This window comes from Pristis pectinata, chromosome 13, assembly GCF_009764475.1.
Source record: "Pristis pectinata isolate sPriPec2 chromosome 13, sPriPec2.1.pri, whole genome shotgun sequence".
Classification (NCBI taxonomy): domain Eukaryota; kingdom Metazoa; phylum Chordata; class Chondrichthyes; order Rhinopristiformes; family Pristidae; genus Pristis; species Pristis pectinata.
Window position 1 is genome coordinate 22,542,827 of NC_067417.1, and position 63,692 is coordinate 22,606,518.

General features: G+C 38.4%; 3 protein-coding genes and 1 long non-coding RNA gene across 5 annotated transcripts in view; 3 read left to right on the plus strand and 1 right to left on the minus strand.

The window, feature by feature from the left end:
* The window catches only part of uraha (urate (5-hydroxyiso-) hydrolase a), a 12,535-nt gene extending 11,275 nt beyond the window's left edge, over positions 1 to 1,260 (plus strand). The window contains exons 3-4 of the mRNA XM_052028610.1: positions 242 to 377; positions 1,019 to 1,260. Coding sequence (XP_051884570.1) covers positions 242 to 377; positions 1,019 to 1,108 — 226 coding nt within the window. The 3' untranslated portion in view covers positions 1,109 to 1,260. The remainder of the gene's footprint in view (positions 1 to 241; positions 378 to 1,018) is intronic.
* A 3,128-nt stretch (positions 1,261 to 4,388) lies between these two features.
* gas8 (growth arrest-specific 8) lies at positions 4,389 to 26,431 on the minus strand. The gene is made up of 11 exons (XM_052028609.1): positions 26,396 to 26,431; positions 24,513 to 24,605; positions 23,881 to 24,078; positions 18,771 to 18,977; positions 15,179 to 15,233; positions 12,491 to 12,696; positions 11,230 to 11,397; positions 9,810 to 9,896; positions 8,420 to 8,629; positions 7,283 to 7,348; positions 4,389 to 5,349 (listed from the first exon to the last, which is right to left on the minus strand). Exons 1-11 carry the CDS (start codon positions 26,396 to 26,398, stop codon positions 5,200 to 5,202), a joined length of 1,443 nt encoding a protein of 480 aa, XP_051884569.1. The 5' UTR covers positions 26,399 to 26,431; the 3' UTR covers positions 4,389 to 5,199.
* Positions 26,432 to 31,701: 5,270 nt separating this feature from the next.
* Positions 31,702 to 35,460, plus strand: LOC127577413 (uncharacterized). Its single transcript, XR_007957373.1, has 3 exons — positions 31,702 to 31,847; positions 32,833 to 32,923; positions 35,374 to 35,460. It is a non-coding gene; the product is annotated as an uncharacterized LOC127577413 (long non-coding RNA).
* Positions 35,461 to 43,759: 8,299 nt separating this feature from the next.
* On the plus strand, positions 43,760 to 58,487 carry dbndd1 (dysbindin domain containing 1). Of its 2 annotated transcripts, XM_052028530.1 has the most exons (5): positions 43,760 to 43,792; positions 44,259 to 44,317; positions 51,349 to 51,486; positions 53,347 to 53,487; positions 56,911 to 58,487. In XM_052028530.1, the coding sequence occupies exons 2-5, from the start codon at positions 44,287 to 44,289 to the stop codon at positions 57,084 to 57,086; spliced, it is 486 nt and encodes a 161-aa protein (XP_051884490.1). In that variant the 5' UTR covers positions 43,760 to 43,792; positions 44,259 to 44,286; the 3' UTR covers positions 57,087 to 58,487. The 2 variants fall into 2 exon arrangements, with proteins under 2 accessions (XP_051884490.1, XP_051884491.1); XM_052028531.1 differs by lacking the exons at positions 43,760 to 43,792; positions 56,911 to 58,487 and adding an exon at positions 55,691 to 55,733 and having other exon boundaries at positions 44,031 to 44,317.
* The last annotated feature ends 5,205 nt before the right edge of the window (positions 58,488 to 63,692 follow it).

Below are 63,692 nucleotides of genomic sequence, written 5' to 3' on the forward strand. Positions count from 1 at the left end.
AGAGAAATCTTGTAGCAGGAAACATAATTAGAGAATCAGTTTCACATCGCTACTACTTCCTTTGTTCAAATACTGTTGACAAAAAATGTGAATGTTGCAGTGTATTTTTCACAATATAATCTAAAAAAAGTAGGGTAGGATGAATTATGTAATTACTGTGAGTGCGTTAATACTTAAAGTAAATGATTGGTTAAAAACACTTTTTTAAAATGTGAATTTCTTTGCATTTCTATGTCTGTAGGGTTACGAATTCAGATGGCAGATGCTCAGGTCTGTTAACATCACAGAATTTTATTCCTGGAGTATACAAGATGAAATTTGCAACAGATGAATATTGGCAATCATTAAACATGACCAGTTTCTACCCATACATAGAGGTAATAACTGCAAAATTTATTATGTTAAAAACTTTAATTTTCTATAGACATCAATAGAAATCACACAATTCAGGATGATAAGTGAAATTTATTATGCTCGTCTCTTCAAAAAATTAATGAACCAGCCACTGACATGATTTTAGTTTAACATGTAGCTGAACATCATCATAAATTGTAATGAAGATATATGTTTCCATTTGCAGTGTACCTATCTACCAGAGGTAAAATTTCTCATAATTTTACAACAGTTTTTGAAGGTAGATCTTATTTAGTAAAAAAAATGTGCTGGAAGTATTCAGCAGGTCAGACAGCATTCTGTGGAGACAGAAACAAAGTTAACATTTCAGCATTAACTCTGTTTTTCTCTCTCCACAGATGCTCTCTGACCTGCTAAGTATTTTCAGCACTTTCTATTTCATATTGCAAAAAATCTTTAATTTTACACCAGGATGCAGCTTAAGGTAGTTTAAATAATATGGGGCAATTTCAACATTGTGTGGCGATGTAAAGTATAAATTGCTAACCCATTTTACATTCCTTCCATTATTTTTCAGTTTCAACTATTGCATAAAGTTAAAATAGCCTAAAGACAATTTTGTCTGACTGAATTATACATCTAATTCTTTTATTATGTTTCTTAGATTGTCTTCAACATTTCAGATACAAGTCAGAAGTACCATATTGCTCTTCTTCTGAATCCATTCTCATATACTACTTACCGAGGATCTTAAGTGTCCTTGTCAATGCAATAATGGACTGTGCATTAATTTTCACATTATAATAAAATAAGATTCTCTATGTTAATATATGTGCATTTTTCACTGATGTCTGTACAATATCCGTAAATATTGGTGATAGATTCAAATAGATTAATGACATCTTGGCTTTTATTTACACAAAAGTGAAGAAGCTATGCATCAGCTATATTTTCTTAACTTTGGTTAAAATCTGTCTGAGGTACCGTGTTAAGTTTTGGGACCAAAAAGTTGAAAAAGACGTTTAGGCCTTGGGGATGTATCACAGATTCACCAGGTGCCCGAGTTTAAGAGGTATTTTTAAGGCAAGTTGTATAAACTTGGCTTGCATTCACTTCAGTATAAGAGTGACCTAATTAAGTTTTTTAGAACATAGAACAGTACAGCACAGGAACAGGCCCTTCGGCCCACAATGTTGTGCTGAACTAATTAAATTAGTAATCAAATGCCCAACTAATCCCTTCTGCCTACACAATGTCAATATCCCTCCATTTCCTACATATTCATGTGCCTATCTAAGAGCCTCTTGAACACCCCTATCATATTTGCCTCCACCGCCATCCCCAGCAGTGCATTCCAGGCACTCACCATCCTCTGTGTAAAAAAAAAACTTGCCCTGCACATCTCCTTTGAAGTTACCCCTTCTCACCTTAAATGCATGCCCTCTGGTATTAGACATTTCAACTCTGGGAAAAAGATGCTGGCTGTCTGCCTCACATAATCTTATAAACTTCTGTCAGATCTCCCTTCAGTCTCTGCCGCCCCAGAGAAAACAACTCAAGTTTGTTCAATCCTTTTAAATGTTAAAAGGATTTCATAGAGTGGATAGGGAGATGTTATCATACAAATCATCTTCAGTAACATTACTGATGGTGGTGATTACCCTGTAGTAAGGATTTCTTTTTAAAGATTCTCCTGCAAGACCTGAAACTGGAATTGGTAAAATGAACAGGGTCTATCAGCTGCGTGACTGGCTGGGGTAATCTCATGAGCATAACTTGGAAACCTGTTTGGATAACAGGAGGCTTTCCCTAATTTGGGCTGCAAATTTGAAGATGAGACAAGAGGCTACAATTCCAAGTGTGTCCATTGATAGTAAAGTTACTTTTGGGTGGGGTAGGGGAGAATTGTACCAAGCTCAGGTGCAAACATGATATGGATGAGCTGGTGGGGGGTGGAAATGGAAACATAAACATAAACAACGTCATTTTGAATTTAAAGAACATACCCAAGTTCAAATACGGCAAAAAAATGCGTGGGTGAACACACGCATCTTGCTACAGTACTACTAATGGTGGAAGGCCTAGACATTGAGCATTAGTGTTAATTTTTAAAAATACTAAAAGCAGGCATCGCCAAATATCTCAATTATATTAAACCATGGTAACAGGGAACAATTGTGACCAATAAAAAGTCTGAAGATTTGTAATAGTACATAGCATTTTGTACATTGTAAATTGCACATTGCACTTCCCAGAATAAATGGAGGAATAATTTTTTTGTGTACAAGATGAAAATAGAATTGAGAGGACAGAATTTAAATGTTCTGTGCAAAACCATCTAGTAAGTAGAACTTCCAACTCATCATTGGGTTGATGTAGCAAAATTAAGTGGAAAATGTTGAATAAATGCACAAATGATGAAAGCAGGAAGTTATGTGGAAGTAATCCTTCAATAGGCAGGGTGGACAGCAATGGTTTGAGGTTGACAATTTAAGCCACTGAGCTATGTTAATGCATTGGACATAATTTCACGAATTTCAGATATTAGTCTGTTGAAGGACTGGATTGGGTAGGGGTGAAGAGTATTTTCCATGGATGTCTCCACAATCATGTTTAGGCATTTGATGAAGCAATGCATTAGTCTCTATAATCACAAAGCAGATCAGATACTATTCGAGGTGGGTCATTCTTTTCACTGGAGATTGAAGCCTGGTGGCTTGGAAGGAGGATTCAGATGTTTTGATATGGCAAGTAATGTTGGTCTAGGTATCTGCTGAGGGAAAAACTGTTCCTTTGTCCTGTTTCTCAACGGTGTTTGAGGGAGTTTTATAATCCTGGAATCTTTGCCAGATGGAAGTACAATAACTTTAGCTTGATTTGGGGGGCAAAATTCAATTTGCTGCTGAGTAAAAAGTCAGGATTAGCCATGATTTTTTCCAGGGGCAGTCTAGTTCAGTTTCAGGAGGAGTAATGTGGCCCAAAACTGGGAACCAAACAAAATAGGGGTTGTTTTAAGTGTCCACATGTTTCTTACTGTTACGTTTGATTGTGGATTAAGGGTCTTTGTGTCGTAGTAGGCCGATCAGACAGGAGCACTGAACTCCACTGTAGAATATATGAGGGTCAGTATCAGCATACACAGGGTCCTGGCACCAACTCTCCATCCTATGCTAGCAAGCTTGGTCACCAAGGAAACTTGAAACCTGGTTTTCTATTTTAATATATCAAGAGGCTGCTTAATTCAGGGTTATGCCCAAGAATGACAACTCTCATTCAGTACTCTTTTAGTATTTCACACTCACCAGTGGATATCAACACACAAGTGTCAGCAATGATTCCAAAGGTCTGGGGTTCATGCTGGACAAGAAATAAATGCCTGGCATAAGTCATTTTAATAATGTGGGTAGATGATTGTACATTGTGGGCAAATATTAGCTTTGCAGCTAATGTTTGAGATTTTAAATGGAAATTCTTGAAAGATTTTGGAAAACTTCAATTTTAAAACACTAGAAGCAGTAGCAAGTAATAATGGCACAATATATCAAAAAGAATATAATTAAAATCCTTTCTAGTTTTGACAAACAATATACTGGTTGTGTAATTTGTGAATTGGTAACTGCATGATTTGCAGTTTTGAATGCCCCACTATGAAAAGGGTGTTATATTCTTGGATGTGTACTACATGGATTCACCAGGATATCAAAGGTGGGTAACTATAGTTGCAAGAAGGATCTGAACGTTCAGATATTGCTCTATTGGAGTCAATATATAAACATAGGCATGAAACATTCAGAAGTTTTCATAGCATAAATGGGAAAAGATTGTTTTCTCTGGTTAGTAAGGCAGAGTTATGTTTTTCAAATTGATTAATAAGAAAGTTATCAGATAGGTTGAGATGGTTAAATCTTTTAGTAGCAGATTGATTACATATTTGAAGCAGCAGAAGATACAAGTCTAGATGGCAAGGGAGGCCACAGGATTCGCTCTGAATTGCTCTAACAAAGATGGCCCTGATGGCATTCTTTTGTACTGGTTCATGTTGGTGATGTTATTTGTGAATTTAACAGGTTTGAATTCACAGGGTTTTATCCCTCCATTAGATTCTTTATAGGATTCTACAGCAACAGATGTAAAATATAATTATAAATATTTAGTCCTTCAAAGAAGAATTAAAGAATAAATATTAGCTGCAGTGAGTGAAGTTGTGGGAAATGCCACAACTTGAAATTACTGCACATCAAAAAACTATTTAGTGTTCAGTCATCAGCAAAATCTAGATAGTAACTAAATATTTCATGGGCTTTTTTCCCTTCTTCAATTAAAATAACCATTCTGGGTTACATGAATCTAGTAAGACCATACTATAATGAAGTAATGTGTTTTTTTTCTCTAAATATATATATGAAAGATTTATTCAAGTTTAGAAAGACACAACAATTTCTCAAAACAAAGTATTTTCACATTTTGTTCATTTTCATTTTCAAAAAGACTAGACAACCAGACAGCTATTTTGATAAAAATAGAATCTGACAAACAGTGTGAGATCAATGATCATCTATCTGCTTTGGGATCTGCTGGTTGAGAAAGGATTCTTGAGCACAGAACAAAGAGATCTTCAAGTTCTTCTTCAAATAATACCGTGGTACTTCTAGCATTCACCCAAACTACCAGAATGTGCTTTGGGTTTTATCATAATCCAAAGACGGTACTTCACTTCTGCAGAACACCCTTAGTAATGCATTCACAATATTAGCCTAGAACATGACCAGCAGGTCTTCAGATAAATTTCTATTGCATCATAATTATGAATATTGTAATCACAGGGAAGTGTAATTCATAGTCAGTTTATGTCCCTGAAGCAACCAGCCCAGCTGGACCCTGACCAATAGTTTGTCCACATAAGGCGGTTTCCAGTGGTTTGAATCCAAGCTCATCTACTGGAATTCCAAATGCAGTAAGTTTTGCCTCATATGTTCGCAGTAAGTCATTGTGAGCCTGTAGAACAAGCAGAGAGTCAATCTTTTATACAGAATTCCTTTGAAAATGCATGCTTTTGGCTTTTCCATTGTTACCATACAACTTTAAATAGGCACAGCTTTATGAAAAAAAACAGATTAACAGAATTGTATTTATACAGGTGCCTCAAAGCATGAGATTTTTTTAAAAAACCAATTTAAAGTGTAGCAATGATAGAGACAATTGGCAGCTATTTTGATTATAGTGGAAGTCAACTAATGGTATGAGATTACTAACCTTCAATTTGTTTTGATAGTGCTGATAGAGATAGCAAAGCTGGCTATTACATTGGATGTAGTATGGAATTGTTAACACTGAGCCAACAGAAAGCGCTATAGTTTTATCATCCAGAAATGGTACTACCAGCAGCATTTAAATTCAGTCTTTGAAATAAAGCCAGAATATGCCAGTATCTCACTGGGGTTAGTGCTACTAACTCAGCCAAATGTGATCAACCAAAATTATCAGACGATAAACACAAGAGACTGCAGATGCTAGAATGTGGAGCAAAAACAAATGGTTGGAGGAACTCGCCGGGTCTATGGAGGCAGAAGGATGGTCGACATTGTGGGTCAAGACCCTGCATCAGAACTGAGAGTGGAAGGGGGAGACAGCTCGCATAAAGAGGTGAGGAGGAGGGATGAAGGAGGAGGGATGAAGCAGGAGCTGGCTCGTCACTTCTAACCAGTTTCTTTCCCCTCCCCCACCTGGCTCCATTTGGCATCATCCCCCTCCTCATCTGATTCCATTTACCATCTGCCAGCTCCTGCCTCACCCATTGTCCTAACCTCTTTACAATGGCCTGTCTCCCCTCTACACTCTAGTCCTCATGCAGGGCCTTGACACAAAACATTGTCTAAGCTTCTGCCTCCACAGATGCTGCCTGATCCACTGAGTTCCTTAAGCAGTTTGTTTTTGCTCATAATTTGTCACACTGTTTAATCTCTTGAGAGAATTTCCAATGTGGTAAAAAAGATTGAAAAGGTATCATTGCCTATAACTTAGGCTTTTTCTATCAATATGTCAATGAGCGATTACTGAAGTACCAGTCATTATTATTCACCGGCTTTTACAACAGGGTGCTTGTAACAGGGACTCTCTTACAAAATACCCTAAGTAAATAGCTTTTTACTAAATAGGTAAATAATAAACCTCCATTAGAATTTTGTTGAATGCTTTTAAGATATACACTTTAATTTAATCTGGATGCTTGGTGCGGCAACTGCTCTGTCCGCGACTGCAAGAAACTACAGAGCGTTGTGGACACAGCTTAGCATGTCACAGAAACCAGCCTCCCCTCCATGGACTTGCTGCCTCAATAATCAAAGACCCCACCCACCCTGGACATTCTCTCTTCTTCCCCCACCCATCGGGCAGAAGATATGTGAAAGCACATACCACTGGGCGCAAGGACAGCTTCTATCCCGCTGTCATAAGACTATTGAACCATCCCCCAGTATGATAAAATGAACTCTTGACCTCACAATCTACCTCATTATGGCCTTTCATCTTATTATCTGCCTGCATTGCACTTTGTCCATAACTGTAACACTTTATTCTGCATTCTGTTATTGTTTTCCCTTGTAGTACCTCAATTCACTGTTGTAATGAAATGATCTGTATGGATGCCATGCAAAACAAAGTTTTTCACTGTATCTCAGTACATGTAACAACAATAATAAACCAAACCAAACCGATTTTTTTCATGAAGTGTCCAAAAGTCTGCCAGGCATCTGGCGATGTGTTCAAAGACAGTGTACTTGTTTAAAGGGACAGAGGAAGGAAAATATCTTACCCAAATACCAGATGTTGGTGAGTAAATTTTCTAGTTTTGAATAAATGAACAAAGATACTGGTATCCTGTGATTAATGCAATTTTTGAATATGGTATCACCTTTCATTTATAACTTACCTTACAAACCCGAGCCAGTTCATACTGTAAGTCCTTGATTACATTGTTCTTAGAATCCAGAACATCCTAAGAAAGAACCAAACAGGTAAGCGAGCTTGACATATTTTTCAGAATCTGAAATAGCTACTCGAAATATCAGCAAAGGTATTTCAATCCCAAAATAACCAGTATATACTTAAAGGTTATCCTCTACCTAGGATGTAATGGAACATAAAATATACTTGTTCGTAAGGAACATAAGAGTTAAACTAAAGGTAAATTAGTTATGATTTTTTAAAAAGTTTTCTTGTTTCAAACATCTTCCAATACACACAGTCCAATTAACCCCAACCAGAATGTTGTTTGCCTTATAATTCCTGTCTCAGACCACTTTCTCAAGAAGTATTTTCAAATTCACCTACCTATTCATGAACCTAAATTGAATACATTGTGCAAATGCAGTTGGAAAAACAGTATTTGATTTCTCAGTAATCTTTACTGACTTGTAAGATGTAGTTTGAGATATTCTAAGCAAACTGTGGGCACTAAATATCCACCTGATGGTGTCTTTCTCATTGTGGGAGGGTAGGAAACCAAGCTGGCCTTAACATGAAAAAAGATGCATAATGAACTAAGACAAAACTTTGTCATGAAATGTATCCATCTTTCTTTCAAGTTGAATTGAAACTGTTTATTTTGCTTTTACATCTTTAAATGCAGAAAGGGCTATTATCCCTTTGTCAAGTAATCTCTTCTGTCTTCCATCCCTTTTTGATCACACTTTTCTTCCTGCATTTCTTTGCATCTTAAAAATGTTTTATCCCTTATTTTATCCAGTTCTGATGAAAGGTCATCAACCTGCAACATTTACTCTACTTCTATCTCCAAAGATGCTGCCTGACTTGATGTGTGTTTCCAGCATTTTCCATTTGTATTTCAGATTTCCAGCATTTGCAATATTTTGCCCTAATATGATATTAATATGTTGACATCTCACAAAGATTTTTCTTTATCTTCAATTTATTCATGGAATCTTGCCAAAGGTTATAGTTTGTATTTTATAACTACTTGTTGGCAGCATTAAGGAATTTCCCAGTAAGACAGGCATTGTTCCCTTACCAGCAAACTATAAAAATAAAGGAGAAAGATTTGTAGTACCTCCAGTTTACGAGTGATCATAGTGAGTGCAGTCGGGTCAAGGTTGGAAGCAGCGAGGACCTCATTCAGCTGTGCCTCTTTCTTCTCCAAGCAGTCAGATAGCACACAAAGTTTCTGCTCCAGGATGGCATTCTTCAAACCCGTCTTCTGTTGAACTTCCTGAATAGCTTTTTCAAACTTGTTGTACAGCTGATCCCGCTCTTCTTGAACCTCAGTACAAAATAATACTTAAAGCATTGTAAACTTGTAAATTTAGACTGATATGAATCAACAATGTCAATTCTGCTAAAAGTTAGATGAATGGATATTGGAAGGCATTTGAAACCTGTTAACTTTTTTATGTAAAATAAATTTTTCCCTTGTTTGAATTGGTTTACTTCTTGTAAAACTATCTTATCTGGTGCTGTATCCAGTACTAGTTAACTATATATTTCATGAGCAATGCAGGTTTAGATATAGCTTAAATAGTCTTGCTCAAAAATTGGACATACAGTCATTTTTCCTAGAGAGTTACAATGTCAGTAATTAATTATCATGTGCATTTATTTCATATAACTGATTATCATATTTTTCGTATCCAGCTATCATTTCTGTGCAGCTATCACCTGTCCTAATTCCATTCTCTTCATCAAAATGATTATTTTTTATATCTGTTCATGTCTCTTTCTTGTTTAACTTGTTCACCAGTACACTTACTCGGAAAACATTTACATTTAATTTATTTCACTACTAAAACTGAAGATCAGAATTATTATTATTATTACTAATCATAATCTCTAATCTTGAACTTCAAATTTCACTTCTTTCTCTCATGACTCAGATTGGTAATGGGGCTCTGCTCAGGCATAACATTAAAACGAAACTCAGAACTAATCTGACTGAACTCAACCCAAGACTAAGGATTTATAATTTCTTTGATGCCCTAACCAAACCACACTCAAATAGTTGGATCCCATCAAGCTCAGGCTGGGTAATCAGGCTCTAAATAAAGTACTCAGGCTTAGTGCATTTATCTTATAAAGAACCAGTCTAGTTTGAAAGGTCTTGAGCCCTAGGACTATTTTAACTTTTTGATGCTAATATATATAATTAGGATATTTGAGGCTCAGGTTGGATTGCTAAACTGTAATTTGTTCTGTAGGGATATTAAGCAAAATTGAGTTAAAGTGATAAATACAGCTGAGGTAAAGAACAACTATGACCTAATTGGATCAGGAGGTTCGAGGAGCTGAATGACTTACTCCTGTTCCTATGCTCTGGTTTCAGTACACATCTTGTAATACAACCATTGCCACTGCAATTTCTCAAAATGACATCTGATTGTGCTTTTGTCACTTGTATTTTGGACTCCACCAGCTACATTTCAATAAGTAATTTTATGGTAACCAACCTTGCAAAAACGCTGCTCCAGTACTTCATGTTCCCACCTGAACTGCTTCATTTCTTTATCCATCATTTTAAGCTTTGCTCTAGCTCGCTGCGAAAAGAAAAGCAAATGATTCAACTATTAAATGCTGCATTCTTTACCAATGGCTTGTGCCTCCCACCCTTCCTTTGAAATCAAGGGATAGGCCAACCAGGGCTCAGATATTTTAGTACCTGGGCACTAACATCCCTCCATGTTTCATTGACGGGAGTGTATATAATTTTCAACCACAAGATGGAGCTGTGTTACTTCTGGAAGATCTTTAGCTGATATCTGGTACAACAACCATAACACAGAAATGGCAGGAAACTATTCAGCTTTCCAATCATTTTTTTTAATATACTTGAAACAATTATTGCACACATTTGTTTAAAAAATGGCACTAATAAAATTTTTATTATCTATAAATAAACTGGTAGATTTAAGTAACAAAAGAGCTATTTCTATAAAGCCCTGGTCAAATAGTCAAGTGCCACAACTGTAAAGTGCTGATAGCCTTGAACCTTTACAAGTCCAATCTAATCCACAAATAGTTTTCAGCACATCCACGTTCAAAAAGGAGCCCATGGTACAATAAGAAGATTAGTGAAGAAAAAGAGCTGCTGAGCCACCAAGTGATAAGTAATGATCTTCTACAACAGCCTATCTACCTTGTCATCATCAGGTCCTGCGCCACCAGGTTCATGAGGGTCACCACTTACCAGAAACTCAAGAGCAATCACATAAATGCCATGACATAGCACAGCTGAGGAAGCTTTTTCTTGAAGTGGCTCACCTCTTGACTCCTTAGTCTCTATCCACAAGATGGTGGAAAAAACACCAGGAGAGGACAAGCGATGAACCAAGGTCAGAGTTACTATGTCTGAATCCTGAAACTCCTTACAAAACAGCTTTGAGGGAATACATTTACCACATAGACTTCAGTCTTTCATTGCTGACCACCATATTTTTAGGTTAACCGCAATGGTCAATACATATCAGCCTTGCTAATAACCTCCACAACAATCTACAGAAAATAAAATGTGACATTGTGATCTTTTATACATATAGACTTGGAATACTTCCAAGAATTTCACAAATAACAACATGTTCAGTTATCATCTGTTAAAATCATAAATTGAATTGGGAAAGACACTGAAAATAGTCCAGTATTTCTTGATAATGTAATATTTATGTTCATAGATATTGTGATAATATTTTTTGCATTTAATAGAGCAGTATGAGAAATATTAAATTACAGTTCACTATAATACACATCAAGATATAAATTAAATGAAATTAATATTGGTTCAAAAATCAGTATCATGATCATAATTATGTCCTTAAATCAATGTCAGAAAGTGACAATCTAGTGTATAAATTGCCACGCTACCAAGATACTTACTGTAAGAAAGCCTTTATCCTGCTCATAGTTAGCCAAAAGTTTTGTAAGTCTTGCCACCTCTTCCCGTGCCTTCTCAAGTGGCTCTGTCAGATGCTTGTTCTGAATGCGAAGGTCTGCCATTTCATTCTCCATTCGTTCTTCTTTTGCTTTCATTTCTTCCACTTGTTCCTGAAGAATTAGAGCAAAATATGATGATCCTGGCTCCCCACTTCTCACAAAATCAACAGCAATTTTGTTGCAGTAAATCACACACAAGAAACATAACTTACAATAGTGTATCCAAATGAACTCATTAATACCTATTATAAAGTATATGAATATGAGAAAGTTACAAATAGTTTAGAAAATGATAAATCTGATCTATTGCATTCAGCTCCAACACCTTGCCATTCCTTTACTGTCTTTGGGTCAAAATTGTGGAACTCTTTGTCTCATAGCATTGTGAGAATATGTCCACCACAGGTACTGCTCTGGTTCATTTCCACTTTGTCATGGGAAATTAGGAATGGGCATTAAACGTTGACCTGCTAGCAACAGCAACATCATTTGACGGAATTAAAAAATCTTCATACATGTAGGATGCAAGCTGGCTCCGTCATAGTGAACATTTACAATAAAAAATAACATTTAGATTAAGGTAAATGCATCAAATAAATATGGTCAAGAGATGGTCTTTTTTTTAAATCTATATTTTATTGATGTTCAATGACAGATCAGTTTTGGAAAATCACCTGCAGATGACCTGCAAAATCACCTGCAGATCAACCCAGATCACCTGCAATACTGCTATGCAGTTTCAACACACCTTGCTTCCATTCTTCGGAAGGGTGCAACAGAATGAATTTACAGAGTACCCTTTGTACATGAATGCATAGATCAGAATCCTCTAATCGCCAATTAACATTCTCCAATCCCACCCTCAGAGAAGAAGCTCTGCATTTCTCAGAATTTATTGCTTTCCAATGCAAAATCGACAACAGTAAGCAGATTAATGACTTAGAAACCTAAAATTGTGTCAAAACTATCCAAACCCATTTCTCATGGATGCCTACAGCCACCACTAAGAAGGTTTCGCATCAAATTAAGCTTGAAGTCAGATCCAAGAATCAATATGAGAGTATACAAACCCATCCAGTTGTCAGTTCCTTGCAGAAATTCAGTTTTTATATCACTCAGCAAAGTGTGAAACAGTTCTGACTTTACTTGTAACCATGTACAATCATCTACAGCAAATCTGTTTAATGATGTGGAACCCCCTTACCTTTAATGAATTAATGAGTGCCAGGTTGTTAAGAGTGATGTCGTTGTAGTAATTTTTTATATCACTGAAAGCCTTTTCATGGTTTTTCATCAATGCGTTGATCTGACTATTCTTTCTCTCTTCAATTTCATGAATTTCTGTTTTTCTTTTCAATTCCATCTCTTCACGCAGTACGTCCATCTTCTTCTGATACTTGGCTTCGATATCTGGTATGAAATCATAGTTAAAAGATTTTCTCACAGAACAAAATCCTCATTTTTTTTCCACTTCGGAAACTATAATTAAATTACAAATGTCAGCTCTTACAGCTCAGAGTTCCTGAGGTGCAAGAGAGTGAAACTTGGGGAGACCTCTCTGAAAGTGTCAACAATTTGATAGGATTGGAGGTAATCAATTTCATTTAATTTCATTTAATTTCAATACCAGCAATACCTATCAGGGAGGCAAGTTACTAGATCGATTTTATATCTTTTCATTGGTCAGGTGACTCCACAATCACAGACCAACCTCACAATCACCCTATTTTTGGAATACAAGGCATGATCATATATCCAAGTTACTGACAGCGTGAAGGCCTGCCCCACCATATTTCTGACCGCAGGATGTGATCCCTTAAAATTTAAATTCTAAAAGTTCCAAAAAAAATCTCAAAAATGCTAAAATTACAACATTCAAATCATGGTTTACCTTTTATGTACTCTATTTAAAGAGTAGTAGGATCCAGCAAGGTATAGTAATAACACTTGATGTAGAAATCACATCTTATGTATAATAAAAAAGTCTGGGTTTCTTTAACTAGAAAACTTTTCACATTCATACCTAGATTCTGCAGTCACTGACAAAGCAATGGTTCCTGCCTCTATTGTCAAAGGAATCTGCCCACAAAGATCTAGGGATCTGTATCATTTTTCTGATACTGGTTACTGTCAGACATCAGTTCAAAGGGATTGCTAGAAACCAGAAACAGGAATAGCCGTTCACAATAAGGAATTTTCACAGATAGCAAACCGGGAAGAAAAGGGCAATAGTTGTTAGCATTGAAAACATTTTAGAGGGAGGGAGGGAGAGAGAGAGAGAGAGAAACTTAAATATCAAACTAACAAAATAAATTTATAAAAAACAAATTGTTATGTTAAAATCCATTGAGCTTGAAATATTTTTCCCAGCTACAATCCACAGACGTTAAATTAAATTATGTTGGCGCTGCAAGAGTAGCGACACTTGCGGGCTGCCCCCAGCACATTCTCAGAAATGCAAAAAGATGCATTTCACTGTGTTTTGATGTATGTGTCACTAATAAATAAACATCTACATTGGAGCAGCATTTATGATTTAGTATGCTATTTAAATTTACCTATACCTCATGCAACCAAGTGTAACATTTTTAGGGATTTTTGCAGTAAGGATATTTAGCAAGCATTTACCTCAATTACCAGACATCCCTTGACAACAGCGGAGAAAGTTGAAAAACAATATACCCTGTGGATTAACACTTATTTTTCTAAAAGAAATCCTGGACATCTCTCAATCTCACAAGTTACATTGAGTGCTAACATTTTTTGCTATCATTAGAACCACACAATCCAGACCAAAATTTTGGTTCATTTTGCTTTTTTATGTTAATTGTAATCACCACCCATATGGCTAAGCCAAAAGGGATACCCAACCATAACCAGCTGCTGAAACACGAGCATCATCATTAAAACATTCAGATTGATACCAAAAGGGGAAAGAGTGTGTACTATTTGACCAAAGCGACTTGAAGATTTTTTTTAGATAATTGTTGTGGTGAACTATGGATGTTATCTATATGGGCATCCACAAGATATTGTACAAGCAGTTATTAACAAAAATGTAAGTACAAGTAACTGCATATTAGAAACTGGCTAGAAAGCACAAGACAAGAGAATAGGAATAAAGATAAATAACTCTAATTGGCAATTTGTGTTCTCCAGGAATCTGTACAGGGGACTCAGTTGTTTAATCTTATCCTGTATGTTAATGACTTAGATGTGAAGTACAGAAATATCCAGAAGCTGATCAGTTAGGAGATGAGTAATACAGATGAAAACAGGAAGGTGGCACGAATAGATTAAGTGCATGGATCAAATATTGTCAAAAGGAATTCAACATTGGGAACATGAGGGCATTCATTCTGGACTGCTCTTCAGCTGGAGCACCAGCTGAAACTTCAGATAATGAATGCTACATGTTTTGTCCAAATAACTAAAATGGCAACTACAGTCTTTTGCTTGTCCTTAGATTCTAATTTTCATATTAAATGGTAACTAACCTGTCTTGGATGATGCTTCTGACACCGTAATAATAAGCTTTCAGGAAATCAGCAACAACCACACAATTGGCTGGACTGCACCCACAAGTCAGACTCCAAAATTTCTGAAATGCTATCATCCATTTTCACTGGAGAGAAGGTCTCACAAATGCACCTATGTATCTTATTCCATGGCACACATCATACAAATAATGTTTAAAAAATCAAACTTTGGCTGCTGCTCATTTTTTCCCTTGTCTTTTTGCCTAGACAGTTAGATTGAGCAATCATAATTCCTTCTCCTTCACTGACAACTTAGAACTCAATGCCTTCCGCATTTTACAATGATCGGAACGGCTTAATGTGATTAATATAGGTTTCATTTTAAGATCTCCCAATGGATAAACCAGACCAACCTTCTGTTTGTTTCTCAAAGTCATTCCACAATCTTGTAATTTCTTCATCATTTTTCTGTTGGTGAACAGGAAACAAATTTTCATCACAAACTTATTAGAGCAATAGTGAAGAATCAGCACTTACTGATGGACTTCTAGCATTTGTCTTTATTTCAGAATTCCAGAATTTTCAGCTTTCTCATTTTATCTATAATCTATAAAGCCACTGGACCACTTTCATTCACCATCATGCTCTCAATTAGCAGCAAAGCAAACATACACACTACTCCCCTCCCTGCACTGGCTTACCAATTGGTAAGGCCATGTGCAGAAGCATTTTTGAAAAGCATAGCCAAGGAACTCACCACTTCAACATATATGCAATTACTGTTGAAACAATGAGCAGCCAGGCTACTTTTTAAATGACACTCTGGGTCCCCAAACATATGGGCACTGAGGTAAACTTGTGGTGCCTCAAAGGCTGTTTTGAGGCAAGATGGAAGTTCAATTTCCAGAAGTGTCTGATGGTAGGTGATATACTACCTCAGGCTTATGAAATGTCAATGCTGTCAAAAATCCTGGAATATATGTGAATGACCTGTTCATGAAACAGTTCTAAATTAACTCAAACAAATCATACAATGAAACTTGCCTATCTTTCTCAGTGCTATTCCTCTCCATTGAAATGAAAAGAGTTACTGATCCTATATCAGGTCTAACCTGGCATAGATTCAGTGGATAAATTTCCCAGCATAACTGGTAAACAGATTGCAGTTATCTTACAATCATTTGTTTGTGTAAAAACACAACATTTTTAAGAAGTTAGTTATTGGGTCAAATCAAACTCACTGACAGTCCAACAATTCAATAGGTAACTGACAGCTGTGATCTGCTCGCAGGTCAGATTGTCTCGGACTTCCACGCACACTTGGGCAAATACACAAGTGTGGGATGAGCTAGAGGTAGGCACATCTGACCTCCTACTTTGCTGCTGGACACAGAGATATAACCAGCAGCCGAGCATGGATGTGCTGAGGACATCCCATACCTCATGACTTTCTGTATGAGCCTACCATGAGGAACCTTGTCAAAGGCCTTGCTAAAATCCATATATACCACATCCACCGCACTACCTTCATCAATTTGTCTTGTCACTTCCTCAAAAAACTCTATTAGGCTTGTGAGGCACGACCTGCCCTTCACAAAGCCATGTTGACTATCCCTAATTAAGACTATGCTTCACCAAATGCTCATAAATCCTGTCCCTAAGAATCCTCTCCAAGTTTGCCCTCCACTGATGCAAGACTCACTGGTCTATATTTCCAAGGATTATCCCTTTTACCTTTCTTGAACAATGGAACAATGTTTGCCATCCTCCGGTACCACTCTTATGGCCAGGGAGGACTCAAAGATCATTGTTAATGCTCTAACTATCTCTTCCCTTGCTTCCCACAGTAACATGGGGTATATCCTATCTGACCCCGGGGACATCTATTCTAATGCTTTTTAGTAGCTCCAATGCTGCTTCTTTCCTAACCTCGACATGCTCCAACACATTTGCCTGTTCTACACTAAGCTCCTCTTCATCTAAGTTCCTCTCCATAGTGAACACCTCCTTCACCTCCAGACACATTTCCCTCCTTATCCCTGAGTGGTTCTACCCTCACCCTTGTCATCCTCTTGTTCCTCACATACATGTAGGACGCCTTAGGGTTTTCCTTAACTCTACTTGCCAAGGCATTCTCATGTCCCCTTCTAGCTCTCCTAAGTCCCTCTTAAGCTCCTCCCGGGCTACCTTATAACTCTCAAGAGCCCTGTCTGATTTTTGCTTCCTAAACCTTAAATGTGCTTCCTTCTTCCTCTTGAATAAACCTTCCACCTCTCTTGTTAATCATGGTTCCTTCACCCACCATCCTTTCCTTGTCTCAGCAGGACAAACCTATCTAGAGCCCATGTAAGTGGTCCCTCAACATCCTCCACATTTCTGCGGAGCATTTACCAGAGAACATCTGTTCCCAATTTACATTCCCAAGTTCCTGCCTAATACCATCATAATTTGCCCTCCTCCAATTAAATACTTTCCCATAATGTCTGCTCCCATCCTTGTCCATGACTATGCTAAAGGTCAGGGATTGTGGTAACTATCCCTGAAATGCTCGCCCACCAAGAGGTCTGTAACCTGTCCAGGTTCATTGCCTAATACCAGATCCAGTGTGGCCTTTCCTCTAGTCGGCCTGTCACCATACTGTGTCAGGAATCCTTCCTGTAAACACCTAACAAATTCCGCCCCATCTAAACCTTTTGCACTAAGGAGGTGCCAATCAATATTATGGAAGTTGAAGTCACCCATGACAACAACCCTGTTATTTTTTCACCTTTCCAAAATCTGCCTACTTATCTACTCCTCAGTGTCTTGGTGGCTATTTGGGGGCTTATAGAATACTCACAATAGAGTGATTGCTCCCTTCCTGTTTCTGACTTCTACCCACACTGACTCAATGGATGAGCCCTCTATGACATTCTCCATTCCTACAGCCGTGATACTATCCCTGATTAGCAATTCCCCCCTCCCCCCCACTTCCGTCCCTATCCCTTCTGAAAGATCTAAACCGCAGAACCTCAAGCAGCCACTCCTGCCCTTGCGATAGCCAAGTCTCTGTAATGGCCACATCATAATTCCATGTACTGATCCATGCTCTAAGTTCATCAGCCTTATTCTTAACACTTCTCGCATTAAAGTAAACATATTTCAACCCATCTAACTGACTGCATTTATGCCCTATCCTCTGCCTATCCTTCCTCACATTCTCAGTACACATCGCATCTACTTCTACACCAACTGATCCATCTTCTAATCTAACACCTGCAAGGACATTGGTCCCTCTCAAGTACAGGTGTAACACGTCCCTTTTGTACAGGTCATGCCTACCCCAAGAAAGATCCCAATGATCCACAAATCTGAACCTCTTGCTCTAACAAAACCATGCCATCTTTAATTAACACCTGTGCTTCCAAGTGTAGATTAATCCTGTCCTTCCGAATTTTTTCCAATAACTTCTCCACCAGGGAAGTTAGTATTCTAATAATGCATTCAATGCTGTGTTAGTATTCTAATAATTTGAGTATTCTAATAATGCATTCAAGATTTTTATCAATACTTACTGAACCAAATATTGCTTAAACTTTAATTTGCTTTAGACAGCCTTAAATTTGGACTGGGTTTGCACTTCTCAAATTTTCTGCTCATCAAAGGGGCTTAGCCAAATCTAATTTCTCAATACTTACCCAATTTTATCGTCTCCAACTTAGGCATCTTGGAGAATATTTTTTCCTCAAAGTGACGAAGAAAAACAGTGACCCCAATTTATTCATTCTGGAACACCATTTTCAAACACCTTTCACCAATACCCCCCCACCCCACCCCACATTCATCAATTCAGACTAAAGATTTATCATCTGTCGACTATTTTGCATTTTATTTTTTTGGATGTTATGTGCTCCCAAATGCTGCTCTGAAATCTAGAAAGATAATCATTACATCACCTATAAATTTACAATTAAATTGGCAGTAAGTACATTAAGTGGACTTAACCATGACTCCACAAAAACATACCAGTTTCAAGGTTTTCACCATGTTTTCATTAGAGAGCTCCTGTTCTTTCAGTTCCAGCTTTAGGTTTCTCGTATCACGTATTAATTCACGTTCCTGGTCATGATGCTCCTTTTGCTCCAGTTTCAGGGCCACTGTATTTTCTGCCTTCAACTCAGCAAGATTATTCTGGTGCTCATATAACAAATGTTTGACTTTTTGTTTGTAGACCTATTAAAAGAACATAAACCATAGGAAGGGAGCCAAATTAATTTTGCAATTTAAAAAATAAAAATCCTATGTACAAGAAGTATTAAGAATTTATGAACTCCCTATATTTGTCAGTTAGTACTAGATATCTTTCCAGCAGTGTTGAATTTCCTGGAGCATAAGTAAAAAACAGTAGCAATAGTAACTGATCTTGGATTTGGAACATGTGAGATGGGAATATAATATAGAAATTTCAAATAAACTACTTGCTTTTAATAAATTGAGTTTCCCATAATTTGAAAATTCCCCAATGCAAATTATTGATATTATTATGAAAGTGTTCTTCAAAACAAAATGAACAAAGGCCTTTTGCAATTAGTGGTTGATTTACTTGTTCTCAAGAATGAGCATTGATTGTGGGATTCATAGAACAAGTACCTGGTGAATACTGATTTGCTAAACCTGCAAGATATTTGCAATGGTAAAGATTGGCAAATCAAACTATGTTATGGTGGACTCTATAATGGCTTAAACCTCTTTGCAGAGTGTGAATGTAATCCTTGAAATTGAAACGAATTAGCAACACTTTAAATATTCCCTTTTTGGGTGAAATTTGCCTTTGTCATGTTAAAATTATTTTCAAAATCTTCCTAGGATGTTTTAAAATTCAGTCAGGGTAATCTGGTAGTGAAAACAAAATGGATAAGGTATACCAATGATGCAAGACACTGCAATAAGCTATTAACAGCCCTTCTCACAATAATAATGAAATGGGAAAATGTATACACACATATATACATGAGAATGTGGAAGCAAGTAAAAGAATGTACTTGTGAGAGATTTTAATTTGCACAAAGACTCTGAGACAGAGAACATCTCAAGTAGTAGCATTTTTAGAATGTATTTAAAATATTTATTTATGAACTGGTAAGGAAGTAGACCATATGGGATTTAGTAATGATTAACAAACCAGAATTACTAAATCACCTTACAGTGAGAGAATAACTTGCAAGTAGTGCCCATATGATAGGAATTGACATTGCTAATCCCTCCTACCCACAGAATGCCCATATCCCTCCATTTTCCTCTCATTCACATGCCCATCCAAGCCCCTCTTAAAAGCCCCCAATAAATTTGCCTCCACCACCCTATCAGGCAATGCATTCCAGGCATCCACCACTCTCTGAGTAAAAAGCGTACCCCTCATGTCTGTTCTGAACCTCCCCCCCTCACCTTTCATGCAATTAGTTCTGTTCTGACTCATTGGTATTCCTACTGCAGTATTATTGATACATTGTTCAGACCATAAGATATAGGAGCAGAATTAGGCTGATCAATTGCATGGCACTGTAGTGGGTTCAAATCTGGACACTGTCTGTAAGGAGTTTGTACGTTCTCCCTGTGTCTGTGTGGGTTTCCTCCAGGTGCTCCGGTTTCCTCCCACATTCCAAAAAGATATACAGGTTAGGAAGTTGTGGGCATGCTATGTTGGCGCCAGAAGCGTGGCAACACTTGCGGGCTGCTCCCAGAACACTATGCAAAAAGATGTATTTCACTGTGTGTTTCGATATACATGTGACTAATAAAGATATCTTATCTTAGAAGGGAGATGGCAAATCATAGATATCAATTTAAGAAGACAAAACTTAAAAGAAATGAGAAATAAATTGGGTTGAATTATGTAATGGGAAAACCCAGAGAAAAACAATGCCGAGTATTAACTCATATACACTCATATAACCCCTATACACTCAGGACTGTGTGGCCAGATTCTGCTCTAACTCCATCTACAAGTTTGCAGATGATACCACCGTTGTAGGCCGTATCTCAAACAGCGATGAGTCGGAGTACAGGAAGGAGATAGAGAGCTTAGTGGAATGGTGTCATGACAACAACCTTTCCCTCAATGTCAACAAAACAAAAGAGCTGGTCACTGACTTCAGGAAAGGGGGCAGTGTACATGCACCTGTCTACATCAATGGTGCTGAGATCGAGAGGGTTGAGAGCTTCAAGTTCCTGGGAGTGAACATCACCAACAGCCTGTCCTGGTCAAATCACGTAGATGCCATGGCCAAGAAAGCTCACCAGCGCCTCTACTTCCTCAGGAGGCTAAAGAAATTTGGTTCGTCCCCTTTGACTCTCACCAACTTTTACCGATGCACCATAGAAAGCATCCTATCTGGATGCATCACAGCTTGGTACGGCAACTGCTCTGCCCAGGACCACAAGAAACTGCAGAGAGTTGTGGACACAGCCCAGTGCATCACGGACACCAGCCTCCCCTCCTTGGACTCGGTCTTTACCTCTTGTTGTCTTGGTGAAGCAGCCAGCATAATCAAAGACCCCACCCACCCGGAACATTCTCCCTTCTCTCCTCTTCCATCGGGTAGGAGATACAGGAGCCTGAGAGCACGTACCACCAGACTTAAGGACAGCTTCTACCCCACTGTGATAAGACTATTGAATGGTTCCCTTATACAATGAGATGGACTATGACCCCACGATCTACCTTGCTGTGACCTTGCACCTTATTGCACTGCACTTTCTCTGTAGCTGGGACACTTTACTCTATACTGTTATTGTTTTTACCTGTACTACATCAATGCACTTTGTACTAACTCAATGTAACTGCACTGTGTAATGAATTGACCTGTACAATCGGTTTGTAAGAGAAGCTTTTCACTGTACCTCGGTACAAGTGACAATAATAAACTAATACCAATACCAACAGAAGTATTTGATATAAAGCAAGCATATTACCCTCAGGCAAAGGGTCCACTCATTAACATGATCTGACATGCTCGGGCCTATGGTGGTGCCAGACTAAGTAGATTTTTTAATGCACCTTTTTTTAGTTGTTACACAGTATTATAATAAACTTCCCAGTGTCTCCAATATATTTAAAGGGAGCATGAAAAACAGGATCCTGGGCAGCTTAAAGAGAGTGTGGGAAATGGAGCCTTGGTGATTTGGAATGGAATGCAGGAGGCAGGGCCCCAATAAGTCAGAAGCGAGCACAGAAACTGCAGCCCCAATGAGTTGGAAGGGAGTACAGGGACTGGTGCACAGGTGAGTTGTAAAGGAGAACACGAACCATCACCTGGGGAGCCGGACGCTGAATGTCAGGATTTCCAAACCTAGACAGTGAATTATCGGAATTAAACAAGTTACGGTCATAGTAACCAAGGCTTATGTCTTATACAGATCCTGGGAAAAATGAAATCAACAAACTGGGAGCAATAAAAACAATGAACTGATACAAAGAAAGAAATAAAAGATTCATAAAGGAATTTGAAAAATAAATTCAAAGGCATATTAAATATTTTATAAATATTTTAAGAGGAAGAGTGATAGAAGGCAATTTGGGTTCATTAAAGACTCACATAGGCAAGGTAACATTGGATAATAAGAAAATGAACATTTATAATTGGACACAGTACTGAATGTAATTAAGAAAGTAGAAAAAAAGTCAAGACACTAGTCATAAAACAGTACCTAAAAATCTCAAAGAGAGGAACTTAATGAATTTAATATAACAAAGGGATAATGAATAAAATAACGGGAGTTAAGATGGAGAAATCTCCAGTACACTTTGGTTTCCACTCCAAAATGTTAAAAGAGATAGGTGAGGAAATTGCAGATGCATTAGTCAAAGTTTTTTAAAATCCTTGAGATTCAACAAGTGTGCCTTTGAACTAGAAAACTGCAAATGCTGGTGCATTTTTAAGTAGAGGATAAAACCAGGTAACTACAGTTCTATAAGTTTGACATTGAATGTGGGATGAACTATAATCTTTTATCCATGAAAAGATGTCGAAATACTTGTCCATGTATTAAAAGCCAACAGGGACTTGTGATGGATGGGCACTTCTGCTAATTTAGTTCATAACCTTGTGAAATAGATTGGTAACTAGTTGGGCGGTAGGACACAGGGAACAGTAATAAAATAAACTTTCAGTTGTTGATATATGGCAAGTGGTGTTCTCCAAGAATGTGTTTTGGTATCTCAGCTTTTCACCTTAAACATTCCTGATACTGAAGAAGGAAGCAAGTAATGAGGAATTCTGAACTTAAGGAAAGTAAAAATACTTACCTGTCTATGTGGGACAATCTCTAAAAATCAATGTCCAGGTGCAAAAGGTTATAAAAATAGAAAATGAAATATTATCTCCTGAGAGCTGGAATTTAAAAGTGAGGCATTGTACACTGCCTATTTGAACTTCTGCATCGCAGTACTGTACATCAAATTTCAAAAAGATATATTGTCCTTGGAAGGGGGACAAAGTAGAGTCCCCAATCTATATGTTAAATGATAAGACTTAGTGATAGGGCAAAAGCAGAGAAAGTATTGTTTCTGCTGGAGGAATCCAGGAATCTTAAAATTAGAGCCAATTGGAAGGCAACACTTAGACCAGAAGACCAGAAGATATAGGAGCAGAACTAGGCCATTCGGCCCATTGAGTCTGCTCTGCTGATTTTTTTTAAACTCCATTCTCTCACCTTCTCCCTGTAACTCTTAACCCCCCTTACCAATCAAGAACCTGCCTTAAATACACCCAATGACCTGGCCTCCACTACCCTCTGTGGCAGCGAATTCCACAGATTCACCAAACTCTGGCTGAAGAAATTGCTCCTTCTCTCAATTGCAAAGGGGTGTCCTTCTAAAACTGAGCTGTGCCCTTGGATTCTAGACCATCCTACTAATGGAAACATCCTTTCCACATCCACTCTATCCAGGCCTTTCAATATCCGGTAGGTTTCAATGAGAACTTGAACAATGAAAAATTGCTTACTCTTTCACATTATTAGTTGTGGAAAAAAATATTTGTTTCCCCAAAAGACGATGGAAACCTGCTGAATTTAAGTATTCAAAATATCCCTCCATGTTAATTTTCTAATGACTTTGTTGAACTACACCCATTACCTTAATTTCCACCTGATGCCGTTCCTCAGCATCCTCCATTTCTCGGTCTTTGTTCCTTAATTCTGACTTCCTCTCCTCTAGCTGCCGCTTTGTGATCTCCCAAAACGTATGGATTTTGTCACGTTCAAGCTGAAAGTAATTCCGTTCTTCTCGTTCCCTGTCAAGCTCTTCACGTAGCCGTACAATATGTTCTTCCAACTGTGAATAGTCAGAAAATAATTATTTTCACCAATTGAAACCCTCAAACTATTTATTATGAAAATAAATCATTGTGGCAACTCTGCCTATATTCCTAAACCCCGTTCTTGAAAGAGCTATTCAATTAGTGCCACTCTCATGCTCTTTTTCATGGCGCTGTAAATGATTCCTTTTCAATTATTTATCCAATTCCTTTTCAAAAGCTAAATTGAATCTGCTTCCACCACCTTTCAAGAAAGGGATAATAAATCAGTGTTTTTTTTCTCTCATCACTCCTCTGGCTCTTTTCTGAATTACCTTCCAACAAATTTTAAACCACCTTCCCTGGATGGACTCAAACTACCAAGGTTTATTTAACAACTAAATGTGTGGGCCAATTGTGCCCTGAATAAGGTTCACAGGAATCTTCATTTCACAGAACAGAAGAATGTTACCTGCTCCTTAGGCATATCCTCTGTGGAAACGCCATCGATCACAGTTGGTGTTTTTGCTTTCTTGCCAGCTTTTCCTTTTTTCTTTTTTGGTGCCTATTCAATGAAGAACTTTCATTAGTATTACATTTGTTTTGATATAAGTAACTAAGTATATTGAAACTTTCCAGTCAAACTGATATCATTTACTTTAATGTTGAGAATGTGTTTCCTCATTCAGGAAATCAGGAAGAGATACAATATCAAGACAACCATACACTATATCCCTGCCTCTTAGGATGACGTAACCCTTGCAACAATGGAGGAAATTATGCCCTGAGTGTGTGCACAATTCCCATGGGTTTACAAACCTGAAAAATCTTTGAAAACACATTGTGAAATTGTCAAATGAGGCTGTGTTTGATGCAGTAGACCAGGATAATGTGGAAGAGTTATTAAAATCACATAGCAAAGAGAGATTACAAATGCGGAGCAACAGAAGTTACGGGGGGAACCAGAAGTCAGCAATATAGCGATATTATCACCAACACAACTGATTACCAAAAGGCTTTCAGAGAGGTTCTTCTCTGCTGAAAAATGATGCCATATTCAAAGATGATGATCCAAGTATGGAGCGCAACAATAGATGTGGCTACATGATAGAAAATGCTGTGTTTTGCTGTAAGCTTTATCAGATGAAAAAGAGAGCAATCCAGATTTCCACTGACACCTTCTATAAGCATCATTCATCAGCCATCCAGGAACGACGCTCACCATCAACATCACAAACTCCATCCTCGGACTTTACTACTGTCACTATCATTGACATTATCTGAACACCAGTGACAACTCTGTTCCCCATCTCCTGCCCTGCCAACTCACCATGCAAAGCACCACAGCCACTGACTTACAAAGATATGAATTAGAAGTAGGGGTACACCTCTTGTATGCTTGCGCACCACAGCCACTGACTTACAACGATATGAAATAGAAGTAGGGGTACATCTCTTGTATGCTTGCAATAACCTTTCACCTCCTTGACGATCAAAAATCTGCCTCAAAGAAGATTCTGGTTTCACCAGCCTTTGAGAAAAACAGTTCCAAAGGCTCATGACCTTCTAAGAGAAAATAAAAATTCATCTCATCTCTGTCTTAAAGAGACAGTAATCTCCTTCTCTCCCATTCTAAATTCTTCCACAAGATCAAACATCCTCATGCCATCTGGGGTACATTATGTATTTTTAAATCTTAATTTAAGATTTAGTTGATAAACAAATGATATTTTATTTCTGATAATGCTGTATTTGGCAAGATTTTCACTAAAATCTTCGTGCTCTGGAATAAAACCAGAATTTTGCATTGAAACTAATGGGAAATGGCTTTTCGATTTATGAATTTTTGTTCAACAAAACATTTTCCAGAATTGGACGTCTGGAATACCTGTATTCACTTTGCCATTTCTTTTTATTTGGGCACCGATATGTACCAGCATTTTCCAAATGATTTAATCTTGGAGGTTGAACAGACAGAACGATGCGGTACTGAGTAAAATAGTAAACACAACATCCCCGTTTCACGTTGGGGCAGAGAGTATCAACTGGGGTAGCAGTTAGTGCAGGACCCTTGCTCTTAGTGCCTGGAGCAAAGAAAGCAGGGACAGTCTGCTGGAAGGTGGATACGTGCGGACATCAGGCGGGGACACATTAGGTCCAAAGGGCCTTTTGATGCCTCCTCTGTGGGACGGCCGTCACTTTTTTGAAGTGGAACGTGGGACCTCAGGGCGGCCAGCAGGCAAACCCAGGCAGGAATCAGTGCCTTCGGGGGCGGGGGTGGGAGGGAGTGTAAATCTGTTGCCTTCCCTCTCAGTAGACACAGGCTAGACCCCCTCGCCATCAGCGGGCACTCACCATGCTGCCGGCGCGGCTCAGTCCAGTCACCCCCAAGCCTTCTGTTTACCAACAGCACCATGGAGACCTCGCGAGAGCCGGCGCCTAAAACACCGCGAGATTTGGCCGGAGACACGGAGGGGGGGGGGGGGGGGGCGACCACCGCAGCCTTGATGGACATTTGGATGAAGCCTCCGTGAAAATGGTTTGACGTTCCTTCCCCGGGCGGGAAATCTGCATCAAAGTTACCTCGGGCAATCATCTCCTCCACTGCGTGAAAATACACCGTGAACCAAAGCACTGCGAGAATAATCCGGTTGCTGCAGCAACATGTAAACATAGCAGGCGCCGTTAGTTGGGCTGGAGAAGGGCTCGCACTCAAGTGGAGCCAGTTGGCACTTTCCAAAGGGCCTCACAGCCCGTAAAGTACTTTTCGAAGAGCACAGTTGTTTAATGCACGGAGAGTGGCAGCCAACTTGCACAAAGGTCCCACAAACAGCATTGGGATAAAAGCCAGATGTCAGTAATAGAGAAGTTTTGGGTAGGGAATCAGGTTTATTATCAGTGACATATGTCGTGAGATTTGTTGTTTTTCGGCAGCAGTACAGTGCAAAGACATATAAAGTCTATAAATCGCAAAAATAACTAAATAATAGTAAAGAAGGAATAACTAGGTAGTGTCAATAGGTTCATGGACAGTTCAGAAATTTGATGGCAGAAATCGGATGATGGATCTGAAATCTGAAGAAGCTGTTCCTAATGTGTTGAGCGTGAGGGTCCTGTCCCTGCTCCCTGATGGTAGTAATGAGAAGAGGGCATGTCCCGGATGGTGACGATCTCTAATGATGGATGCTGCCTTCTTGACAACCTTGGACAGACAACGTTGCCATCCTTGTAGATAAGATATTTATTTATTAGTCACACATACATCAAAACACAGTGAAATGCCTCTTTTTGCATTACTGAGAATGTGCTGGGGGCAGCCAGCAAGTGTTACCACTCTTCCGGCACCAACATAGCCACAGCTCCTAACCTGTACGCCTTTGGAATGTGGGAGGAAACCCATGCAGACATGGGGAGAATGTACAAACTCCTCACAGACTATGGCAGAATTCAAACCAGGTCGCTGGCACTGTGATAGTGTTACGCTAACTGTTACACTACCATGCCACACTGTCACGTTAGCATTATGCTGGATAAATAACAATTATTTGTGATTTACATTAACAGGTTAATGTTTGTGAATATAAATAACACTTGTAACTATCTCCACGGGAGCTGATTTCAATATATGGACTAGCATGGAGTGGAATATCAGCCTCTTTTCAGGTAGAGGAAGAGAAAAATAGGTAAAACGAAAATATTATCCTTTATGGAAAATGACATTGAATGCTCCAGGAGAAACTGTACAGTTATACCAGAGTCAGATTTTACACATTTTCAGTAACAATCAACAGTTCAGCTTCATTGTTCTCTTGATTGGTTCCACTGAATGGATAATATTTCAAAGATCATCCAGTTGCAGATTTAGCATTGTATATTCTGCAGCTATCAGACTGCATATAGTTGAGAGGAGTAAAAGCAAAATAGCAGTTCCTTCCATGCTGGAACAAAAGCAGTGGAACCTGGGAAATATGGTCCCCTGCAGCTCTGTGTCCCATGAATTAAATCATCTGCCCATCTCTAACACCACTGAGGAGAGAGTCAGTAGATTCACAACAATTCTTCCCACCATATAGACTTGGAAATATATGCCAATTTTTCATTGTCATTGGGTATAAATCTTGGACTTCCCTTACTCAACAGCAGAGAAGAGGGTTAGAAGGGTGGGGTTTAGGTGGGGGAAAGAGACTGGTTCCATCCAAGGGACTTCAAAGTCACCATAGCCAAGAGTTTTTACATGTCTTACAGTCTGCCATGGGGAAATATTAGCTCCACCCCTCAGTCTGTAGCTGACAGTTGTATTAATTAAGTGACTGGTGCTGTCTTTCCCGGGGGCTGAAGTACATCATGTTCCCCATTGACCTTGGCAGACAACAAGATTTAGCTTGAAGCTTTGCAGCTGTGACTGGCCTTCTCATATGCAGAGCATGACAGACTATCATGGGATGCAGTCATTAGAGCATTGGAGTACAAACCAGAAATAATTATTAATAGAAAATGATATCACACCATAAGGCTGCTGATTGATATCATGGAATTCTATGTAAGGTACATGGTATTTGGATTTTCCATTTAACTATGGTGCAAAGTATTGACAAACTCACCAAGACGCAGCAGCTCCAACAACCATTACTTTTTATTTCAATGGATTTATCAGATTGTCTCTAGAAGCTTCTACAGTTTTGTAGCCCAGAAAAAGTTATCCAACTAACACTTAAAGAGGTAAGAGCCTTAAAATGTCTATTACCCTTTCCTAATGAATATTACTGAAACAATATTTCCACAGGGAGCTAAATGTTTCACTGGGAAGTCAGAAGAAGAAGGCAGAAAAGCATGAGCTTTAGTTGCCCATTATGACATTAAGTAGCAGTATCAGCTACTGGTTTCCACATATGAAGCCTAAGCTTCCTTGCTCCTCCAAGTTTCTCATGTATTATAATTCATTCTTTTGGGATGAATGTCACGGAATGGCTTGGAGCTTGGCCTCCTAACATGTGCAAGTGCAAGTGTCATCCACCTAATGCAACTCAACTACTGAGGTTTGGGTAAGCTTGGTTCAGAGTGTAGATGCCATGGGTTGAAGTGTTTTCCATTAGTTTTGATTAGCTCCACTCCAGGTGGATGTTTATTGGAGGTGGTGCATGTGACAATAATAAACCCATAGCTACCAATACCAAAACCATTGCAGTGAGTAAGATTGAGAAATGTGTAGGGGCAATGATGTATCTTCCTCTGACAGCATTCTTCACTAAGGTTGGCTCTGTTGTGGATCTGTTGGTTAGGACATGGCTTACATGGTTACATGAAGCAAATTTAAAATGTGAAATCTGAGGGCAATCAAATTTGAGGAGTGCTCCATAGTCCATTTTGGTTGATGGAGTCACAGGTTGATGAGGTTGAAAAAGGCCATGTACAAGTGGTTCATGCTGCTCCCTGCATTTGTTTTGGAGTAGTCATACAGTGAAGGTCATACTCACTGTACCTCCAGATGGACCAAAGCTACATTACGCCAGGTGGCAGGGAAGCCCCTCCGTAGTTAACATAGTTGGATTTTTCTTCTTTCTTAAAGCTAGTCATTATGGTTTTCCTGAGATCCCCTGGTATATTCTCCTCTTCCCAGATGTGTGTAATGAAATTGTTGATTCATAATTGACCCATAACTGAGTTTAGAATTTTAGCAGGGATATTGTCAGCTTACAAGGTCTTGTTATATTTTAGTTGGGATATGGCCTTTTCAACTTGTTGTCAGGAGCGAAAGCAAGGCTGGGCTGAATAGACTGCTGTGGAATGGAGTAAAGGCCCCTCACATCAAGCACAGAGTCATGGTTAAGGAAGTCTTTGAAGCATTCCTTCCAGCAGGGATTTATTGTCTACCTGTCCTTAACATTCCCCTTTATTCTTGGCTCTCACATGGTGGAGCCTTGGGTGTTTGTGCCACAGATCACCTTGAATGTGCTGAAGACCCTGTGCATGTCATTGCTGTCAGTGAGTTGCTGAATTTTCTGTGCTCTTTCCATCCCCTTGTTCTTCAGGGTTTTTGACTGGGCCTCTTGAAGTCAAAGTGCTTGTAGAGCAGTTCCTTTTTCTTTGAGGAATGTTGGAGCTTCCAATCCTGGAATGCCTTACATTTGTATTTCATTAGCTCCTTTATCTCATGGCATTTTTTGTTAAAGCAGTCCTGCTTTTTAGTAGAGTAGACAAGAGTCTCTTCACAAGTGCCAATTATGGTGCACTCCATGACAGTCCATACGCCATGGACATTCCCTGGTTTCTGCAGGTTGATTGTGAGTTATGAAGAACTACCTTTAGGGGGTCTTTAAGAGCTTTGATATTGATCCTCCAGGGGTACTGTTTCTGTTAATGCTGATGGTTTGGGGCCAAGTTGATGGCGATAGTAGAGCAAATTATATGGTGGTCATTTCACCTGATAAAATAGAGGTGACGTGGACATCTTTGTCATCCCTTGCTGAGGAGGTAAGTTCCCTCTAGTGATTAGATAATGATACAAAATGAAATGGCTTTGCACAGAGAAATTGCATGTTTAATTCCTGAACTGTGAGTGGTGTTATTAGATGTCTGCATATAACAGTGTTGTCATGATAATTGATGACAGTGATGGATGAAGGAAAATTGACCAGCATGCTTACAGGAGTAGATGTTGCTTGCATTCATGAAATTTTGGGATTCTTTTCTCCAGAGCTGTGGAAGAGCACAGTTACCCGACTGAGTTGAATTTCACTGGTGTAGTTTTGAGCTTGCATCAGGTATGTTGTGACAAAGTACAAGTCAGGATGATGACATTTGGTACTGTAGATTCTGTAAAAATGGATTTAACATATGGTACATATTGTGTTAGAACAGCTTATTGCTTGATTGCAGTAGAGATAAAACCTATCTTGCTTCAATATAAGACGTATAAACTAGTGAAAACTTTGCTGGTTCCAGCCAAACCAGGAGACAAGATATTTGAGTACTTGATTGAACCTGTTGAAAAATAGTGTACCCACCCCTTGGTCCTGTAGTTCAATAGTACAAGCTTAATTAGCAGCTGGAATTAATTAGCGTCCAGGTGAAACCATTGCAGACTTTGTCATAGATTTGAGACAAATTTCTGAATGCTGCCAATATGATACTGTAGTTTTGGAGGAGGTATTGTGGGATCACATAGTTTGTGGATGTGACTACTCAAAGAACACAGCTTAGGGAGAAGAAAATGAATTTCAGGCAAGCATTTGCTCTTGTGCAGGTAGTGGAGATAATGGTCAAGCAAGCACAGAAGTTGGATCATCTCCCAGCATGTGCAGCCTGTTCACATGGGCCTGGCTTTTCAGCATCTTTAGGAAAAGGGAGGATTTTATCACTGTGGAAACACACAAAACTAAACTAATTAGAGCAAACATAGAGTCTGTTTGCCATGTTAATAGTTTCCTTGAAATCAAAGAATGAGCATGGCAAATTCAGGCAACAAAACAGTGCAAAGCCTATCGGAAAGTATAGTAAAAGGAATTGTAGAAATGAACCAAGTGAAGAAGGAGTCTCCTGGATGGGTTTTATGGACTGCTCATGCTAAGAATAGTACTGAGTCTTTTTATGCAACAGTAAACAATGAATGTAATAGTGTCAATGAAAATTGACATTGGTATTGCAGCTTCAGTGAGGTGCAGGCAGGAAATGAAGTGATACAGTGAGGCTTAAGGAATGATTCACCATCCTTCATACCTGCATTGGGGAACAGATCAAGAGGATAATGTGAAGAGCAGTGAAAATGAAGCAAGGCTCCATCTTCTGACTGTTCAACAGAGATGCAAAGGTAGGCAGATATCGCTTACCTCTGACTGATGATTTGTCTGATCAGCTAAAAGGAACTTCACTATCTGTGATGTATCACATGTTTCCCAGCAGATTGAGTTAGAATAGCATCAACCCTGAGCATGTTTAAGAGGACAACGTGTAAAGATAAATGGAGTTAAAGTTTCACAATATTGACCTTTTATCAGTCTCTCCACAAATGCTGCCTGACCTGCTGACCTGACCAGCATTTTCTGATATACAGCCTCTCAATTCTTTTCTGCCATGTAGTATGGTTGTGGTAATCTTTTACCTTAACATCACTTTCCTATTCCCTGTATCCCTTGATTTCCTTCATATCCAAAAATCTATTCATCTCTGTCTTGAATATACTCAGTGTCCAAACAGCTGGAGAAGGTACTCCAATGAGTTTCTAGCTTTTGGGTGAAGACATTTCTTCTCAGCTCAGTCCTGAATGGCCATTCCATTATTTTGAGACTCTGATCCCTGGTTCTCAAGGACCTTGTCAGGGCGTCTATCCTGCCAAGCCCCATTAAAATTTTGTGCATTTTAATAAGATAATTTCTCATTCTTCTGAACTCTAGAGAGTATAGGCCCAATCATCTCCCACATGTGGGAAGAGGATGATGTGGCACGGGACTTCAGAGGTGCCATAATCATGACCAATGTAGGAGGCAAGTTTGCAGTATCCTTTGACAGCCTTCATCACTATCCACAACTCCACCACTTTTCCTGACATCTGCAAACTTACTAATCAGACTACCTACATTTTCGTCCAGATCATTTATGTACATCACAAATCACAGACGTCCCAATACTGATCCTTGCGGTCACTGGTCACAGACCCCCAGTCAGAGAAACTCCACCCCACCACTACCCTCTGTCTTTGATGGGATTACGGGGCTCTGGGAATTGTTGTAAAATATCTTCAACATTAATGGTGCAGTGTACTTGTATTAATAATTTAAATTTATGTACTCATTGAGATTTTCAGAGGCATACCCCTTGGGGAAGACTCATTGTTTGCATGCCCAGACTACTGAAACAGGCACTCAGGATCTGGAGCAAGACAGTAATGTAAGTATAAACTTGTACATTAGTGCCATTAATCTCTACTACAAAAATGTCTTCAAAATAATAAAGAACAGAATTAGTGCAGTTGGAAAAATTTGTAAGGCAGTTGGACTGGAATATAGCCATTTAAACCTTTTGGTTCATTCTGCTTCTTCTTCATAAATAAATTCTCAATTTCTTTACTATATGCATAATGAGATAAAAGCTTGAAGTGACTTGCCCTCTGATTTTCTCTCCAGAAGTATGTAGCCTCCCATTTTACACTGTTTTCTGATGATTTGGCTAAGATTAGAAAGCTCCAGCGTGAAAAATCCTGAAGCACAACCCCTTTTAGGATGAACACACTGTGAACAGAGGAAACCAGACATGCAGTGTTTCCTTTCTATTGTGAGCTGATCTGAGACAGCAGCTGCCTGCAACAGCAGACAGCTTAATTGTCAGCATGCAATTCCGATTCAGGGGCAGCTGGAATACATCTCCCTCAAACCCACAGCCCCACAACAAAGCTTACAGTTAGACAAGGCTTCAAACCAACTTAAAAAAAACAATTTAGTTTTTTTTAACAAATCATATCTCATCTTTCCAAGCATTGAGTTAAAATATCTTTAAAATACTTGTGATTTTTATACATATTATTTGTATAAACTTCATACAAATGTGTTTTAAACACATATTTCATTCAAAATGGGAAAATGACAACTGCTTGAAAAGGTTCAATTTTAAAAATAAAGGGATCAACACAAGCTTATCTCATTCCACACAGAGTCTGCAGTATACCTTGGGATCATGATTTTTACAGCTGCAAAAATTAGTATCTGTTAGGCACCATGTAAATGATCTAATATCATCACTTTCTGCCTTGAAGTATTCACATTCAACTTTCATGCCTGGATTTTCCAATTGGCAACCTATGCTTTTTATTTTAATACTAGCACCAAAATATTGCCAGTTGGAAATATAGGAATCAAATTGCTCTAACCTTCACAGCAATTTTCTGTTTTTAATGTTACCATTCTTTGCAAGAAGCAAAAAAAATATATTTATAGAGCATAATTCTCAACCTCAAGCTTATCCAAACCATTTTAAAATCAATGAACAGCTTTACTTTTTAATGTGCTGTCACCATTATTATCATACAATTACATTGAACAGAAGGAGGCCATTCAAACCATTGTATCTGTGCGTGCTCTTTGAAAGTTCCATTAGTCCCATTTGAGGTGGGAGACAGATGTTTGGTTTAGCCTTCCATTTGAAAATCAGACCACACTGATTATTGGTCTGATGTGTCAGCCTACATTATACACTCATGTCCTGGAGGGGAGCTTATGCCCACAGCCTTCTGAATCAAAGTAAAAAGTGCTGTCATTGAGTCAAGTAAGACTCCCATGGCAGTCTCAAGTGATGTGGATCTTTTATCCATTAGCGAGTTGTTTTCAAGAATAATAGCTAAGCTATTGCATTGATGTCTAAGTCACAAATACCATTTTAGCTATATGAATAGGATTTCTGTACAATTTGTATTAATATGTAGCATATTTATATGTGAAATAAATTTGTCTTTACATGAACTCATACATACACATCGTCATATACATCCATGTCTAAGGATCTTAGTCTGCAGTTAACTGCTATATTTTAGTTCACATTTCTGGGCAATAACATTTTCACTTTAATTAAATTGTTTTAATTTGCGTATCCAATCTTATTATGTAGCCTAATTGTGCTATTGGTTCTGGACTATAGCATTTGTCCAGATCATTACACAGCCAAAAGGCACACAAACTACCATACCATACCATACTTTCCTATTCAATTTGCTACAGATTAAAATTGTAGGATGTTTGAAGTAACCAATTATTAGAACTACACTAGAATATCTTTCATGTCACATTATGGAATAACTTTTATAGATTAGTGCACCTACCATAGAGTTAGTGCAGGGAAAGTGCACATGGAGATTGTGAAAGTACAGTTAACACAGCAAATTCAGGGCTCACGTTGAATTAATGATTGAAAAGTCGTGTGGCCCACACCTCAAAGAAACAGCTGCATTTTCTTTTTATTCCAATTATGCTATTAATGATTTGAGTTCATCAATCTTAATGTTAATTGAATTATCAATGAGAATTGTGGTAAAGCTGCTTCTGAAAAAAATTACATTGGAGATTTGGCACATAGATTAATGGGGGTCTTTCTAATCATGAATGTTAAGTGGTATAAAAATAAATAATAGTGCATATTCTATTAGTACTCAGCTATAAATTATTGCTCTTGCTGTTGGGTTTTTATAAACTAATATAGAGAAAAGGAAACTTTTCCTAATGGTAATATAACACTATTTTAAAATAACAAGCACTGTGTTGAAGATCACAGCTTCTTCTTTTTGAAGAGTGAATATTTCTAAATAAGTTTCTTTCTATCCAATTTAATTGATTGTTATCACGGAAATATAGTCAACCATCACCAGAGTAGTAAGGATGCTGTTACATCTTTGTGGAACATGAATATCTTATTGCTTCATGGCACAGGATGCATGATGTTGCCTGAACAAAATTTTTACATCTCCTAACTTTAGGTAAGTTTCCATGATTTTGACTTTCGTGTTCAGATAAAGGACTTTGTCATTTTTCCCCCTCTCACAGACTCACTTTAGTTCATTTCTTGGCAATGGGACTAATTGATTCCAAAACATAATCCATTGCAAAAATTTCTATTTAGCAAGGGTTTAAACCTTCGCTTAAAAGTCTGGCAAGTTATACCATTGGCCAGTTTTTCACAAATATTATTCTTGTCTCCAACAACATTGCAGCCCGTCATATTGCAGCCAGTGTTGTTACCATTATATACAAGAGGGGTTCTTGAAACAGTATGCGGAGAGTCCAACCAGAGGAGAGAACATACTGGACCTAGCTTTGGGAAATGAGCCAGGCCAGGTGACAGACTTAATAGTGGGTGTACATTTTGGGAATAGTGACCACAACTCATTATGTTTTAAGATGGTTATAAACAAGGATAAAATTGGATCTTGCAGGAAGGTACTAAATTGGGGGAGGGCAAATTACGACAGGATAAGGCAGGAGCTAAGGGGCACTGATTGGGAACAGCTGCTGTTGGACAAGTCCACTTCTGACGTGGGAGTTGTTTAAAGACCAGCCGATCAGAGTTCAGGATTGGCATGTTCTGGCAGGGATGGTAAGGTGAAGGAAACTTGGATGATCCGAGAGGTCCTAAATTTAGTTAGGAAGAAAAAAGAAGCAGACATAAGGTTTAGGAAGCTAAAATCAGACTGGGCCCTTGTGGAATATAAAGATAGCAGGAAAGTGCACAATCAGGTGATTGGGAAGGGCAAAAGGAGCCATGAAATGTCCTTGGAGAGCAGGATCAAAGAGAATCCCCAGGCATTTTATACTTATATTAAGAAAAACATGATAACTAAGGAGAGTGTAGGTCCAAGAATAAAGGAGGGAATTTGTGCTTGGAGTCAGAGCAAGTGACTGAGGTACTAAATGAGTACTTTGCATTGGTATTTACCAAGGAGAAGGATTTGGAGGATAGTGAAAACAGAGGGGGCATGCTGATGTGCTGGGATGTTTTGAGATTAAGGAAGAGGTAGTGCTGGGTCTTCTAAAAAGTGTTAAGGAGGATAAGTACCCAGGACCTGATGGCATATATCCCAGAATATTGAAAGAAGCAAGTGAGGAGATTGCTGGGGCTTTGTGTCCTGACTAGCAACAGGCAAGGTTCCAGAGGACTGAAGAGTAGCAAATGTGTGTGCCTTTGTTCAAGAAGTGAAATAGGGATAACCCAGATAATTATGGGCCAGTGAACCTCACATCAGTGGTAGGGAAGCTATTGGAGAGGAAACTTAGGGATATGATTTATGTACATTTGGAAAAGCATGGCCTACTTTGGGACAGTCAGCATGGCTTTGTGTGGGGCAGGTCATGCCTTACAAACTTGATAGAGTTTTTTGAGAAGGTGACAAAGGTGCTTGATTAGGTTAAGGCAGTGGACGTTATCTAAATGGACTTTAGTAATGCATTTGATAAGATTCCTCATGGTAGGTTGATTCAGTAGATAAAGATGCATGGGATCCAGGGTGAATTGCAAGTTTGTATTTGGAACTGATTTGCCCATAGAAGACCAAGAGTAGGGGTGGAGGGCTGTTATTCTGGCTAGAGGTCTGTGACCAGTGGTATTCTGCAAGGATCGGTGCTGGGACCTCTGTTGTTTGTGATATGTATCAATGACTTGGATAAAAATGTTGAGACCTAGGACTCAACACCTCCCTCTGTAACTGGATCTTTGACTTTCTAACAAACAGACTGCAATCAGTGAGGATAGGCAGCAACACCTCCGGCATGATTATTCTCAGCACTGGTGCCCCACAAGGCTGCATCTTCAGCCCTCTACTCTACTCCCTATACACTCATGACTGTGTGGCCAGATTCTGCTCTAACTCCATCTACAAGTTTGCAGATGATACCACCGTCGTAGGCCGTATCTCAAACAGCGATGAGTTGAAGGAGCTAGAGAGCTTAGTGGAATGGTGTCATGACAACAACCTTTCCCTCAAATGTCAACAAAAGAGCTGGTCATTGACTTCAGGAAAGGGGGCGGTGTACATGCACCTGTCTACATCAATGGCGCTGAGGTCGAGGGGGTTGAGAGCTTCAAGTTCCTGGGAGTGAACATCACCAACAGCCTGTCCTGGTCAAGTCACATAGATGCCACGGCCAAGAAAGCTCACCAGCGCCTCGACTTCCTCAGGAGGCTAAAGAAATTTGGCATGTCTCCTTTGACACTCACCAATTTTTATCAATGCACCATAGAAAGCGTCCTATCTGGATGTATCACGGCTTGGTACGGCAACTGCTCTGCCCAGGACCGCAAGAAACTGCAGAGAGTTGTAGACACAGGCCAGCGCATCACGGACACCAGCCTCCCCTCCTTGGACTCTGTCTTTACGTCTCGTTATCTTGGTGAAGCAGCCAGCATAATCAAAGACCCCACCCACCCGGGACATTCTCTCTTCTCTCCTCTTCCATCAGGTAGAAGATACAGGTGCCTGAGGGCACGTACCACCAGACTTAAGGACAGCTTCTACCCCACAGTGATAAGACTATTGAACGGTTCCTTTATACAATGAGATGGACTATGACCTCACGATCTACCTTGTTGTGACCTTGCACTCTACTGCACTGCACTTTCTCTGTGGCTGGGACACTTTACTCTGTACTGTTATTGTTTTTATCTGTACTACATCAATGCACTTTGTACTAACTCAATGTAACTGCACTGTGTAATGAATTGACCTGTACGATCGGTTTGTAAGAGAAACTTTTCACTGTACCTCGGTACAAGTGACAATAATAAACCAATACTTTTTTGTTCTTTTTCAATCTTTTTATTAAATTTCAAATTAATACATATAATAGTGATTATACACATGGTGCAAAGAGATCGGGATTACAATAGTAATAATTGACGTATACAAACATGGAGTAAAATATATAATCTGAACCTCCCAATCTCTTACTAAATGTACATGATACAAAAGAATTTGAAAAGAAATTTGATTATATGAAAAGAGAACCCCAAAATTAAAAAAATAATAATAAACAAAAGCAAACCAAAAACTTCAAAAAAAAGCTGGACTGTAATTTCTTCAGTTAAAAAACATTATTATGTCATTAGCTCCACTGCTCTATATTCAAATAGAAGGTTATTGAAAGGGATTCGAAAAAGGTCTGCTTACATCATATGGAAATACTGAATAAATGGGCTCCAAATTTCCTCAAATTTAAGCGAAGGATCAACAGTACCATTCCTAATTTTTTCTAAGTTTAAACATGTTATAGTTTGAGAAAACCATTGAAATGTGGTAGGAGGTATAGGATCCTTCCATTTAAATAGGATGGATCTCTTGGCCATTAATGTAACGGAATACCAATATCAATACCAATACCAAAAATGTAGATGGGTGGATTAGCAAGTTTGCGGATGACACCAAGATTGGTGGAGTTGTAGACGGTGTAAAGGACTATCAAAAAATACAGCAGGATATAGACCAGTTACAGATATGGGCAGAAAAGTGGCAGATGGAGTTTAATCCAGGCAACTGTGAGGTGTTGCACTTTGGGAGGTCAAATGAAAGGAGAAAGTATGCAGTTAATGGTAAGCCCCTTAATAGCATTGAGGCACACAGGGATCTTGGGGTCCAAGTCATAGTTCACTGAAAGTGGTGACGCAAGTGGATAAGGTGGTAAAGAAGGCATATGCCACCATGCTTGCCTACATTGGTAGGGGTGTTGCCTCTAAGAGTAAGGAAGTCATGCTGCAGCTATATAGAACTTTAGTCAGACCACACTTGGAGTATTGTGTGCAGTTCTGGTCGCCTCATTATAGGAACGATGTGGAGGCTGTGGAAAGGGTTCAAAAGAGGTTTACCAGGATGTTGCCTGGAGGGTATGAGCTATAAGGAAAGGTTGGACAAACTTGGATTGATCTCCCTAGAGCATCGGAGGTTGAGGGAAAACATGATAGAGGTTTTTAAAATTATGAGAGGCATAGATATGGTAGACAGAATCTTTTCCCCGGGGTAGAAATGTCAAATACCAGAGGACATACTTTTAAAGTTAGAGGGGGAAGTTTAAAGGCAATGTGAGGGGCAAATTTTTTATGCAGAGAATGGTAGCTGCCTGAAATGGGTTACCAGGGGTAGTAGTGGAAGCAGGCAGTTTGGTGGAGTTTAAGAGGCTTTTAGATAGACACATGAAAATGAAGGGAATGGAGGGATATGGATGATATACAGGAAGAGGACATTTAGTATAAATTGGCATCAAGATCAGCAGAACATGGTGGGCTGAATGGCCTGTCCGGTGTTGTATGTTCTTTGTTCATTAGTTACAGCTTGGGCTGCTCCGAGGTATTGTTGTAATGATTCATCTTCTCTGCAGCTCTGGTGAGAATACCACATAATATTTGGAAATAGTTACAAGATATATCCTTCCATCTGTTAAATATTCAAGGCTAAAAGCAAAATAGGGCAGTTTGAAAATAAATGGCATGTGACTGGAGACATGGGGATTGAAACACAAACTCATGGTGTAAGATATAACACTTCGGTCAATGTGACTTGGTGCTTTAAAAAGAAAGATTTTTTTTAAATTTGTGAGTTCATGTCATCCGTGCAAAACAAGTGTTGAAGGGAACGTCTTTGATATTCTTGTTTGTATTTTTCACTATAAAACTCCATAATGCAAGGGTTTTAAGATTCAATTAATTTAATATTAGTTTCCTGATTAGTCCATTTACTTTATATGTGCCCTAGATTTTAAAATCCATCTACTATTATGTGATTTCTATTTAAATTTTTCACTGCAAAAGGACATCTCAATAATAAATGAACAATGAGGTAACTGGGATTGGGATATAGAGTTGCCTCATCTATGGAGACTTAATTCATCCTCGGGTTCTTTGCCAGGTATAAGAACTGGGTGTGAAATGTGTTATAGCAGTCTCATTCCAACACCAAGCAGTATTATGATTATGGCACATGGTTCTATCCATATTGCTTTCAATACTGGCTAGCTTTGTGTCATTGACAATATGAATATGTGACTAGCCCATCATCTACATTGCTAATATACCTGTATATAAATGAATAGTTCAGACACAAACACAGATTCTCATGGGATACCACACCTTGGCACACATTAAAGAAAATTTCATTATGAGAATCTATAATCATTAGCAGTAACTAATGTTCTTCAGAACTTTTAGTTGCAAATTTTTAGGGAGATATATTCTCATTTTAACCTCAACAATAACACATAACATTTAACAATAAGGCAAAAACATCCCAAGTAATCTCAAAGGAGAATTACTGAAGAAAATTTGATACCGAGACATACAAGAAAGAATTGTGGCAGATTATTGGCAGGACACAGGGGATGGGTGTAATTGTAGATACTCTAATTGGCAGGATGGTACTAGTGGTATCCCATGAGAATCTGTGTCGGTATCTCAACTATTCATTGTATTTATTAACAACCCAGGTGATGGGATAGTGTCCCATATTCAAATTTGTCAATGACACAAATCCAGCCAATATTGTAAGCAATGTAGATAGAACCATAAAATTACAAAGGTATATTAGTTGTGTATGAGCAAAATTGTGGCAATGGATTGCAATGTTGCAAATGATACCAAAAAAAATCACTCATTTTTTCTTGTACATCAAGAAAGGTCGGTCTGTGAGCAATGGTGGCTTGTTTCTGTGCTGTGTGACTACGAGAATTAGAATGCAGGATGCTAGAGGTTACACCACAGATGTATAGATCACTAGTGAGACCACATAGAGAGAATTATGTTCAGTCCTACCAATGTATCTGAGGAAGGATACATTCACCTTAGAGAGAACGTAACATGGATTTACCATAGATGCCTGTCCCTTTCCCTGAGTAGTCAAAGATGTTCTATTCCTTATTATTAGCATCTTTGCTGTGCATAAATGATCATCAAAAATATATACCTTTAAAATGGGTATTAAGAGACTTTGAAAAATAGCAAGAAAGTACTTGCATTTCTCTAATGTCTTTTAATGTTCTCAGGATTAACAAATACAGTCCGAAGGTAACTAAGTACATGGCTATTGTGTAGTCAATTAGCGCAAATGAATGTGCTTGGATGGTTTGTTTTCTCATTCTAAGGAATAAATTGGTGGCTAGAAGTCCCTGGTGCCATGGAGCCTTTTACATGCATGTAAACTTAGTTTGTTGTAGTTCAAGGGCTGCTCTTCAATCTTCAGGAATAAAGGATTAATCCCTAGGACAAGCAGCCCAGAAGACATATGACAGAGCATTATATAAAAGTGAGATATTTCATTTTCTTTTAATAAATAATACATTATCTATTTATTATTTATGAACATTATTTTACATAAGAATAATGCAATATGTGACCCAAGCAAACAAGGTAGCCTGAAGATAACAACAAGGACTAAAATCGATAAAAAGATGTAACGAATAAACTGGAGGAAATGCTAATGATGAATTTAGAAGGAGAAAATGTTTTTCAGAAATTTCTTGTCCCCTTCCCATAATTCTGATTTTTCATGACTATCTAATAACACATTTGTTTACATATTTGCCATTGAAAACATTCGATTAACCTTTACATCTGGTGTTATTTTTAAAATACCAGCATAATAATGTAAAACTATCTCTACAATAATATTTCATTTGTGGACCTTAAGTATAAAAGTGAGAGGAGAAGGAACATGTAGTATCATGAACACATCTGCACTATCACTTCCACAGATGCTGCTTGACCTGCTGAATGTCTCCAACATTCTCTGTTTTTGTTTGGTACAATCAATAAGACTGTCTTTTGCCACCTGTCATGTCCTTTGGTTCCACCCTGCCTCAGTTTATCCTAGAACCCAATTACCTGACGTGAGCCCACTGGGACCTTACTATGTGTGATGAGTTTGGTCAGTATTGTTGTATATCCTGATTAAACATTTGAGTTCAGGTTAGGTTGGGCCATGCCACGCCCTAGTGGCCTGGCTCAGTACTTTATCCAGATCCTGATGACTTGCTCAGTATCTTCACTAAAATAGGATTTTTAGAAAAATACTTATTGGGGCTGTTGAGAATTTGTTTATGTGTATCCTGTGTTCTTAATCAATAGCTGCTTTTTCATCCTCAAACAGAACAATACCATGTTTGGGGTTGCTGTATTTATAGTGATGGTTGGTTTGGGTCTGGTATGGGAAATATTATAGGAACGGAGCCAGGTTGGGTCAGGTCTTGTTACCCCTCGACTTGACAATTCCAGAGCTTTCCTTGCTGGATGGATCCCTTGTCTTACACTTTGTAAACTTAATGAACTAAAACTTATGCCCATGCTTATTCACACCAAGTCCCCTTCACATCACTCCTGTGCTTTCTGACCTAAATTAGCTTATGGTTAAACAATGCCCCATTTTAAAAATTCATATCTCTGTCATCAAATCCCTCCATGAGCTTGGCCCACTCCCCTCAGTATCTAATTCTGGCCACTCCACCGTTAACAGCTGTGCCTTCAGCTGCCAAGACCCTAAGTTTTGGAATTCTGTCCCTAAATCTCTCTATCTGCTCTTACTACCTTTAGTACGTTCCTATACCCTCATCCTTTTGAACAAGTTTTTGTTTATCTGCGGAGTCAATATCAAATTTTGTTTTCTAATGTCCTACTAATGGTGGCACGTTGCTTAATAAATACAAATTGAAACTACTCGCGAAGAACACTTCCTTGTATTTTTCACTTTTACATATTTTGAATAAATTGAAGTCTAGATTCAGGGGACCTCTCCCCATAAGTTTTTTTATATAAATTGCTGATTTCATTGTTTTTTATCAGCCGTTTATCCCTTGAAAGTTCCTTTTGCTCAAAAACTGGCTTATATCTAATGTTTTTGTACCAGACCACATATAAAGCAGGCCAATCTATTCACTATAGGTAAAGCAAATAGTTTTCGTACAATCCACAAAAACAGAGTATTGCATTCTAGATTTTCTCCATCCTCTCTAACCGTCTCATTCTCTCTCCTCTTCCCCTCACCCGCCCCAGCCCCATTCAGTGTTATCGCACTGACCTTGATAAATGTTCAATATTTCTTTTAAAATGTTTTATTGGCTTCTCACGTGCAATGTTTTGCGTGCGGCGAGGTTTAATGGTAAATAAAGGGCTGACCTCGGTTCGCACACTCCAGTTAAAATATTTTTGTCAGAGAAAACTGTCAAAAAATTGAAGAGACGATGTTTTAACAAATATCCCCGTGGGACAATGCAACGAAAGATGGTGTAGTCCACATGAATTATTGAGGTAGTTTTGGTTTTATGTTGAAAGACTGCTGGATAAACAAATATTTTTTTTCTGTTCCTCTTCACCACAGCGCTGCACAACTAAATTTGTTAAATCCTTTTGTTGAGAATGTGATTAAGAATTATGTAATGATTCATAGAGTCTTTGAATGAGATAGCGTGCTGAATGGTACACCCCACTCATAGTTTCCCAATCTGGGCTAGCTGCCAGACGGTGTCTGCAGTCTCTTATCCTCATTTGCAATGCAATGCTTACTTTGCACTGTAATCTCCCAATTTGCAATGTGATATGCTTGCATTGCATTGTTGTGTGTGTGTGTGTGCTGGTGCAATGCTCAGATTTTTGAAATGAGATGCTGGTTTTGAAAGCAGGGTGGTGTTGATTTCTGGTGCTACAGCTGTTTCCTTTTACGCGTTCGCCTTTCTCTCCCTTTTTCTCTTCCCCTCTGATGGTGTGGAGTTTGCAGGAAGGTGGAATCGAGTCCAACTGTCTGGATGGAGAAACAAGGAGGGGCGGTAGCTCAGGGTAAGCAAAATCTTACAGAAAAAAATAGTTAACCCTTTGTAATTCAAGGATCTTTATAACCTGCAGCGTTGAATGTGTACATCATGTCTGATTTCTGAAAGTGATATTCACCAAAATCGTTTTATTTTTGATTTACTGTGAATTGATCAAAATGCATTTATAGGCTATTTAAACTGGAAAGGATCGTGCGACCAGAATGAAGGGAAGGCTGTGGTAACACAGTATTTTTTCATGTGCACTCGTCACAAAAAACTACTCGCAAACTTACTGTTAGTAAATTCCTTGTCTAACATTGTGTTTAGTATTAATATTAAATATTTAGATCATACATATTTTTGTGATTATATTTTAAAGTAGAGAGAATTGCCTTGTATAGATCTCATCCAAAAACTGTCTGCATATTCCATTTAATTCAGCTATTTACTAATTCTTCACAATTTGTAACTGATAGGCCCACTGAGAAGTATGTGCACGTTATATGGCGTTATTGCATTATATCTTTAGAATTTTTACTTTAATGTTTTATTAAATACAGGTTAAATCTGTTTCTTTTTAAAGAATGAATTTATATTAATTAGAACAAATGAATCAAAAATATCAGTGGGAGAGGGGATGTTGTTTTGATTTGCAATCTTTCCCTTTCCTTGAAGCTATGGTTCCGAGGACACCAGTAATCTTGTACTTTGCTCTTTTTCACATGTGAACTTTGAGTAAGGATAGCACAAATTGTTTAACCAGATGGAGCGCGACAGCTGAATCAAATTCTATCTTTACCTCACTTCCAGGCAGGTGCATTTCAAGAACCTAGCACACCATTAGCTAATTTCTTTTCCATCCCTTGAACCCAGCAGCACCATGACTAATTGTACCCATTTTTGCAATATTAAGCTAACTCAGTACAGATCAATTCTGAGATCCCTTTTCTGTCTGACTCGTGTACTCACTAAGTTATTAGTTCCATTTTAACCCACTACATCTCCAGAAGGGAGGAGGAACATGTGTTGTGAATAGCGTTTCTAATGACTGTTCTATGATTGCTGCTGAAGGGGGCTTAAGAAGACTGGGCTTAACCAGGCCCCTTTCTCCCACATGATCACATGGAGGAATATTCTGTTGACACTCACTTCCTCAACTCTGTCACTGGATCAACCAATATACAAGGAAATTTATCTCAAGACCAACAGTTCGAGAAAGGGAAGTCAGGGCAACTTGATCTATTCAATAATTTAACAAAAAAAGTGTCAACCACATTCTATAGATAAAGAATAACACATATAAATCAAGCTCTGTGAAAGATAAAAACAGAATTTTACTTCACAGCATTATAACCATTCATCTCTGCTTGTCAGAACAGATATTGTGGAAAATGAGCATCTCAACCTGATCACACGCACATACATATCTATGAGCTGATTTGACTGAATTCATCTGATGTACTTAAATTAATGCTGGGATTCCATACCATGAGTACAGCTCTGTAAAGTAAACCAAGTGCTTATTAAGTCTTTAGACACAGTGAATGTAAATTGTGATATATTCAGAAATAAGAATATAGTAAAGTTAACTAATACTTTGCTGATAATGGGATATGGTTCTGAAATACATTGTTCTTGTTTGGCTGTCTTAAATACTGCAGTTACCAACAAAAAAAAACTGCAGCCAAAAACACTGCGTAATGTTTTACAAACTGTAACCAAAAACAAGTGAAATGTTTGATAAAGTTAAGTGATCTTAGTGGTATATCTCATTTTGGAATAAATTTGAACTAAGTATTAGAAAAAGTCTTATTTATAAATGTTCCCCTGCCATTAAAATTTGTCGGTAATTTCCTTGGTCATTCTCCTAGGTGGCTTCCACCCAAAGTTGACAAAATATGATAAGCTGCATGTACTGAGCTTCTGGCAGTCTTCTGCTGATGTTATTATGAGATGCTCCTGATTACTACCTTAAAAAATTATTCATCAAAATGCTGATTAATTGTAACCTGGATTTCAGCTCTCTAGTAGAACATCTCCCTTGACTTCTTCATTGTTGCTGTAAAATATATATTTTGGTTGAAAATATTACAGACCTATTAGGCAAAGTATTGGAATATAATTCTGAGGTAAAGTGCTGGAATTACAGAAGAAATGAACACTGCTGCCATGTTCAAAAGGCCATTTGCAAGACATTGTTAAATACATTATAGAAAGATTACAGGAAATGATCTATAGTTTATGAATATTTAATTCTTTAAGTAACCTTGCTTTTTCAGACATTAAGGGTATCTGGAGTAGGATTAATTTATTGTGTATACATCAGCTAAAATCACCATATTACTTCAAAGTAAGTAAGGCTAATAGGATAAAGGGACAAATTTTAAATCATCAAAAGAAATTTCACAAAGGAGTTGGATGTTAGAGCTGCACTGATGGAATGAGTTTCACCGAGTTTAATGGCTTGTTGCTGAAGTGCAAGAATGAATGTCAAGCCAACTGGGAAAAAAAGTCATGGCAGAAATGACACAAAGCTATGTCTTTGGGGTATGTGCAGTACTTAAATCCAAACTATGAGGCTGGCAGTAGATTTGGGGTTAAAAAACAAAGAATAGTTGTAGTTATAGGGGCTTTAAGTTCATTGTAATATTTCATTGAGCACTCTGTCTATGCCAAAGCCTCTCATATGAGGATTAAGCAATTGGTGATGAAAAATCTGGTACAAGATGATTGGTAATCTAAAACACCGACCTATTTCTGAGTAGATTCTTTCAGCATACATATTATACCACTGAGAAAACTGTTGAGGTGTGGGACAAGAGCTCTCGCTTCATTATGGAGCAAGGAATGGACAGCTCACTAACTAAGCTTAAAGAATTGACAACAGCTACCTTATCAGTAGTTTTTCAGTCCTGTACACAGCATGGAAAAACCATCTCCATATTTGCATCAACTCCCCCCCGGGTTCTATCACATATCTATACATTAGGGGCAAATAATCTTCCAAACTGCATGACTTTGGGAATGTGGGAGGAAGCCAGAGCATCCAAAGGAAACCCATGCGGGCACAGGGAGAAGTGCAAATTCCACACAGCACCTGAGGTTAGGATTGAATTTTGTGCCACTGTGTCACACCTGGCTTTCTAGCTTGCAAGGGAATAGGTTGGGATTTGGATCAATGAATTAGTCAACAAATAAAATTTACAAATAAAAGGAATCTCCTGTTTTCTGTCATATGGAAGGACAATAAGAATGGCAACATCCTGGTGAATATCTTCTGCACTCCCTATATTGTGGTGACCAGAGCTGCACGCGATGTAGCCTATAAAAAGCAGTTGCACAGCTACATGGATAGGAAAGGAAATAAAGGGATAAGGGGAAAATGAAGGAAAATGGATTAGCATAGATAGTCAGTATGGACAAGCCAGGCTGAAGGGCCTGTTTTTGTGGTCTATGACTCTGATCCTGTGGCTGCAGAGAAATCCATAGGTCAGATGCTCACTGTTTATCGCTTAAGAATAACAGAGTAGGAGTTCATTGGAAAATATCCTTCCAACCAAAGTAAGTCGTTATAACGGAATTTCTTGACCTCTGTGTAATGTAGGATCTCATTATATGTGATTTCTTCTTAACGTAAGGGTACATAAGAATATTAGCAATATTATGCTCCATGTAAATTTACTTAAAATTGTGGAATAGACAATGGATAGTGCACTGTTATGACAATGTAACCTGATGGACAAGTATAATAGACTCTTAGTATCCATGATGAGAACTGTATTGCGCTTATACAATTCTCTGAAACACAGCTAGGTTAGAAGGGGGAAATGTAGTGGGCTTTTAACAAACAAAAAATTGGCAAGGAATCATGCAGAATAACTCCAGAGAAAATAAAAGCATAGCTCTCCCTAAAATTAGAAAGAAGCTGGATTAAAAAATAATGGTGGTGATAAGAGTGGGGTGGGAAATAGAATGATCTGACCTCCAGGCAGAAAGTGGGGAAGAATGACCTAAACTCTTGCTAAGAGGCTCTTCAATAATCACAACCCTAATTTTTTATTCACCAACTGACCCACACCTTACCTTCTCTCTGTTATTAACCATAACAGGGTCCATATGGTCACAATACAAATTGAGAAGCAAAATACAGCAGGTGTTGGAAATCTGAAGTCAAAACAGAAAATGTTGGAATCAGCAGGTCAGGAAACATCTGTGGAGAGAGGTATAGAGTTATCAGTGAAACAGAATTCACAACAAACTGATCAATGATCTTCAGTCTGAAATGTTAACTCTTTCTTATCGCCACAGAAGCTGCCTAACTTGCTTGGTATTTCCAGCACTTCCTATTTTTAACAAAATTAAGACATCATAAAATAAACATTTCAAACTATATTTATAAAGGAAGTCACATTTCAGTACATCAAAGGTTAACAAAACCTTCCACATTCCCTTATTGCCTTTGCTGAACTAGCATTTTCAACATAGTTCTCCAATAGCTACAGTATGTTAGGTGGAAGGCAGCTGACTTTCAGTACATCAGGCAGCAGGTGGTCTTGAAGCAATAAGCACAGAAAATACTTGGGCATCTTTGCAGAGATTTAGTGTTTGAGGTCAATGACTTAGTGTGTGCTCACATAGAAACCTGGAAGGACAGAATTAATAACCAGGATTAGGAATCTTCCCATTTTTAATTTCCACTCTTATTCCAGCTTTTTAACATTTGGCTTAAGTAAGCAAGGTATGTCCTTTGAGAGAGCATGATCATTGTACATCAGGTAAACAAAAACTCCACTAATGCATGTTTACAGTAGCCTGATTTATATACACCATTAAATAAGACAAATACAACTTCTCTCCACTAAATTGAAAGGATCTAAATTAATTTATTAACAAGAAAAAAATGTGTCTATATCTCTTATTTTTACAGATATGCTGTCAAACATGTTCATTTCTGGTATTTTACCATTTCAATATTACCGGTAGTTTTCTTCATTATGAAATATCCTGTTGTACTTTTATACATTTAAGAAATAAATTACCTGCTGTGACACTAGATTACATTCAGGATGGTATGTTCTTAAAGGACTCTGGTATTACTTAAACTGATGCTAGTTTCATTAAAATCTGAAGCATGCTCAAAGTCCAAAGTCTCTTATTAAACTTTGACAAATTTTACTGCAAAAGATTGGTATTATGCTTTTGTTATAGGAAATTTTTTGCCCTAGGCAGCAGAACTCTATGCTAATAATGTCTGATGAATTTTAATTTCTAGAAAAGTTGTTATTGCAACAGAAAAAAAAGTTTGACTTTCCAGTATTTTATAATAGTGCTTAGTTTTCATTTGTTCACTAGATTTTGTTTATTTTTCTTTGTCTTAAATGAAAACTTTTTCATGTGGTTTTTGTGGAATCTTTTATTGAATGTACCATCACTGAAATATGAGAGGGTTCTATTTGATCTTTTCCTTCATGCCATGTTGTATAATTATTGGCAACACACCATTGTACTCTCTCTGCCAAAGCGGCTGTCAATATTTAATGAGTACTGGCTGAGAAATTAATTAATTATCACCCTTATCAGACAGAGATAAGTCCAACAGCAGTTGCTTTATACAAATAAATTGCATGGTGAAATTTATGGACACTCAGTATTCTTCTCACAAACATTGCACTCATACACACAAGCACTTTTTTTAATGCAAACACACACACACACACTTCAGTTGTTCCTCTGAAACTCGTATCTTTAAAATCATTACAGACGTGTACGCAGTGTAACTATGTGTTACTGCACACACAAATATACTGTATATTAGTCCAACATTTTGTGGTTAGTGGTGAAGGGGAGGCACCAGTTGTTGGCCTTGATTATGTTGTCCACAAAGGAAAAGGTGCACCAGCCACTGATTTTCTCAATTGTGACAAAACTTTGAATGTAGTTCCAGTCTAAGGAGACTTGCGGTATCAAGGAATATGTGGGTTTCAAACTGAATATCCTCACAGACAGCAAATTAGGAAGTAAAAAAGTGGGATTAAAAATCAGATTTCTTTATTAGTCACATGTACATCAAAACACACAGTGAAATGCATCTTTGTTCTGGGGGCAGCCCGCAAGTGTCGCCACACTTCCGACGCCAATATAGCATGCCCACAGCTTCCTTACCCGTATGTCTTTGGAATGTGGGAGGAAACTGGAGCACCTGGAGGAAACCCACGCAGACACGGGGAGAACGTACAAACTCCTTACAGACAGTGGCTGGAATTGAACCTGGGTCACTGGTGCTGTAATAGTCTTAGGCTAACATTGTAAAGAAAGCAAAATAAATACATGGGATTAAAATAAGAATAACCTTTTAAAAGTTACAATTTTAAAAATGTTAAGATGAAAGCCATAAAGTTAATTTTCCAGGGCAGAAAGATTCAATAATAATTGTGAATTAATATTCTATCAAAAACTCAGTTGCAAATTGATTGAAAAAAACTTTATTTTTTTTGTTTTTCCAGCAAGAAATATGTAAAAAAAATCCCTATTGTTTGTATTCCAGGCTGTAGCAGTGCATCATGTTGAGAAGCAAGATGTCATTGACAGCTACTTGTTTTTTGTGTTTAACTCTGCAAGTGTGGGTACCAGAATCTGCTGTCTGCTTTACAAAGCAATGACCCAAAGCACTAAAGGTTTGCCTTCATCACGAATGCAAATTTTAACCCATTAAAAATTCATTCTGCTGCGTGCTACCAAGATCTGCAATTTATGAATGCTTTCCTCAAGCAGAACCAGACACAATCAAATACAATTTTCTTCTTAGCTTTTAAACATACAAGCAAATACACTCGAAGTATACTAAACACACAGGCACATATGTGAGTGTGTGCATGTGTCAATTATACATACATAGAAAATATATATTTGCATTTGGTATAATTAATAGAGATATTACTAACATTGATTAGAAATATAAATATAACTTGGTAAACTAGAAGCAACTCCATGGGAGTGATAGGTGAATTAAAATTCCGTTGTATGATTTTCTAAAAATGATACATTTCCCCAATTTAGGAGAGTATGACAAAAATAATCAGAGTCCAAAGAAGCCAACGGATCGTGAACAGTCAGAATCTCACATTCCCCCTGCAAATGAGGAGGATGGAATCCCAATTTCTACGTCAGGATTGCTGCAGGTGGTGGAACGAAGACGTATGTATCAACTGCTGTAATATATTAACTAACTCATTCTATTGCCTGAAATGTAGCCATTCGTATCTTGAATCTGATTCATTGTAAAAGCAACTGAAAGCCCATCTTATTCACAATGTCCTCCTGGTTCCAATGCAAGATATTCATTAATACTCTTGTATGTTGTACCATGAGTTGGGGCAATGTTTCCTTTGCTCAGTTTTCCACATAGTGAGTGTAGAGTTTTGTTCACTGTTGTAAATAACATGTGATCCAAGGAGGTAAGAGAAAATGAGCAGGCCAGCCTTGTGGTGAAAGCAACATTGGTAAAAAGAGAGCAAAACTTTTCTCATTATCCTGTTCATCTTTTCTCTGCTCTAGATTTAAGGAATTGCATACAGTCCATTCTGTCTGTGTTGGGTCTTTAATATTCTTGCTCAAATACTCCGTTCCCATGACCCTGGAAATCTTTTCCTCAACTAACTTTAAAAAGTTATTTTTGAATCTGTTTGAGGAGAAGCAGGTCTTGTAGGAAGGTGCAGGAATGTGCTTCCTCTGGCTGGAGTGTTGAGAATCAGGGGGCCACGGTGTCAAAATGAGGGGTAAGCCATTCAGAACACAATCGGGAAGAAATTTCTTCTTCCAGAGAGTGGTGAATCTTTGGAATTCTCTACCCAAGAGGGTTGTGCAACCTCAGTCTTTGACTATATTCTGGACAGAGAGTGATATTTTTAGATATTAAATAAATCAAAAGATATTATATCTTTATTAGTCACATGTACATCAAAACACACAGTGAAATACATCTTTTGCGTAGTGTGTGCTGGAGGCAGTCCGCTAGTGTCACCACGCTTCCGGCACCAACATAGCATGCCCACAACTTTCTAACCCGTACATCTTTGGAATATGGGAGGAAACTGTAGCACCCGGAGGAAACCCACGCAGACATGGGGAAAACGTACAAACTCCTTACAGACAGCGGCCGGAATTGAATCTGGGTCGCTGGTGCTGTAAAGCGTTACGCTAACCGCTACACTACCGTGCCTGCCCTGGGTTCGTGGGTGCAGGAAAGTGGTGCAGAGGTAAATGATCAGTCACGGTACTGAATGGTGCAGCAGGCACGAGGGGCCAAATGGTTTCCTCCTGCTTTTGTTTCTAATGCTCTTATTCCATTTCCTCGGGAGTAAAAGTTCCCTCCACTCATGAATGACCTTTCAGAAATCCATTCAGGTATTTTTGCCTCCATATTGAAAGTCACTATAGAAAATCTGAATGTGGTGGAACATGATTTAGATGACAAGACAGAGCAGAAATGGCAAGAGTGAGAAACCCTCACAGCCATTAGTAGATAACCATCTGTGAAGGCCAAGCTAGCATAATGCACTCCCACATATTCCACCAGTCCTTCAAGATGAACCATTTCCTGTCAAAAGACTACACAGCTTCACAGGTCTATCCCCATGAATCACTGAGTGTGATGGTGGGAGAGTCTTCACTTTTCCTGCAGATCCAGGGTTATCCATCTCTGTTGTAAACAAGCAGGCTGGTGGAACATTGATGCAAGAAGGTAATTTTTTCCCCCACATCTCCCTCCAGACTGAACTGCAAAACTTCCCAAAACAACTGAGTGAAACACAAGGTAACCCAAAGATGAGCAGATTCTCTTTATAAAACAACTTACTGTTAAGTGCCTTGATTAATCATTCTGTGCAGAATTCATTTAGGGGTAATGCTATGGAAAAAAGTGCATGTAGTGTTCTCACTTATCCTGCAATTTTTAGCTTTGTTTCATAGATTGAGAAGCAGCCATTTACCTAGGAACTTGTCTGCTGATGTCCCCATGCACATCAAGCATTTACTAGCCTGCATTTGTATTCACAGAGCCGCTCAGCAGTGTCTCATCTCTCGAGGTGCACTTTGACCTCATGGATCTGACTGAACTCACTGACATGTCTGATCAAGAGCTTGCAGAGGTTTTTGCTGATTCTGATGATGAGAGTCAACCACATGATTCATCTGCAGGTCAGTGTCAGTGAGTGTTTGCTGAGACAAGGACAAACTCTCAGCCCTGCTGCTTCTTTTTAAAAACGAGGAGCAAAATTGACATGAAGTGTATTGATTGTATATTTAATGACTGATTTAAGTAGAACACAATTTGTATAAAGAAGCAAACCAAAAAACAAAGTATTTCAGATAAAAGGATATTAAAATTAAACAAAGTGGTCTGTGATTGACATCTTGCAAATCAGATGTTGAAAGTGAACCTTTTCCCAGTCTCCCTCCCCTGCCCTCGTGTCTCCCTAACTACTTCTGTTCCATGTATTCAAATCAATCATTATTTCTATCAACTTTTTATTTCACAAACTCTCAGTGGAAACTGAATTTGTGTGAGAAACATTAAAAAAAATCTGAAAAGGTGAGTACAAAAGATGGAATATGGATGATAAAATCCAAATTTTTGACCAGATTGTTGTCCAATATAATTAAAGAACAACCTTATTGGAAAGAAAAAGATTAGAATAATGACTGATGTCATGCCAAAGGCTTCAAATAATTCAGGATACAGATATGAGATGTAAACTAAACTTTCATTTTCTAGAACTAATCAAATAACCTGCATACATGACAAGTGCTGGAGCTATTTGCATGTAGCCAGCCACTTGTATCTTTTGTTATTGTAAACTGCTTTTCTTTTACGCTGAATACAAAATCTTATTCATTTTTGGAATGTGGATATTGTTTGGAACTTGTACCAGTCTCCAGCTGCTCTTGAAAAGGACGCACTCTGTGTGGCAAAGATTTTCCTACCTTCTTTTTATTAGAGTTCCAGGATTTTGATCCAGTAACAATGCAAGGGTGGTAATATCTTTCCGCATGATAATCTTTCACACCATGAGTGTATCACTTCTTAAATTTATCACAACTAACATTTTAAAGATATACATTCTATTAGATTCAGATTGGGAACCAAATATATTTTCTTTGAGCAAATAAGTATCACATTCATTAAATATTTTTTCTTGATATTATTTTTATACAATAAAGCCGCATAACAAACAATATATAAATAATTGAGGACATGAAGGGGAAACTATTGGATGTTGAATCCATTGCAGAGATGAAGATTGATCCACAAGTCATAACAGTTTAGAAAAGGTTAGATTAGTATTAGTGGTAGTTGGAAAGTTAATTAAATGGATGTGTGATGAGGGCAGGCCACTAGGATTAGAATGATTGTTTCTGTGCAGACTAAACACTATTGAGGGCCAAACATTATCTTGCTATGCTGTAATTTATATTTCTGTGCATAAAAAATCTGTACAAGTCCACTTTGCGTCATGGATAAAACTTGGGTTTAAGTAGAATGTTTTTTTCCTGAGAGGAAACAGCTGCACTGTTTTTCCCATGATTTTGTGAGGCTAAGTATTGCAAAATGGAATTGCAGGAATCACAAGCTGATCATTCATATTCACTTGTCTTGCATTTGGGAGAGGGAGGAGGGGAAGACGTATCTTTTTAGCAGTTAAACTGATCCTGACTGCTTTGTAAAGATTGAACATTTTAAAATTGGTTAAAGTAGACGACAGAAGCAACAGGAAAATTTTATCCACCCTCCACCCCCCCCCCCCCCCCAAAGCTTCCAAATACAGGTTCTCCCCAGGTTACAACAGGGTTCTGTTCCTGACAACTGTCCATAACCGAAGCAGTTTGCAAGTCGGAGATGTAGCTACCCGGCAATATGTTTAAAAAGAACATTGGCCAACAAAGGGCAATATATAGTTAAATCAGGGCATTTAACTCAACCATTCAGATATTGCCGTGAACCAAGTTCCCAAGGTGGCAGAAGATGCCTGCAGCAGCCAGCAAATCCATCCCACTGGTCTGCCAAATGCTCGTTCGTATGTGTGGGCTGTACATTAGTCTGGTGTTTGTAACGTGGAGAGGATCTGTACAGTCTGATGTGACACCGTTGAATCAAAGAACTTTGGTATGTTCTTTTTCACCCGAGAGAGTCCAGCATTTGCTTGTACTGGATTACTGCTTTAAATCTCCTTACGTGGCTCAGTGTCAAACTTTGTTTGCTAAAACTTCTGTGATCTTCGAAGCAATGTTTTGCTCCTTTGAAAGTGCTACCCCAATACATAGTTGTTGTTGACTGTAAGCCCTCACAAGGAAACCTTTGTCTGAAGGTGAAAAGGAGTTAATTCTGTTCTTTTTTTTAAAGTGACATGAATGAAACAAATGAGGAATTTGGATTGAAAAGCAAAAGATTGCAGACAGGAAAATCTGAAATAAAAACAGAAGGTGCCGGAAACATATTGGGTCCATACAATAGGTCAGTCAGCAGCTGTGGAAAGAGAATCAGAGTTGACATTTCAGGTCAAAGACCCTTCATCAGAACCCCTTGGCAATCCACCCACCTGGCGTTTGACATTGGTCCAATCAGATCAATTAACAATTAATCATCTCTGGTACATGACGCATTCCAACTTTATTGCATTTACCCTGTAAAGCATGGATCCCCAGTCACTGAGTAAAGGATGGAGTCCAGTTGTTTTCTAACTTGAGACTAACTTGACACCCAGAAATATATTTTAAAACTTAGAATATCGACATGTGACCATCAAAGCATAAAGATTGTGGTCAACAACAGTTATATGTTGAACAGCACATCCATTTATTTCATTCAGAGATTGACCGTTCCTTACAAGTTTGCTATGGAATATACTATTTCCTTATTTACTTGACCTATAAAAGCAGAGTTCCAGGCCATGAAAGACCCAACAGCCAGGAATTCGCAGTCAATGGAGAGCATTGCTGACTGCATTGAAACACATTTGCCCATAAGCAGCCTGCCCAGAGGATGGAAGTCCTGCACGGTGAGGCACAAGTCAGCAAAGGCCATTCCCCTAACCTAGACAGCTGTCAAACTGACATTGAGCACTGGTGCCGGGGGGTGGGGGGGGGGATTGGAAATATTGGGCAGCATTGGGAGAGGAAGGGAGGAGATGAGAAGAGGAAAAAGATTGCCATTAGTTTCATAATGGACAGGGTACAGCATATTTAAAGAGAAATTGGCTTTCTACATAATTACAGTGCTGAATGGCTTGGTTCCCATTGAGTTTTAATGGCAGCAAGACACTTTTGTCCCATAGTTACCTGACAAACAGAATGACCACAGTTCTGTGGTCTGAACTGCCAGCTTACTGCTGATTGGAGGAAACCAAAACTTCTTGGTGCAATCCTCCCAGCCAGAGCTTCCAGTATCAGAATCCTTCTCAGTGAGGGAAAATAAACTGCCTTTTCCAGATTTTACTCACAAGCAGTCTTCTATTTTTGAAATATAGTTTTTCGGCGACGCTACCTAAGATGCATCTTGCTCCGTAGAGGTTGTTGGAGTTTCTGAGGCCCATCATACAGTAACCGTTCCATCTTGTTTTGTAGAACTGAACCAACCATTGATGTATCCAATTATTTCACATGGAACACATTTAAAATCCCCTTCATGGACAAGAGCCAAGAGTGAACAGACCCATGATAGGAAGCACCTGAATGACCCAGATGCTCCTTTGAAGATGTCAGACCACTTTCAGACAGTTGAAACACACAAGAAACCCTAGGGACAAGAGAGGAGCTTGTTTCTGTATGGAACTAAATGTGCAGTGCCGAATATTTCTACTGCCTCATTCATGATTGTTCTTCCTCTGTGCTATTCTTTGGTTTTTATCTAAATTAACAAAAACAGATTTGCACAATCTGTCCCTGCAGTGATATTTCTACCCCAGGTCATCAAAGCTGTGAAAATCAAAGTATCAATTGCACTCCATTCTCATGCTTTAGGTGCTGTGTACGGGACAGTGCTGTGGCCTTCATAGGAAAATATCTGAAGAACTGAAACTTTGTATTGCCTTGAGTAACTCAATCAGGTGGCTTCATTTATCATTTAAAAAAAAATTCTCATATCATACATGGTTATAAATTTCAAGTCAAAAGCTGTCACTTGGTGTCAAATGGAGAGTATTTGTTCTCATTTGGCAGCTTCAGTGGGATAAGTCTGACACATTCTCCATTTCACTTCATACATAGGTAGTGCCTGCAAAATGCACATCCTAGGGGAGGAGAATGCAGGCAGTGAATGCACAAAAGGGGGATTAAACCTATGCAAGATAGGGAATCTCTCGCCTTTGACGGTTAGAAGAACTCTTCCACTGCAAGGAAAGCCAAGTAATTCATAAGTGTCTATTACATTTTCTCGACTGAGGTATCAAGATAAAAGAGAATCTTCATTTCTCAGGCAGCACCACTGGGTAGGATGTAAATTGTATCAAGTGTATTGGTATGGAGATTATCATTAATCTATTGGACTAAAATAATTTCTAAATCAGTGGTTTTCTTTTCTAGTTCCCAAGCTTAGTAATACAACATTTTGTTTCCTGTTACATTTATCCATTTAATAAGTAAATGTCCTTCCTGCCCTGACATGTGAAAAACATATTCATTGAAAGTAATGGCCTAGCTGAGCCAAAATATTAACTGATTCCATGTGATTTACTTACATGGGTAAAGAAAATGAATTCAGCTTTAAATTTTGTTGTACAAAAGCCATTACTCTAAACCAAAATATTGCACTAGCTGAACTTGTGTACAAATGAGCGATTTGTGGCTGATGCTAACTTTATTGTTCAGTAAGCTGTCCTTGTAAGTTAAGGTTTGTCTGTGTGACCAGAAAGCTGCTCTCATTTCCTTTCGAAAAGAATAATCAGTTGCATCCCTATTCACACTATTTGAATGCTATGGCTTGAACCAGGTGCTATACCAATTGAGATAGACTATTTACTTTAAAGCCTACGTTAATACCAAAACACATTAGGATCAAACAAGCTGCAATTGGCTTTGTGGTAAACTGCCTGAATTTAATGTTATTATTTGCAAGTTTTAAATTAACTTTAAGACTTGCAAGTGATCTTGAAGTTCTAGTCATCTTTTATATTGGTTTGTTAAAGTCATGTTATAATGATAGATCATTTGTCATTTCTCGTACAATAATTCAATAAAATGGAACTTTTTTTTGATTTGTGTAATTTGATTATTTGTTTTACTGTAGCTCTATTTTCACACAGATAAGTAATGACATTCTATGTTCTTTGGGCACTGAGTATGTGTGGAAAAGTATCTGTTCATCTTATTTGCTCTATTCAGTACCGGCTCTCCTTCATGGAATGCAAAAATATTCAAAAGATGGAGCAAAGTTTAAATACCAGTACCAGCTAAAATCCAGCACTAATTATTCTAATTAGAGAAACTAATATACAAGGACCATGGCAGATAAAGAGGACGGCAGCACTGACAAGACAAAAAAGTGAGGTGATAATTAATTTTACAAATTATTTCATTTTTAATGGTTTTTTAATGTCAGGTAGATTCAGTTTTGACAGCAAAGCTAGTGCCATGATTTTTCCTTAAGGTCAGGCTTGTTATGGTTATGTTGTACAAGATCCTAGTGCCATTCAAAGCCTCACTGCTTGCCTCCAGAATGGTCATAGCCAGCAAGAATACCTTTCCAGAAACAGTGTAAATGTGCAATATCGATGTTCATTGTCAAGTGCAGGCGATGGGTTCCGCTCAGCAAGATCATGATCAATGAGTTCCTTTCCACAGAAATAACCACAGAGTTGGATGGATCATTGGAGAAAGCAGCAGAACACATGCTCAAACAGAAGGGAGGTGGAACATTCCCAGGACTCCACTGAACCTTCGGTCTCCAGTGGGAGATTCAGATCAGATGTTTGGGCACAACTACACAGGAAATTAGTCAGACTTTGGGGGAATAAAGTGAAAATATCAGCTGGTATTCTGCACAGTCATCAGCACAGGAAAAGATAGATTCTGGATAACTAGTTACAGATGCTGGGAATATCTTGTACAATGGGAAGAAGAATGAGATGTAAATACACACATGCATAAACATCTATTTTAAATCTCATCATGTGATAATTCGTGTTTTCTTATAAAAATAAATTAATTGAAAGATATGCTTTCATAACACAACCGGCAGTACAAGTGCAATGAACCATGCCCACAATTAGCCGAACTTGTTCAATTAGTATTTTCCATTCCAAACCTAATTTGGCACTTTTCTACTTGGCTGATTGTGCAGGGTTTAAACACTATCATTTATAAGATTATGGTTTTTACAACCTCCATGAGTAATTTCCTGCCAGACTTGATCATCCATGGTACTACTCATGGAGACTCAATGTGTTATCTTTATAAGTGGTGATGATTTTACAAAAGGAACAATTGTGTAGTGAAGTCCCTATTTTAAAGACACTATAAAACAATTTTTATATTTGTAGGATAAACTTTCATGCTTGTAGTCCTAATGGAAATTATTTAGGTAAGCTTCTATTTACCACATTCCTGGCACCAATGCAGCTCCTCAATCTGAAGTTTTACACTATAAAATGTGGATATTTACATTTGTAATAAAGAAAAACAACTGTGTGGAAGATTTTTAAAATAATATGCTCTCTAATGCTAACTAGTGACCAGTGCATGACTATGTATAAAAATCTGCTTTATGTCAGGTATTAGTTCATAAATGATGCTAATATAATTGAACACTTTAAAAGTTGTAGAACACAGTTTGGCTGTCAACTTCAAGATCACTCTGTGAAGTGTATTTTTGACCGAAGTTTTAAACAAAAATTATAGTTTCAATTTAAAAGAACATTAATAATGGCTTGGATTCTGCACTCAGCGGTAAAAGACTGGCATCTACTGCTGACTTGTAAAACAAAAACTACATACAAAGATTTAGCTTGGTTTAGAATCTGGAGTACCTATCTTCCAACATCAGTTTCAATTTGCTGCTTCCCACGGGGAATTTGAGCATCGACCAAGAGGGCAGGGAGGCTGATCTCCCAATAAGATTGCTGTCAAAATAGGATGTAAAAAGCACAATAAATTGCATTTAAACCTCTTTTACAGAATGTGAAATAAAGTTTGGGACTTACACATGGGAGATATGCTGGCAAAATATTTATTTTTTAAATCTACAGTTTTTAAATGCTCTTCAGACAGAATGAAACTCCATTCTTGTCAAATTTTTTTCACAGCTAGGCAAGTTGTTCAGCAGAAGTTATTACCTACAATGTCATTAAAGATTTAGTTACCCTGATTAACAAGAAATAATCACTTTCATGCTAATAATTGTAGAAACCTTCTTAAAATGGAAACTAGTTTATATTCATGGCAAATCAGTGATCTTCAAATGATTCTGTCTGCTAAGCTGCAACAGTGCATCTAGTGGAGGATATTCTGGATTTCTGTATTTAACTTTCGCAGATGACAGATTGCTCATGGGCACTCTGCTCCATGGAATCCAAAGCAGGAAAAGAGAGATGAATCCGCCAACTGAATGCTGAAGATCCGTTGAGGGCCTCAAGTGACTGTCTGGCTAAGACACTGAATTTGATGGATGTCCTAGCACTTAATGAAACCCATATCAAGAGAAAGGAACAAGCCTGTCTTTAAAAGACAGACGACTATTGGTTTGTCACCAATGCTGACAAACCCCAAAACTGGTAATCTACCTGAAGAATGAAATATCTGACTACAAAACTACCGTCCACTGAAAACGCAGATACCAGCACAGAATCCACAAAGTTTGTAAAGTGATAATTGCTAATGCCTGCAAGCTACCCAATGAAAATAGTTTTATCCAGCTCTACCAATTTCCAAACAGCAACCACCAAAAAGGACCACTTGACAAGCATCATGAACAAAAGGAAGGATACGAGGGCAAGGTGACTTCCACTACTCTCTCAAAATCATGACTCCAAAATGGCTAACGCATCTATATTCAAATACAATGGCCAAATCCCTTGGATCCATGAAGCAACTGATCTTAAACAAGGGAAATCAGTCAATGATCCGTGGGCAATATCATGGCTTTACACAACATACTAACTACTGGAGGTACATTCATCCTTCAAAGGATTAGCCCGATTATCAAGGTGTCCATTCCCTTAGAAAGAGCTGCTTTTCTATCACATTGAAGCCCCTGTGACTAAGTTCTTGTTCTCAGCACAAGCAATCCTAGAGATTTAAAGAAATATGTCTCCAGATTATCAGTCCAGTGGCTTAGTCAAATGTACCCTACAATTATTAGTTTACAGAGTAACGACAGCATTGCTCTCCTCTTCACTTTTACTGCTGCAAATACCCATCATTATGTTTGCCAAGAATTAATCAAAAAACATTTGTAATCCAGTGACTAGCTGGAGACACAGGAGAGCCTGAAACCAAAATTTAGCTCTTGTTGGATTGTTGGGTGATGGTTCAGCATCAAATAGCAAAGTGTCACATGCACAAAATCCCAGCTTCAGTTCCTGATCTGTGAGTCAGTTAATCTCTAGTGAGGTAACAATTGGGTTGTTACATTTGGTTTTAGCACCTTGAGCTAAAGAAACAAAATGAAAATTAGAAAAATTCGTGACCATGGTGACTGCTACTGAGAAGTTTATAAATGTCTTTAAGATTGGCACAGGATAAAAGTCGTCTATAATTCTCTCCACATACAATGAAGAATATCCTAGAGTATTTACAACTGATGCTATATGTACTGGGGAGGTATAGAGAATTGCGAATGTGGAATGGTACTCATTAAGAATCTATGTTGCTAATAGATGGAAGGGGAAAACTAAAACAGAGCAATACATTTATTATAACAGATTTAATCAGTTTTATATTCCTATTACACAATATGAGAAAGAATAAAATTGAATGTAAATCTATAAATATTTGGCATTTAATTTACTCAAATTAATCACTTCAATCCTTAAACTTTTATTATAGGAAAGAATAATGCATGTAAAGTTAAGGAATTTTTAAGGAATATAGTTCAGCATTATCAGCAGTGATAGCTGGTATGTCCATAACAGTGTGGAGGTTATATTCTAACTAAATACTGGGAATATCGAATCCTCTAGCTCAGGTTATACTGAGTTAGGCTCAGTGTCTGCACTCACGACTTGCATTCCCCACTGCCCTGAACTTCACTGATCAGAGCCCTACACTGTTGGTGCTGGTTGAGGACAAAAACCCTGTCTCAAGTGGCATAACTGAGTCATGTGAACAGGCCAGAAAGAAACCCACCCACAAAACTCCTCTGGAAACAGATGGCAAGCAGCATTCCCTCCCCACCAACACAACAGATTTCTCATTTGTCTCTTTTTTTCCATAAAAATCCTTTCATATTAAAAATTGCAAGGCTGGAGATTAAAAGTACAATCACCTGCAGAATGCACCTCATTTATAAAAACTTACAGGTGCTAATTTCCCCACCTTATAACCTTAGCCTTTTGACGATTTATCACTCTGGGTGGGAGACAAAGTACTTGGCTTGGTGGCAACATCACAGACTGGGCTGGCTGAGGCCAGAAGGACATAGATACCAGTCTGGGTCTGTGGCAGGCAGTAAGTGAACTGCCACAGGGTATAAACTTACTTGACCTTATCCTTACAGATCTAACTGTGGCAGATGCATTTGTCCATGGCCACACTAGAAGTGACTACCACACGGTACCATACCATTGATGACAATCTCCTTCGTGTTGTGTGGCACCACAGTGGTACTAAATGGAATAGACCCAAAACAGCTCCAACAGCTCAAACCTGGGTATCCATGAGGCACTTTGCATTATCTCAGCAGCAGAAATGTTCACCACCAAATCTCTAAACTCATGGGCTGGCACATCCCTCACTTTACCATTACTATGAAGCCAGGTTCAATGAGGAGTGCAGAGGGAAAGCCAGGAGCAGCACCAGACAGATCTAAAAATGATGAGGTGCTAGGCTCGTGAAGCTGCAACACATGTGCTACGCAGCAAAAACAGCGTGCATTAAACAGAGCTACATGATCCCACGACTGACAGATTTAAGCTTTGTAGTCTTTCTACATCTACTGGCAGAGGAGGCTCCGAGAATAGCTTCATCCTCAATGATGGTGGGGCCCAGCACGCGAGTGCGAGAGCTGAGGCTGAAACACGTGCAACTATGTGCAGGCAGGAGCGCCAAATCAGTGATCCATCTCAACTTGAGATCCCCACCATCACAGAAGCCAGCCTCCAGTCAATTTGATTCACTCCACATGATATCAAGAAATGGCTGAGAACACTCGATACAGCGAAGGCTTTGGAACCAGATAACATCCCAGCTGCCGT

Bases quoted from the DNA above. Each gene is read 5' to 3' on its own strand.
- gas8 (XM_052028609.1), bottom strand. The intron at 18,978-23,880 runs GTAATGGGTGTA...TTCTTTTAATAG, and splicing joins GGCATCAGGTGGAAATTAAG to GTCTACAAACAAAAAGTCAA. The intron at 11,398-12,490 runs GTAAGGGGGTTC...CTAATTCTTCAG, and splicing joins CACTCATTAATTCATTAAAG to GAACAAGTGGAAGAAATGAA.
- dbndd1 (XM_052028530.1), top strand. From the start codon at position 44,287: ATGGAGAAACAAGGAGGGGCGGTAGCTCAGG. The intron at 44,318-51,348 runs GTAAGCAAAATC...TCCCCAATTTAG, and splicing joins AGGAGGGGCGGTAGCTCAGG to GAGAGTATGACAAAAATAAT. The intron at 51,487-53,346 runs GTATGTATCAAC...TTGTATTCACAG, and splicing joins GCAGGTGGTGGAACGAAGAC to AGCCGCTCAGCAGTGTCTCA.